This window comes from Nesoenas mayeri (genome assembly GCF_963082525.1).
Source record: "Nesoenas mayeri genome assembly, chromosome: Z".
Taxonomy (NCBI): Eukaryota; Metazoa; Chordata; class Aves; order Columbiformes; family Columbidae; genus Nesoenas; species Nesoenas mayeri.
Genome location: NC_137542.1, coordinates 38,637,642 through 38,709,730, shown reverse-complemented (window position 1 = coordinate 38,709,730; position 72,089 = coordinate 38,637,642). Strand labels below are relative to the sequence as shown.

General features: G+C 39.0%; 1 protein-coding gene across 1 annotated transcript; it reads left to right on the top strand.

Annotated features, from left to right (window-relative positions):
* Positions 1 to 37,113: 37,113 nt before the first annotated feature.
* On the top strand, positions 37,114 to 69,962 carry SLCO4C1 (solute carrier organic anion transporter family member 4C1; the record flags this gene model as incomplete). Its single annotated transcript, XM_080362102.1, has 13 exons — positions 37,114 to 37,327; positions 40,750 to 41,013; positions 48,729 to 48,923; positions 51,413 to 51,509; positions 52,443 to 52,564; positions 54,094 to 54,209; positions 54,510 to 54,654; positions 57,126 to 57,321; positions 62,082 to 62,235; positions 64,386 to 64,573; positions 66,540 to 66,604; positions 68,469 to 68,606; positions 69,838 to 69,962. The coding sequence occupies 13 exons, from the start codon at positions 37,114 to 37,116 to the stop codon at positions 69,960 to 69,962; spliced, it is 2,019 nt and encodes a 672-aa protein (XP_080218228.1).
* Positions 69,963 to 72,089: the final 2,127 nt, after the last annotated feature.

Genomic DNA, 72,089 nt, shown 5'->3' with positions numbered 1-72,089 from the left:
TGTTTTCCATACAGCCACATTGGAATATTTAACTTTCAGTCCTTTTAAGGGATTGTTTAATGCCAGGCTATTGTCTCTCAGTTTTACAGAAAATGTGAAGCCTTAGAGATTTTTGAAGAAAGCCTAAAAGAGCTAGATACCCACCTGTTACTCACATGCTTTGACACAAACATTATTTGTAGGAACTGATCAGCAGGCCAAACTACTACAGTTTTCGTTGTTCCAGTTCTTTGTATGCCTATGAAGAGGTTTTTGTCTTACACTTTACTGTTGGCTTTCATGACTCTTGTCAACATTTATTATTCAAGCAAGAAGATTTAGTAATATAATTCATAACTATTGCCCAGATTCTTGAATACCAGGTTTATCTATGGATAAAACTGAAATATTTGTTTCAGTAGAGACACAACAATACAAACAGCTTTAAATCATATGGAAACATACAGACATTTAGCAAACAGTTAAATTACATAGAGAACAAACTCTGGAAACTTACTGGGATGCATTGTAGCACCATCAGGTCCCTGTTTACGGTGGAGCATCTAACATGCTGGACATATATAAATAATAAAGTTGACCCATGTGGTGTCATTTTAAATAATGCAGATGGGAAGATGCTTTATGCAGCTATGCTGTGAGGCTGTAGATCAGAGCTGCAAATAACCCTGGGAAAATGGCAAGAGCTTTTGTCAAAATAAGCCATGCTTCAGGACATTTTGAGATACAGGGTCAAAACCTATTCCTTCTATTTGAAGAGGAAAAGCCTCTCTCTGCAACAGATAATAGGGAGGAATTTCCTTCCTGTGGGCATAGTCAGATCAACAGTCAACAACTGTCACTATGATGTATCCATGTTCACTGATCTGTTTCATTTTGAAACCACCTGCTCTAGCAGAAAGAGTTGAAATTAAATGATAGAGCAATGATAAATGTCTACTCTTTGGAAACATTTGCATCTCAGTGTTTATGTTCAGTAAATGTCTTGGTTTGTTGGCTTCCATCCAGCAACAGGACACTGTTATCCTGGGACACAATTGTATGCAAATTACATTATCCCTTAATTAAAATACTGTATGGACTCTAATGGTAAATGTTGTGTCTGTTCTATTTTCAGGCTGAACTGCATGAATGGCCCCGTTACTCAGAGCAGCAGCCTCTGCACGTCAAAACTTCTCTGCTCCTCTCTTGTCATGTTGTCATTCACTATCATGGTGCACCTAGTTCTGGTTTTACCAACAGCAATGGAAATACTTCTACCAACTTCACTATGTAAAGAACCAAATCCAACATACAGGAACTGAATTGTCTGTCTAAATAGAATTATTATGTTTTGCACTTGTTTTTCATTTTTACATGTTTTTTGATAATATATATAGTATTTTGCCAGAAGAACAGCAACCTATTTATATCACTTATCCAGATAGAACAAAAGCACTGCATTCTGCCAGCTATTTGATTAACAGAATTAAAATTAGATTTTCTGTTTCCATTGGGACTTCAACTTCTCCTTTCACTTTTGTATCGCTACAACAATACTGACTTCAAGTGAGCCATTCTAATTTTTCATTAATGCAATTAAATGGACAAGGAGACCAGAATCACCATCCCACAGAGCTAAGGAGAAGAGAAGCAGAGAACCTTGATGCTGTATAATTATAATAGCACTAGCAATTGCAAACAATAGTAAAAGAGATGACATAGCCTATTCCAAAACCAGCTAACACAGTGTATACAATATCCAGCCATCTGCTTTCTGATTTAATAACAACCCTTCCTCTCCTAATAAAATCCATTATTTAAAGTTCGTAAAGATATTTCTAGAGAAGTTCCCTTATTACTCTCTTTTATAACGGGAGTAATGATTCCACGTACTACTACTGTGTTGCAGATGAAAGTTTCTCCATCTCTGTTTCATCTTCGTAGGCTGAGTAAAGACCAAGCCTGTCATGGATGGTCAGTCCTTACTAATGTTTTGCAACAATTTGGACAGTATGAGTATTACACGGCTGCAATCCCACGTCTTGAGGTTTGGATACATTCTGAAATACCAATACAGTTATTTAAACCAACTGAAATAGTTTCTGTTGCTCAGAGGGTCCTTTTGTTTTTGTCATTATTGGCATTTCCTTCTCCTTGACTTCTGACAGTTTCCTTCCTTGCTATTTCTTTTTTTCACACCTACACGAAGATTTCTGCTTTCCTAATACACCCATCAAAGAAATTACTTTTGTGACAGATGTTACTCTTAAAATCCTTCCTCTATATCTATTGCTCCTGGTCTGTGAGTGTTCAATATGTTACAGGTGTGCATCTCTAACCCAAGAAAGGTCTGCTAAAGAACTTCTAAAAGGAAAACTACAGTGTAGATAACCCAGATAAACAATTTACTTTTTTTTTTTTTAAAAAAAAAATATGAAATTCAGAATCCAAGTATCTATGCAGCTTCAGGAAACTGGGAGCTAAATTCACACTCCTTAGTTGAACCCACTTAATGAAAATTTTTGTGAACTTGCTATGGAGCAGGAGGATATAACATTACCTTCTGATCCTGACTTTCATTTGAGCATTTAGCCATATCCAGTAACATATGCCCCAGGGCAGTACTGAACACTGAAGCAATATAAACTTGATAACTTAACATCTGGATTCTTAAGTTCACATTTTTGGAACCAGTTTACATACAGAGCCCTCTAAATAGTTTAACTAATAATTTTCTTCATATTGCATTGTTAAATACAGAATTTATTTTGAGGGCTTTTGCATTTTATTAGAGAAACACACAAAACTTCCCTCTTGCAATGCATTCTCCAAACCTGTGGACCACAGCCCTCAATTTTAGAGACTCGACCCAGTAAACACTAACTAATGCCATCTCGTGGTAAGTAAAGAAAGTACAAAAAACAATCCACTTACTTTTTCACACCCTCTATAGTTGTGCACCAAATATTCCTTTTTTTTTCTCTTGCTTTTTCTCTGCCTCTTCATGCATGCCATTTGGTTACAGTTCAAAGTCTACCTCAGGTCTGAAGAGAAACTGAAACAGTTGAAAAACGTTCATTAAAACAATAATTCAAGTGATCTTCAGAAATATGAACAATCTGTAATATCTACCATGATCAAATTAAAATAGGAAATATAGAGCAAAGAGTTAAATTTATCAGACTACACTGAGCTACAGTTTGCTTCCTTGACATGTGTAAGCTAAAAGCCCATTATGGAAAGTTTCTGTTTTGCATAGGCATCACTGTGGTAGCATCAAGTTTGGCAAAGAGACACATGCTAGATTTTCAGTAGAGGCTGTGATACTTACTGATCCACATGTTCCCTGAAGCATGGTGCCAAAATACCCTATCAATGCCCAAGTACTTTATTATTGCAGTGTAGAAGGAAAAGACTGTTTCATCTTCTTAAAGCTTCTCCTTCTTTCTATTGAACTGGTATTCTTTCTTTATTTTTTTTCAAACATGTGGCATTACTCATATGGTCGGCCTTGCAAAACACTATGAACTCACATGCTGTTCTAAGAAACTGTCGCCCAAGCAGTTGGCTCACATTCCGTATTTGTGCAGCAACCAATTTCAGCCTTTGGAATTTTTTTTTTTTTTTTTTTCTTAAAACAGTTGTCCAATTTATCAAGATTATTTTGCATTCTGGCACAGTTCTCCTATATACTAGAAGCTCTAGCTTTGTCACATACAATTATCATATTGGCTGCAAACAGAAGAGAGCACAGACTATTATCACAAATTTTACAAAACCTAAAATACTACATTGTCTTTGAAGATGACTGGTTTTCCCCCAGTTTTTCAGATGCTGAAAAATGAACCCTCAATTTAGAGGAGACTCTGTATACAAATTTACAAAACTTCCTCTTGGCAGTTATGTCTACTCATAACTAAACCTGCTTGTTAGCAAGAGCAGGCATGGACTCTCAGATTTCTTTAGCTTCCCTAAATTGAGTCTTCTTTGCACTGCAAGGTTTCACTCTAGTGATTCTACTTATCTCTGAATTTGTTCCCTATAAACAGAAAATGGGATACTGTACTATTGAACGGGTAGATTGTGCAAGAAGTTGCTGGTGTACTACAAGTATGTTTGCAAGAGACCTGTTTCATTACTTCCTCATATTTGCTACGACAGGACTCAGGATTACAAAATTGAACACTCTTCTCACACATCATGACCAGTAGTCCACAGTCACTTTCAGCTGTATTTTGTAGGGCTGGAGTTTGCTGTTTTTTTGTTGTTGTTTTGTTTTGGTTTGGTTTGTGGTTTGTTTTTTTTTTTTCCAATAAAACATGACATATCCAGCCTTAGCTACAAAGACTGCTTTTTAATTTGGCTTTTCATTCAAAAATGTGGACTAATTTCAAATCTTCCGGGGTTTGTTTTGTTTTGTTTTGTTTCATTTGTTTTGTGTCAGATATATTGTATTTGTACTGTTTCTTTTTTCTTTTTTCAGCCTTGTTATTTTAATGTTGACTATGTACTATAGTAAAGAATGCTCTGTCATTACATTGCAGGTGGAAAGAAGTTAGGTTTTAGTGGTGGCAAAATATTTTTCGTGTGGTTTCCTTACCCAGTTAGCCTCCTCATACATCATTTGTCACGATGTCACAAACTACAAAGTTGCTTGATATATTCAAATATTTCTAAGGAAGAAATACCTTACAGCAGTATGTAAATAAACAAAAATAAATCTTTCATATTATACACAACTTCCAGTCCAGTCAGCTGGAATTGTCTCAGTATCCGTAAGCCTAACAAAACATTCTTGTTTCCCAGGATGTACATCTATGTGTGTGTATAAGTATACAGGTGTTCTATGTTTTTATTGTATGTATGTATGCGCCTCAAGAAATACTTTCTACAGCATATAGACCATTTTGATGTAAAAAAAAATAATAGAAATGGAACATTATTTCTTGGATACTTTTCTTAGGAAATAATGAAAACTATATCAAAATATATGTCTGAACTTTTTTTCATCTGCTTTTGTATTTCAAAGATGTTTCTAGGAAGAGCTGAACGTTTATGTATTTTGTAGTTAATTCTTGTCCAGTTCTGAAATAATCAGAAGATGAATGACTAGAATTTCCTTTCTATATATAAACATTATTGCCAGGTAAGAATAGCAGATGGCCTGTGGAAACATCGACTTACCCTTGCAGTATGAATCACAACACTAAGGTTTTCTGCATAGTCACCTCTTTCAGTAACCAATATAATGTATGTTTGATGAAAATACTTTCAAAGACAGATTCATGAAAAGCATGCCCTTGTAAAGAAATGTTTCATGCCATCTTCAACTATTGCTGAAGGATTTTACATGTACCTGATATACAATGTTTAATTGTATACAGAACAAGTTAAAGCTTGGAATTATTTTTTATCTTGTAACAGGATAAAAAGAGGGAAATGTGACGTGAAAAATAACTGGAAAATTGAATTATTTACCTAAAAGGCTGTTTTCTTTTGTGGCTTCCATTTGTATTTGAAAAGAGATCTGTGTATACAGATTAAACCATTCAGGAAATAACATACATCACTGAAGTACTGCAAAAGAGTTCATAACCCTAAAAATGATTAGTGATTTCAGAGCTCAGTCTGTCACAGAGGGATATTTTCTTCTATGTTTTGGGTTTTTGTTTGTTTGTTTTATTTTGTTTTGTTTGGTTGTTGTTGTTGTTTTTTAAAGACAATGACAGATTCTACACCACAAATCAGAAATAAATAAGTTCTTAGAATATTCTAACATGATAATATTATGGCTGACAGAATTATGTACCATATACCATAGATTATATGGGTAGCATTCATTTACACTTACGTATGAAAATGTGATGTAAATGTCTCTGCATGTTTTTTGTTCATAATTTCAAAGGAATTCTTGCAGAAGAGAATCAGAAAATTTTTCTGTAAGCATGGGGTGTACTTTTAAATTTTACCAAATGAAAACTATGTGTCAATCTTGTTTAGTGAAGCTGATGTTTAGCAGAGTTTATGTAGAGAAAAAAAAAAATTAAATAGCTAATATCCTCTATAAACAAGAACAATCTGAGGACACCCAAAGAGCATCCCAGAGGTTTTTAGATAACTGAAATCTCCTCCTAAGCATGGTATATTTAAAATTTAAGTATTAAGTTACACACATCTAAAGGCATTACATTAAAAAACACCCAAACTAAAATAAAACTGCTGGAATAATGCAATGACCTGCTGATGTAATTCAGGAAACAACGAATTTTAGACAATGTAAAAAAAATTGACAGTGTCTCCTGTGAGACAAAAGATATCCCTCAGCAGAAGAAAGGATTACATTTGTTCTGCTACTGCAGACAATGAGACTTTATGTATAAAAGGGTAAGTCACTTCATTCTCCTGATAGGGACAGTCTGTGACAGTATTTCAATAGGAAAACATCCTAGAAATTTTACAACAGTGTTCCTTTTCATTCTAACTTTGCAAACACAGTCAATAAACACAGTGGCTAAAATTCATCACTGGTCCTTTTCATGTTTTTGTCTACACAGCACCCTGTATGAAAAGATCAGGTAGCTGGAAGGCAGGAGGGTGGCTGACACAAATTTTCTTGCTAGTTTATGAAGACTGAAATTATTATCAAATACTAAGACAGTGTTTTTGTAAGTATTATGAACTCATAGATACTATATAGCATAAACTAATAAGACACATGAAATTGACATGGGTTGTGCACCATAGTTTATCACTTCAGTACAAAAGAAACAGTTAAAAGCTTTTGCTTATTTACATTACCATTTCATGTCGTGTTTTCATTATTCCATTTTGAAGTAGGCAAACATAGTCTACATGAAGAGTATCAAAAGGGAAAACAATTCTGAAGAGAAACAATTTCCCATTTAAGTCAGAAATTGAGGACTAGCTTAAGTTTTTCTACAAAAACTCTACCTAACAGAAATATGAATCACAGAATCACAAGTAGTTCCTTGTCCTTCTTGAATTGAGGGGCCCAGAACTGGACACAATATCCCAGGTGTGGTCTCACCAGGGCAGAGTAGTGAGGAAGAAGAACCTCTCTCAACCTACTAACCACATCGCTTCTAATATACCCCAGGACGCGACTGGCCTTCCTGGCCACAAGGGCACAGTGCTGGCTCATGGTCATTCTGCTGTCCGCTAGGACCCCCAGGTCCCTCTTCCCTACACTGCCCTCTAACTGCAACCTGGGGTTGTTCCTACCCAGATGCAAGACTCTACACTTGCACTTGTTGTATTTAATTAATTTTTTCCCTCCCCAACTCTCCAGCCTGTCCAGGTCTTGCTGGATGGCAGTACAGCCTTCTGGTGTGTCAGCCACTTCTTCCAGCTTGGTGTCATCAGCGAACTTGCTGATAGTGCACTCTACTCCCTCATCCAAGTCATTGATGAATATATTGAATAGTACTGGTCCCAGTAACAACCCTTCAGGCACTCCACTAGATACAGGCCTCCAACTAGACTCTGCCCCATTGACGACAACTCTCTGGCTTCTTTCCTTCAGCCAATTCACAGTCCACCTCACTACTCGGTCGTCCAGACCACACTTCCTCAGTTTAGCTGTGAGGACACCGTGAGGGACTGTGTCAAATGCTTTACTGAAATCAAGATAGACCACATCCACTGCTTTGCAATCATCCATCCACCTCGTTATGTCCTCATAAAAGGCTATGAGGCTAGTTAAGCATGACTTTCCCTTGGTGAAGACATGTTGACTGCCCCTAATGATCCTCTCATCCTTGATATGCCTTGAGATGGCACCAAGGATAAGTTGTTCCACCAGCTTTCCAGGGACGGAGGTGAGGCTGACTGGTCTATAGTTACCCAGGTCCTCCTTCTTGCCCTTTTTGGAGACTTTTCTCCAGTCCTCAGGCACCTCTCTCATTTCCCATGACTTCGCAAATATGATGGAGATTGGTCTAGCAATGACCTCAGCCAGCTCCCTCAGCAACTGCAGGTGCATCCATCTGGACTCATGGATTTATGGATGTCCAGATTGCTTAATTGCTCCCTAACCCCATCCTCATCAACTACGGCAAACTCCTGTACTGTCCTGACTTCCTCTGGGGCCCCAAGGGTATGGGGCTCTTCAGGACACCCTCCGGCAGAGCAGACAGAGACAAAGAAGGCATTCAGTAACTCTGCCTTCTCTGTATCTTCTGTAACCAGGGCACCCACCTCATTCATCAGTGGGCCTACATTGCCTCCGCTGTTAGTTTTATCTGTCATATATTTGAAGAAGCTCTTTCTGTTGTTGTTGACCCCTCTCGCGAGGTTTAATTCTAAGGAAGCCCTAGCTTTCCTAGTTGCCTCCCTACATCTTCTGACAACAGGCTTATATTCTTCCCAAGTGGCCAGCCCCTCCTTCCATGATCTGTAAACTCTCCTCTTCCACTTGAGTTTGCCCAGCAGTTCCCTGTTTAACCAAGCAGGTCTCTTGGCTCCCCTCCCTGACTTCCTACATGTCAGGATGTTCTGATCTTGAGCTTGGAAGAAGCAGTCCCTGAATGCTAACTAGCTATCTTGGGCCCCTTTACCTTCAAGTACCCTTTCCCGTGGGATTTCCCCTACCAATTGTTTGAAAAGGCCAAAGCTGGCCTTACTGAAGTCCGGGGTTGCAATTCTGCTTGGTATTCTGTTGCTGCTACATGAGATCCTGAACTCCACCATCTCATGGTCACTGCAGCCAAGGCAGCCCTCAACCTTTACCACTTCAACCAGACCCTCCTTGTTAGTGAGGATGAGATCCAGCAGTGCTCCTCACCTAGTTGGCTCATCCACCATTTGCATTAGGAAGCTATCATCAATGCACTGGAGGAACCTCCTGGACTGTGGATGGCTGGCTGAGTACTCCTTCCAGCAAACATCAGGGTAGTTAAAATCCCCCACAACAACTGGGACCTGTAATTGTGAGGCTGCTCTCAGCTGCCTGTAAAAGGCCTCATCATCTTCCTCAGCCTGATCTGGTGGCCTGTAATAGACACCCACAACAGTGTCACCCCTGCCAGCCTGCCCCTTAGTTCTCAACCACAGACTCTCAACTTGCTCCTCATCTGCCCCTGCACAGTACTCAATACATTGTAGTTGCTCTTTCATGTAAAGAGCAGCTCCACCACCTCACCTTGCTGGCCTGTCTTTCCTGAAAAGGCCATAGCCATGCACGACCACATTCCAGTCACGTGAGCTCTCCCACCATGTTTCTGTAATTGCCACCAGATTATAATCTCCTGACCAAACAGAGGTTTCTAACTCCTCCTGCTTATTCCCCATGCTGCACGCATTGGTGTACAGGCATTTCAGAGAGCAAGCTGAGCACATCAATTTCACCCTCAGGGTATGGGAGGCCTCCCAGTCTTCATCAATTCTAGAGTGCTGCCCCACTGGAGCCCCGTCCCCCTTTGAATCTAGTTTAAAACTCTCCAAATGAGCCCCACTAATTCCTGTCTCAGCATCCTTTTGCCCTTGTGAGATAAATCTATCCCATGTATCACTGTTTGGACTGGTGTCTTATAAAAGCAGCCATTATCAAAGAATCCAAAGCCCCTCGTGTAGCACCAGTCCTGTAGCCAATCATTTATGGACTGAATTCTTCTATTCCATCCCATGTCATCACCTGAAAACGGAAGGAGGGAAGAGAAATAACTTGCACCCCAGACTCTTTCACCAGCTGTCCCAAGGCCTTGAAATCTTTCTTCATTCCCCTCAGACTATGGGATCCAGCTTCCTCCCCATCTGTCTGGAAGATCAGCAGTGGGTAGTAGTCCGTTGAGTGTACCAGGTTGGGGAGTGCCCTGGTGATATCCCTGATCCAGGCGCCGGATAGACTACAAACTTCCCTATGATGAGGGTCTACTCTGCATATTTGGCCCTCTGTTCCTCTCAGAAGGGAATCACCTACTACAATTACCCTTCTTTCTTTCTTATTGGAGGCCGCCTTGAGGTGAGGAGACAACTGCCTCTTCCTATGTGACCCTGTAGGCAGGCTTTGCACCACATCCTCACCTACATCTCCTTCAAGATCCAGGGCCTCAAACTTATTACAGAGGGGCACCTGGGGAAGCAAAGCAGGTAGGGAGGGGGGTTGCCTGCAACATCGAATGCAAACTCGCTTCCAAACCTCCTCATCTTTTGGTCTTCTGCTTGACAGCAGCAGGGCCGGGGCTGTCTTGGGTCTCCCCGCTCTGCCTGACAGGGTGAGGGGTCCATCACCTTTTGGGGGGCATCCCTCTGGGACGATATCTTTATATAAATGTTGGCCCGAAAAGCAAATTTGCAGTAGGGCTTTTTCTTTTTTCTTCAGTAAAATCTGAAAAAAAAAAGAGATTTGGATACATATTTTACATACATATATGTCTACATTTAAAATTTAATTTCATCCCAACTAAAGCAAAGAGAAAGGATTAACTGCTAAAATCATTTCCAGAAATGTAGTGAGACTTGTTCTTTAAATTCACACAAACACACACACACAAATTCTTGCAGATATTTTCCTTCTTGATAGATTTATCTCTGTTCTTTAAACAGCACCAAGTAATTACTCCAGCTTATTACAAATCTTTTGCCTGGGACAGACACATAATTTCATGAATTATCTCAGACAGAAATGTAGGAGGGAGGGAGGGAGGGAGGGAGGGAGGGAGGAATGAAGGAAGGAAGGAAGGAAGGGAGGAAGGAAGGAAGGAAGGAAGGAAGGAAGGAAGGAAGGAAGGAAGGAAGGAAGGAAGGAAGGAAGGAGGGAGGGAGGGAGGGAGGGAGGGAGGGAGGGAGGAAAGGAGGGAGGGAGGGAGGGAGGAAAGAAGGAAAGGAGGAAGGAAGAAAAAGCAATCACAGTTCCCCACAAGCAGACTGATGCTCAGCCACTCTCTGAGTGATGGACACCTTGAAAGCCAAAACAACTTTTGTCCTTCTTCTAGCTCCAGCTTGCATTGCTGAGCCTGACATAATAGGGTATGAAATACCCCTTTGGCCAGATGGTGTCAGGTCTTCTGTATTACCAGCTCTGTTTCAACCACAAATTCAAAAGATTTGATGTGAATAATCATTATAGGAAAAGCAAACGCCACATAACAACATAGTTCAAAATGTTGCATGTATCATATGGGTCTGTAATTTATACCCTAGATAGTGATGACGCTGATGGCTGCAGCTTTTTTTTTTTTTTTTTACATAAAGAGAAAGGCATCTTTTTCACCATGTATTCCTGTTTGAAGCAGTGTAGCAGCTACCTGCAAATAATTTTCTGTGTGACAAAATCTATATACAAACATGAAAAACAACTTGTGGGTATTCTTTGTCAGTAAAGACAGTGTTGTTTCTATTGATGATTCAACTAGCTTACCACTACTTGTCTGGAATGAGGTATCCAAGAATTAGTCTTTGTTGAGGAGAAACAGCTGATATATATAGATGTAAAGCTGAACAACATTATCATCCAAAAGTATCAAAATGTCTGCCCAAGTGTCCTTATTAGGCCTTTAACAGATGAATAGGTGCATTTAATTAAGAATGAGAAGAAGAAGCCTTGTAAAATTCTGAAGATGTAACTGTCTACTAATATTCTTTGTCAGTGTTTTCAGTAACGGAGCACATTCCCTCAGGAATAACTAAGGAACTAAAATCTCTAAATAGCCAACAGATAGATATACGTGAGTGTGATATGAGACTTTAATTCTTTACACAGATGAAGGCATCTGGACAGGACATCAGTCAGCTAGAGTAAACATGAGACTAGAGATCTCTAGCCTGACTTTATCACATTTTCCTCATATGAAGGAAGTGAAAGAATTGAAGTATCCAGGCAGCTGGGAAAGTTGTCTAGAAAAAGATATATCTTCTCTGCTTGTGATTCTACTGCTGCTGTGTACTGACTTTAACAAGGCAGGTCAGTTCCCTAACTTTGTGGAAGGTCAAATTGCAACATACACAGACTTAGCCAAATCAGGATATTTGTGTTGTATAAACACACAGATTAGAATTTATTGAAAGCTTTAAAGGCCATCTCTTAATAACACAATTGAGTTCTGAAGGAATGAGTGATTCCTAGTGTTTGCATTTATCTAGATACTCTCTGTAAGAACTGATTTCCTACAACAGAGCATCCTCAGCAGCCTGTTCAGTAGCATGTCCATCATTTTGTGCTTGATGATTCACTGCTCTCTCTGATTAGTATCTTTAAGTTTGAAAAATCGTTATATAAATGTGAAACTAAAAATATTTAGTTCTTTGTGAGTCATAAAGATTAGGTTACCTTCCTTTACAACAACATTGCAAGGCATATATTCTCAAATATTCACATTAGTATTCTTTTTAAAATGACCCTGGTTTTGGTTCAGACTATTAGAAAGCAAGTGGTGAATCACTAGCATATCTTTCTGCGTCTTTTCACAAGAGTTGATTTGTATAAAAGGAAGAGCAGAATTAATCTGAGTGTATATTTAAATATATTGGATTCTCTATTTCTCACTTCAGTTCTAAAATTATGAAAGCCATGGTAACAACAGACATTCCTTTATTCATCCAAAAATAAGTATTCTTAGCAATTCGATTTTCATTGTTTTCTAAGAATCAGATATAATCTCTTAAATATAAACCTAATATTTACAATGTGTTTTCCTTGGTACATTTTTATATAGGCTCACCAGCACTTAAACTATTCTATTCCCCAACTTCTGAGATCCCAAATACAGGTATATGAAACACAAGTGGAATTCTCGGTATCTCTTTGACTAGACTGGTCTAGCATTTTGTTTTTAGCATGTTCCCAGATTCTGTATACATTTAGTTGTGTCAGGACTAAGAAACATGACCAGAGATTGTCTTACAGTCTTCACATGCTAATTACAAAGTTTACTCATGTCTTACTTGTCTGAAGTTAGAAGTAATATATCCAAGTTATCTATTGAAAAAAAAAAAGAAAGTATGTTCTTCCCATTTTGCAGCAGCTGGCTTCCCAGAAGAACAGCCAAGGCCAAGAATGCAAATGCATCATTAATATAGACATCTGTTCAATTCAATATACAAAAAAATTGAGGATTAATGAAGCAACCCCTTTTTTGTAGAAGAATAGTACCATATATTCTTAATTAAATCAATATATTGCTTGAAGTATAAGGACACGAAATAGAAGGACTGAGGTATAATACAGATAATAAATAAACAGAAAAAAATAATAATAAAAACAAAGAAACAAACCCCCCAAAACCCTGAACAAACCAAAATTAAACAGACCTTCAGTTTGTCTGGGAAGAGAAGAATAATCAAGTAGAGCTATTCAGATAAAGATGACAGTTTAACTGACATGCCTAAAAATGATCTTGTCAGCATTTCCTAAGGACTACAGTGAATGGACCTATGAATGTGGGAAGGGCTAGGAGATGAATTAACAACCCTATCCTTGCAGTTTTGGATGAAAGTGAAAATGACAGTGTAACTTTGAATGGGAGCAGAGAAGATTTTAGAGAAAAGATGGGGAATTTGCTTTTGTCTATGCTATGTGGACATATAGGGGGGGTGTTAGGGAGAGGAAATGAAGTGCAGGAATGTAGTTCATTAGTTCTAGAGTGAAGTCCTGTTTTAAGTGCAAGCAATTTAGCAATACACCTTTTACAGTTGTCCTGGTTTTGTTAAAAACAAGTTTCTCTTTCAGTGAATTTTGCCTGTCAGCTACAGCCTTCGTATTAACTGCATTTTCCTGGAGAACCAGACACATGTTTTGGTAAAACCTAGCAATGGAATGCAAACTTATTGATAAGCATGGATGGACATCTCGCGAGAGGGGCGACGAGAAACAACTGACCAACTGTGTATAACATTCCATTCACGTGAATACTTCCTATAAAATGGGAGATCACGAGGATCTCGTCCCTTTTTTCCCTATGGCCGACATTAGGAGAGGACCTTGCTAGTCGTCCCTGCGAACTGAGGCCTAGTGAGAGACTGAATCCAGCTCTGGTTGGCTGTGGAGTTTAATCCAGGACTTTGGGTGCCGGCTCTGCAGTTGCTGAGACTTTCAAGATTGGTTTTGTATATTTTGTATTATTTTCTCTATTCTTATTAGTAGCATTAGTAAAACATCTTTATTTTTTTCAACTCTCTTCTCTCTGTCCTTCTTTTTCTCTCCCGATCGCCTGTCCTGAGTGGAAGGGGGGGAGAGGGAGGGGCAAAAAGGGGAAGTGGGGGGGGGGGGAAGAGGGGGTTAACAATACATCTGCCAGGGTTTTATTGTCACCCCCGCAATCTTAACCCTCGACAGATAATGGTATGTGTCTTCTCTGAGTTCTTTGATTTCTTGCAATAGCTTTTCAAACTGGTCATCAGATTTTTCACACAGTCTCTCTACAGCAGAGACACAAGCCCGTAGAGAACCAGCAAGGATGTCCTCAAATTCACGGAGCTGCTCAATCACTTCAGTAATATCTTGTCCAGCTCTAGATGACCAGAGCATTCCTGCCAATGACTTAGCATATGCAGGTGATGCACTTTGTACAAATTTGCACCACAGAGGTCGTGAACAATTGATTCTATCTGGGTCTGTTCCCTCTTGGCTGTTTGGTCCAAAATAGATGATCTCTCGCACAGCTAATTTTCTCAGGAACTGAATACCTTTCTCCATAGTATTCCATTTCCCTAAATTGGATATACAATCTTCCTTGTAGGGAAATCTTACTTTCATAGCTGCCAGGAGTCGGGTCCAGAGAGTAGTGGCATTAGACTCTCTTGAAATTGCCCTATCAATGGTGGAATCTCTTGACAGAGATCCCAGCTGCCTGGCTTCACCACCTTCCAGTTCAATTGTATCTGCCCCATTGTCCCAGCATCGGAGCAGCCAGGTTAAAATATTCTCGCCTTCACGACGACTAAAGTCTTTTCGCAGATCTCTCAGCTCACCTGGAGAAAAGGACCGAGTGGTGGTCGCTTCATCTCCTCCCTGTCCTGATGGTGCCCCTTGGGTTGATGGTGGCCCTGTGCCATCATCTGCTGCACGGGTAGTCTTTCTAGTGACTTTCTTACAACCAGCAACTGATGCTGATATGGGTTTACCATCATTTGATTCATTTCATTTGCCCCTCCCTCTCCCCCCTTCCACTCAGGACAGGCGATCGGGAGAGAAAAAGAAGGACAGAGAGAAGAGAGTTGAAAAAATTAAAGATGTTTTACTAATGCTACTAATAAGAATAGAGAAAACAATACAAAATATACAAAACCAATCTTGAAAGTCTCAGCAACTGCAGAGCCGGCACTCAAAGTCCTGGATTAGACTCCACAGCCAACCAGAGCTGGATTCAGTCTCTCACTAGGCCTCAGTTCGCAGGGACGACTAGCAAGGTCCTCTCCTAATGTCGGCCATAGGGAAAAAAGGGACGAGATCCTCGTGATCTCCCATTTTATAGGAAGTATTCACGTGAATGGAATGTTATACACAGTTGGTCAGTTGTTTCTCGTCGCCCCTCTCGCGAGATGTCCATCCATGCTTATCAATAAGTTTGCATTCCATTGCTAGGTTTTACCAAAACATGTGTCTGGTTCTCCAGGAAAATGCAGTTAATACGAAGGCTGTAGCTGACAGGCAAAATTCACTGAAAGAGAAACTTGTTTTTAACAAAACCAGGACAACAGTTTACTTTTATTCAAAGAGCAACTAAATGGCTTCATTTCTAATTCTGCTAGCAAGAAGGAACAGTTTGTGATGTCAATAAAGCTTCCTCAATGAATCATTAATTAACAAAACATTAGTAACTTATTTTGCTAAAAGATCTTTAAGAAAAAGTAATAGCTGGGTAGAAGACTTCAGATTGTGAAGTCCAGGAACCTTTTATAATATCTAGTATTTAGCTTTTCCATTTTAATCTTTTTGCTCAGTTGCTACTGCAATTACTGGAGACAGATATTCTGTTTGTGAATGGAAATTCCATTATACTTACAAAATTAGTTTCTATCCATGAAATGCAAATATAAAATAGCAAAGTTTTCCTTGTTGCTAGGCCATGTGAAATCAGCTGTCTAGTTTCACTGATATTTTAACATTCTAGTTCTTGCACAATTACTAATTCCTGAAAACAGAAGATAGAGATGCCCACATACAAACCTGAATGTGACTCCATTTTAGTTCAGTAAAGGAACTCATGCTTCCACAAGTAGGTAAATATCCAAGACAGGCACAAGAAAGATGGAGCAGACATGGCACGTGAAGTTTTACTTTCCCATAGCAATGGTGTTTAAAAAAGCCTTAAGCAATGATAAGTGACTTCTATTGGAAAGAGCTACATTTTATTACTCTTTATACCAGCTGCCAGTGTCTTGAGGGCACTGCTGGTCATCAGTGTTCCTGCCTGGCATCCCTGAGGCTCCTGTCACCTGCCCACAGTCCAGAATCCCATCTCAGCTCCCTAGGGCAAACAGCCCCTGCTGAGGTGATGCCACAGCAGGGACCTTCTCTAGTTCACCACAGCCCTGCCCGTCCGTGATCTCTGCCAAGCTGAGCCCCACTGCAGCCACCCTCATCCCCAGGCAGATGCCTTGATGTCCAGGGCTGGGGCTGCCCATGGTGCTTCCTGCTTCTGACTGTGGTGGTCCCATGGGCCCTGGCTGCCAGGCCCTGACCAGAGTGTTCCCCTGAACTCTCTTCCTATGGGAACCACTGGCCCTCACTGGGCCCTGGCATGGAGAAAGAATTGAAGGAGGAGGAAGAGGTTGCAGGTGGGCACAGATGCTGTGGATGAGTTACCCTCTGCTGCTGGCTGTCTTGCCAGATCTTTTCTTCCCATAGCCATTGCACCCATCCCATTCTGCCCCATTCTTTCCCTAGAAGGGTTTCCATCAAGAAATTACTTCCAAAATCCAAGCACCAGCAGAAAAGGAGAAAAGCAGCAGAAAGCAGTAGTAGAAGACAAAATGCTTCTGTTAAGCTGCTGTGCTTTAATAAACAAATGCGGGGTCATGTCCAAAGTTCTCATGCCCTTATGTTTACTTTTAATTATGGCATTATTACATGTTGCAAAATTGTTCTTTGCATCTTTTTAGAAAAACATCCTTATTAGAAACTGCAAGTTAATCATTTTTGTATACCCTGGCAAAACATACCTGGCAAAATAGTAGCAAAGTAGCACCTGTCATTTGAAACAATGACAACAACAAAAGTGAAATGTCAAATAAAACAAGATATGAAAAGAAACAATGGCAATAATAAATGTAAAATATTTGTTATGGCTGCACATTTTATATCAAGCTCTTAAAACCTTCTAGAAGTTTCATTTGCATGTAGTGGCAGAAAGGCATGTATTTTAATAAATGTGTTGCCTAGAGACGGAGGAGAAAATTATTGCTGGTCTCACTATAACACCTATCCTAGGAACTTCCAATAGAAAAGGAACCTTCCCCAAAGACAGTATTTCTGTTAGTTAGATTCTGTTAATGTAATGCGTAAAGCATCCAGAGAAACCAACATATGAGCTGTTATTGCTGTGCTTCAGGATCCAAGGAGAAATTAGTTCAGAAACTTAGCCAAATTCAAACTTCTGTGTGCGTTTCTTTAGAATCTCACATTTGCTAATAATGGTGAAATCTTGGTTAATACAGAGAAAGACTGCCTGTGTTTTTTGAACTCAGACTATTTGTAACTTAAACTCACTAACAAATGACTAGCATCCAGTCCAGCAACAGCATTTCATTCTAAAGTAATACATTTAATATGTAAATGATACATCTATAATAAGTTCTTTCTGTCTTGGATTTGAGTCAGCTTATTGTCCCTCTTGACAATGCCATCAGCCAGAGTGTCAGAGGATACAAATAAAGTTAGTGCCATTGAGACAATCTATTTACCCTAGCTTTACTACAGTTTACTGCCTTTAAATCTTCAGATAATTGTTTTAACTGGACACTACTGGTTTCTAAAACAGTGTTCCAAGCAGTAGTATTGATCTTCCTGTTTTCACATTTTCAACTTCTGGCTGCTACCCAAGTAGCTCTTGTGAAATTGCACTGGCTAAATTGGAACATAGCCTTATCTCCAATTTCAAGCCAGCTGAAACCCAAAGAGATTTCCGAGAACAGCCATGGAATGTTGAAACAGGAGAAAATTACTTCCTTGTGGCTGAAAAATTTGGCTGAGCCAAGTCTGGTATTGAGGAAGAAATTAAGTTAAATACATCAGTATTCATAATTTTGGAAATTCAAAGACACTGCCATGGATAGCATTTAAAAACCACTGTTGAAGATTTTATATAATGCATAATGACTGAGTTTTAGTATTAGTGTAAAAAAGTAGTTTTTATTCAAGTAACAACAGCATATGTATTTTCTACAGTTTTACTGACATTATTGCTTGTACACACTGAAGAGAGAATCCAATAAAAACAGTACAATCTACATTTCTGTTAACATTAGCAAGCATTAACAACAACCAGCTCAAAATTTTTCTGCAGCAAAAATCCAAAGAGCACAGAGCAAGAAAATAGGCAAAGCAGAGATGAGTTTGAGGAGTCAGGCCACTAGGAAGGTAGGGGACATGATGGCATTTGTGCTGATGAAGAGAATATTTGGTGCTCCTGCAGTTGTTGCCATCCCTCACATCTCAGGTCCTCTCTCTGTAGAAAGAACTGGAGCAAAACTGCCTTTTGAGAGCAGTTTGCTGATTAACTCTTCTTTTCCTGCATCTAAAATTGTATCAGTTAATATAGAACACTTTGTTTGTTTATTGTATTTTCAGAAATAAAGATTCTGCCAAACTCTGGAAGAAGAAATGGGAGGTGGGAGAGGCTAGAGAGACATGGAGAAAGGATAAGGAACTTCATCAATAGCCTACCTCCCCAGCTGTACCTGGCTGATTTATCACTGGTCTAAGGTTCTATTAAGAGGGGCATGTAGTGACAGGTAAAGAACTGGTCTCTGCTTTTCAATACCTGCTAGCACAAATATGGCTTTTGAAATACTCATGCAGTGTTTATACAGTCAGTGCAACAGGTTATTTCTGGTAATGGCCTATGTCTAGGTAAACAAATGGGCTAGTTTAGTATGTATAAACTATTGTGAAATAAGCTGTAGCAGAGGTGACTCAGATTGTCACAGCTTCTTCTCTGTATTTCCAATAGCAATTGGGAAATTGACCATTGTAGAGCTATTACTGGGACTGGACACCTCCTTTTCACTCCAGCATGAGTTCTGACATAGAGGCACAGTTAGTCCTAAGAATGAAATGTTGCCAGAAAGAAAAAAAGAAGAAAAAATAAATTTTCTTGCCAATGTATTCCTTTGTGTTTCTTGCTAATGTGTTCCTCTGTGTTCTCGCAAAATGCAGCTGAGGACTAGGTACCTACTATTTTCTGTTGAACAATATGAATATAGGAATTGTACAGGTATTCTGTTGTGCAAGAGGTTTCAGTCACACCGTTGTTTTTGCAATGCACTGTAATTCCAGAAATAATATATCTAAAAGTGGCATTCTTACAATCAGTTGAAATATAACCTTCCTCCACCTCAAAAAATCTGAAAACTTTAGCAGTAAGTTAGGATATCATTAGGGAAGCAAAATACATGACTCATTTACTGTCGGCACCAAGTGCAAAACATAGTAATAAAGGAATTACCATAATACAGACTATCACAGCGTCCAGCAGACCCTGATGTTGCAAAGAGGACCTACAATACTTGCTGAGGCCAGAGCGATGAACATTGTTAGAACTTCTAGCCGTTGTGCAGATTATCTGAAGTTTTTGGCATGTTGGCAATTGACCTATTTCTCAACAATACTTACTTATTCTAAAAACATAAACGTCAAAGCTGAGAAAGAATAAATTTCATTCCTTTATGTCCAAATAAAAGTCATTTGTTATGTGAATGAGAATACAATATGCAGTTTGCTTTTTGCTTATATGACCACAGACACATAAATTGGCTCACTTCCATGGCTTGTTACATTCCTTTATCAAGGATAAAGGTATGTCCTAACACCAGTAACAGCATTTTTTTGAAGTTCCAATACCAAACTGCTAACTGACTAATATGGAAACAGCCAAACTCTTTGTTCTCCCCAAGTGACTTGTTACAGCAACATGATCAAGTTTCTCTTTGGCCGGTGCCTTAGAACTGAACTTCCCAGACTGCTCTGTCACCGGCAGGTGCCAGACAACTTACCCTTGCTTGCTGTCCCTTCTTATTGTTGCAAGTTTTATGAAGATGTGGTGAAGTTGTCTTCTTTAGAGACTTGCACTGAAAAGGGCAGTTTCTCCTGTTGATCACTCAGATTTCTGGGGAACAGGCAAGTTCTTAACACATTGCTGCAAGTTTAAGAGGGCAATTGCTCTGCAGCTGGCTGAAACAGATACTGATAAAGCCCTGCTGACTCAGACTGGACCTGATACCTGTGCTTTCAGTTTATGTTGAAATCATGGGGTAATGGCCATTGCTGTAATTGAGTCCATTATTCATCTTTAGCCATAAGGTGTTCCTAGGTCTTTAAAAGCTAGAAATTAAATTCAAATAATAGATAAATGAAAGATATTCTATGCTTTGAACTCCTTTCTCTTTTAATAAGAACTGTTTGTAAGACAAACGTGCACTTCCAATTTTGTTTTTTAAAGCAAAAAACAAAAAACAAGAGAGAAACATAGATTCTAAAGTATTTGTTTTATGAAATAAGTAATCATTTTTCTAAATACATCATTAAGAAAAAATTTTCTGTCAAAATCAAATAACTGGATAATTAAGCACTAGCTTGCATGTAGATGAAGACCAAAGCAGTAGCAGCAAGTTAGGTATTTCCAGAGTGTACCAATGTCTGTGAATACAAAGCTAAACAAAATAATTGCAAAATAAATGAATTATTTCAAAATCTGGATTCATCCTGTCACACAGAATGTGGGAAGCATAATAAACCCTAGCAAAAGGTTTCTTCTTTGGTGTTACGTTTTTATTTGTTTGTTTGTCTGTGGTTTTGTTTTCCTCATGTTAGCAGTCCAGTTTAGAGCCCCCTCCTTCACCTTTTAAGTATCAGGAAGGCCAAGTGAAATTCCAGTTAACTTCAAACACTTGAGACCTCATGTTGTATCTCAGAATCAGTGTGAGTCACATTTTCATACTAGCTCTTCTATCTCAAATAGCCAGACATACAAAAGTTGTATTATATTACTTAAAACAGGAACACATAAAATTCTCTAGCTATTATGTATTTTAGAGGGATAGAAAACTGGCAGGTTGAGACAGGCTACTAATTTATATTTTCTAAAATGTTATACTCTTAACATGAATCTAATTTTAATTTTATTTTTTGAACAACAACAGGGTTGTGGAAAAATAGAAGACTGCTTTCCCACACTTCCAAATGATATTTAAATATCAGAATTGTGAAGTGATAGTCATGTATTTAATTAATTAAAGGTGAAAGCTTATTGCTTCAACATCTAAGTTGAATTTAATACTTAGAACATGAAGTCTAAACTTACTGTTACAGAAATTTCTGGAAATTTTCTCTTTCAGATACATAGATTTGAAATAAAGCTGCTTTTATAATTTTCCCTTTCTTAAAGGACAAATTATCTAAAAGTGAATTAAAGTGAGCATGAAATATTACACAGGAAAGTGTTACGCGAATTATGTAAATAGCATATATTCATTTAAAAAATTAACAGGTAACAATGGCTGGACCTGTCTTCATAACCATCTCAACATCAAGGGTGAGTTGAGAAAGTTAACAGTAGTGCAAGTATGGGATGGGATATGAATAATCTTTTCCTTTAAACTACTCTTTTCTCTCCCCTTCTCCTTTGTCATCCTCTCTACATATTTGCAGCGGACAGATGCCCTACAGTTTTGACTGATCTGATTATTTCCAAAGGTCAAAGCCAGAATTTGTGAATGCTCAATCTGATTCACTGGGATACAGGGTGATGCATGGGTGAATATTGACTTTAAATTTTATTCAGACTAGATGTTAATAGTAAACCCAGGAGGTGATTAATTTGGTAGCAGTTTATTTTTCATAACTCCTACTGTATGTAGTTCTTACTTTCTCATTAACATTTGAAACATTCACTGCATCGCTGGGTTTAGTGCTGTGGATTTAGCTTAATGTTTATAGCTAAATAAATTAAATGTGATGTAGGTTTACAATTTACATATTGCCACAAAACTTATGAACTAGGCAAACTGTATTTATGAACTGAATTTTAGAAGATGTAACACAGCTTACAGTAATACTGCCCCTGAAAAATAAATGCCATAAGGAGTTTCATAAAAATATTCAGCATCATTTTTGTTTCATCCCATAAAAACATTTAGATGATGGAACTGTTTTAAGGTAAATAATTGTTATATTAATTTTAATATTTGTATTTAGTTTTTTGGTGATATTTTATACTTTCATTTTATATTCAATTTTAATATATTTTATCGGGCTTAATCTAACAAATCCTGCAAGTTACCAAATTTTTAGGTCTATCTTACTTTGCTGTTTCCACATAACGAATTTATTCCACGCTCACATCATCTGCTGGAGGCACACAGACAAACAGTTATTTTATTAATACAAATAGATGATGTCCCTTTGCATCTTTTGAAAAGTATTTCCTAAGCAGTTTCACCTATATTTATGGAAGAATACTGCAGTCATTTAGATTTCATATATACTTGATGGTGAATACACATTGTAGTGTTCCTACCCATAGAGGTGTTCCATTGATGCCAAGGTGACTACTAAAGTGCATAAAGTGTATGAAATGGATATATCAGAGGAAAAAAAAATCCTTGCTCAATGTAAATGTCAGGATAACCTTCAGCTTCAATAGTGTCAGGTTTTCATACTCATTGTATTCTTACATCAGGCTTTTAAAAATAACTCCAGTCAGTGGGATATCTACTTCTGGCATCCTTGAACTGAGAATCATAGAATAATTTGGGTTGGAAGGGAACTTGTAATTCTGCCTTAAAAATCTTGAAAACTTCCTTTTCACTACTTCTGGACAATTTGAACTTCTCTTTTGGTATTTACACATATAAACACATATTTCAAATGCAGAGTTATATCACAGCTATACTCCAGGTTACATGTGCATTTAAATGCTCTTCCCAGAAACTGGTGCATTAAGCTATAAGCATAGTTCCCCAAGTGAACACATCTCTCAGCAGGATTTGGTTTAAAATTCTTTGCTTATGAAGAGCTAGGTAATTTTTTAGTGAAAAACGTTTGGTGTCACTCAAATTCCAAATGTCAGTTGGGGCATATGTTTGTGTAACTTGTAATTGCGACAGCTAACATCAGTAGCAAAAATAATGGAATCATAACAATGACAAGTTAAGATGACACTATATTTGCCAGAAAATTCCTGATGTGTTGGCTCTATAAAGTCATTTGAGATGCTAAATTTAAATAAGTTCAGTTCATTTTCTTTCCCTTCCACTCAGGCTGGGACATTTATCTCTTGGGTTACTTGCCAGTCTGCATTTATTTAGAATGCTTTCCATTCTGTTTAATTCTTCCTCAAAGTTTCCCTTAGATGACAAGCACTCTTCCAAAAAAATATATAAAGTAAGTGGAATCAGTTTGTCACTGTCTCCTTGGTAGTATTCTAGTATTCTGAAATATTTTTAAGTCAGAATGAATTTTAACAACTACTTAAACCTTCTGCATCTGCATGGGTGTAAGCTCCATGCTCAAAACAATTACAATCTTTAAGGTTCATTTAAGATTGCTAATTGCTTATAGTTGGAGGTAAAACAATAGGACATTGAAAGAGACACAGTTAAAAAATTGTGTCTCCCCAGCTCTTTGTCATATCCATCTATGCAATGGCGTGAAAGAAAGAAGAAAAAGCACATCATAGTAACTAAAGAAATAACAGGCTGGAGAGATAGACATCTGGTGTTATTTAATATGATGTAGTTCAGGAAAATTTGAAAAATACTCAAAACATGAGGTACTTCCTACTCAGATCAGCTAGGGCCTCCAGTGCACCAACTTCTTTCCTCCCATCCATCTCTCCTCCAGGTTTGCCTGCCTGTCATCATGCCAGCTCTGACACGGTACAGACATGCTGCCCTGCTTCAGGTCTCTGGGAGCAGAGCTGTGTGAGTTGGAAGGAGCCTTGTGGGGGGCTGCACTTTCTTCCCCTGGGAGCCTCATCAAGCTCAGGTCCCCCTGCCTGCTTTGTTGCTGCCTTCAGCACCTGGCACCCCAGCCCTTGCACAGCAGCAAGTGCTGCTGCTCCCTGACATGACCAATCATGAATGTACTTCCATCATGTTCATGAGCCTAACAGTAACGCATCTCTATTGTCTCCAAGCCTCAGCCACTGCTCACTTTCTTGCCCACTGTAACAGCTTCTATTATCTTTATTCTTTTCCTTATGACAGTCCCTCAGTCAGGTTACAAAAGTCCGACCTGTGCTTCCGATGTCAAAAAGAAACACTCAGATTTTCAAGATGTCCACAGTTACTCCTGAGAGTTTGACTTCCTTCTGGTGACACACCCTAAGACATCTCAGGTCTGAGGGACAGCAAGGTAATATCAGGTCCTGGCCACCCCTGCCCACGGGCCCGGAGCTCCGGGCGAAGGTGCGTAGGGGGGCTGCCGGGGCTGACAAAGCCTCTGCCCTGCTGGCTGTGTTGTCACTTTTCACTCCTGGCTTCCTGCCCCTTATGCAGCCACTGTTCATTGGTGCTCCCTGACCTTAGGTGAAAAGTTGTGCTACCTGGTCTCTCAAACAACTATTCCCCCTTAAAAGTCCTGTCTAGTGCCATTGATTCCTTCAAGACTTCCTGCTAGTCTGACATGATTTTTTGTTGCTCAAGCCTCCTGAGGTTTCACACCCTTGATGTGTTAGTGGTGATGTCTCCACCTGGAGAATTCAGACTTTTTATGGGGAAATCCAAGTATGCCAGAAGCAGACTGCTTACTCACTCCTCAGCTGATCCTCGCTTGTTGAGAGGTGCTGACTAGTAGTAGATAGGTTCATAGGCTGTTTTGTTCTCCCAGGTCTTCCTTTACAATATCCTTCCTTGAGCTGCATAGATAAAAAGAGTATAGCACCCTTCTAGCCAAGTAAATATGGCTGCCATTGCTTGCAGCAAGCCAAAGGCTTTGTGTCTAGCTGATGAGACAAACCTCAGGATTTGTCAGGCTTTGTATGGACTTCATTTGGCCTGCCTGGATACTCAGGATGCTAATGGCTTGCTACACTCTCCCCCTCAATCCAAATTGAAGCCATCAACCTTGAGACTCAGAAGGTCTGTGGAAGTTTGATCGTAACATCAAAGAAAGGGGTGGGCACTATAAGTTCGTGTATGTCATTTTAACTGTATATAACTTTAACTATAAATGTTAAAATCATGGTAAATGAACTAATATTAATTCCTTGATTAGTTTGCTAAGACATTGTGTTTGTTTTTCCCAGAAAAAGACTGAGTTTAACAAACTGTTGGGAATTCAAGCAAGCTACTCTAGCTTGGATCACATAAACTGGTAACAGCATGAAGTGCCCCTAGATCTGTCAAAATCTTCCCATGCACTCCTGTTGGTGATACATCTCCTGCCACTTCTGATGAGTATGCTATACCCTTTTCTGTTTTATTTAGTGATTTACTAATGGCTGGAAGTCCTTTGATCCTTTTTCACCCTATTGCTCTACTGTCACTCTCGTCTGGCTATTTGATTTAATGTAAGATTTTTTTTCTTCAATCTTTTGCTGAATATATCCCTTTTCTTTCTGCAAGGCTTCTTTAACATCACTTACTTCAATAACAGTGTATGATATAAAAGTATGAATGTGATTTAATTGATGGAAGCCCATCAGTTTGGCTTATTTCTGTTTTCTTAGAGCTTCAGCTTCCCTACCAGGTCACTTTGAATAAAACAGGTAATGACGACCAGAATGTTTTAGTTACATGCCCCAAAACAGAAATCTTCTTGTTTCATTACATTACTCATTATGAAAGTCCAAACAAAAATCTAGTACAAAACTAAACAGTATATGAAGCAGCTCTTAAAAACTCATAGATACAATCTCTCATTCAGAAATTCAGAAATAGAAATCTATTATTAAGGTTTCTCCTGATCAACTCCTTTTTTTTCTGATTCTAAGTATAAACTAAGAGGTAATTGAAATTATTGTGCTCTGGACCTCTAAAATGATCACTTTCTCTAAAATGTTTCCTTAAAAATAAACCATTTATTGAAGAACAAGAGTTCCTTTCCAGTCAAATGAATCACTTAATGACTAGAGAATCTTTGCAAAAAAAATCATGTTATGGCTTCACTTTATAGTTTGGCTACTGCATTTGCTAAGAGCTAACATACAAAGGGTTTGGGGTTTTTTTCCTTACATCTATTTTTATATAACCTCTGAATTAAGTCTACTTGATCAACTTTATATTTAGTGGGCTGCTGAGCAGGAAAATGGCTTAACCTGCAGCTAATTTTATTTTTTAATTCCAGTGTGATTACCTTTGAGGTTGTTTTTTTTTTTTTAATTACAGCTTTTAATTTTTGTACTTGCTTTTTAAAGTTAATGTAAGTATTTATTGTTTTTCTAGATTAAGAGAAATATAAAAGTAATAATCAAATGGAAATCCTTGTTTTTAGAATTTTTTCTGTGCCAGGCAATTTTTTAAAGCTTTATCTGTTAATAGATTATTTTTAATAGAGATGTTCTAGGGAGTTCATCAATTTAACAATCTTCATGCATAAATTCTCTATTTTTAATACACACTAATACTTCCCAGCTTTTATACTTCACATATATAATTATCATGACTAAGCACATGTTAAAAAAGAGCCTATCCAAGAATCTCACAAAAACATTATTTTTGGCCAGGAAGATAATAGTGAAGACTTAAGTCTCCTAATCAAACAGAAAATTTATATGTTCAGAAAGAGGGAAAAATCCTTGAAAAACCCTGGGCAAATTTATGCTGCATCAATAAAAACATCAAGCAGAATTGTGTAATGGCATCTTTATTACACTTAACGGTAAAAAATTCCTGTAAAAGTCTAGAACAGTTTGATATTTGACATTAAGACACTTCTGAAAGTTAAAGCATCAAATTCAGGATTTATGTATTTATCTGAATATACACCTGACATCTAGACAGAAATATCTAGCCAATAAGGAGACTTGTTCATGTGCTATGTGGCTATAATTTTCAAAACTGCTACAAACCCCATATAATCTTGATCTCTTGAATTGCAAAGAATATCTTATCAGTCAATCCTTCCCTTAAAACACAATGGATTTTCTAAAACTGAAAACATCCTTTTCTCAGAAAAATCTGAGGTTCCTGGGAAAACTGAGGTATCTCTTTTGTCAGTTTTTAAGACAGCAGACAACAAGAATTGCAATAGAACTCCTCAGTTCTAACAATCATATGATTTTGTCACCTAGTTCTGAAATTTTAAGTATATAGAGTGTACAGCTTCAACATTGATCAGACTTCTTCTGCAGCCTCATATCTAAATATTAGGAAGTTTCTTTCTGTACATATTTCTTTCAGGGATTTTTTAAAAAGCCCAAATGGAAAGACTTCACATACTCTTTTTCTAGATGCACATTCATAGCAGTGTTCTCAGTAAACAGACAAAGTCAATAGTACCTAAAACTGTCATACAAGAGAATTACACCATCCTGCCCCCCAAAAATGCACTTTGCTGAGATCTTTTTTGGTGAGAGATCACAGGATCATGGAATGGGTGAGGCTGGCAGGAACCTCTGCAAGTCATCTGGTCTAATCACTTGCTCAAGCACCACCTACAGCCAGGTGCCCAACACCACATCCAGGCAGCTTTTTAATATGTCCTCTCTGAGCAACCTGTCCCAGCGCTTGGTCACCCTCACAAGTGAAAAAGTGTTTCCTCATGTTCCAACAGCACCTCCTGTATTTCTGTTTGTGCCCATTGCCTCTGGTCTGTCAACAACAAGCGACAAGCACAGCAGTGGCTACAGAGCAACTGCGGGAGATTTAAACATAGTGAAACGATGAACACAGTAGCAGCTACGGTAAGAGCTGAGGCTGGACATGGATTGAGGAGACATGGGAATCCTGGAGCCATGGAAACCTATGGTCCTGTAGAGACAATTGCTGGGAACCAGCTGATCTTGTGAGAGGGACTGATGCAGATGGGGTGTTGCCAGGAGCAACCAAGGGAGATTTAAATAGCCCTGAGGGAGTGCAGGCAACCAGGAACACAGCCAACAGGATTAGAAAACAGGGATGAGACAGTTGACACAGGTAGGACAAGGAAGCTCTGCCAGCTCAATTGATTACCTCAATTGCTTGTTATCACCCTCGCAGAAGGAGACGACAATAGTATCCACTCAGGGCAAAGATACATACTCTGCACTCAACAGGAAAGAGGCAACAACCAAGATAGAGCTGCCACCGGAACATGCAACCACCCAGACCTCAGGCTGCAGAGAAGGCCAGAGCCTCTCACTGGTCTGGAGTGGCAGTAGAGAAAACACTTGTGTGAAGTGTGACCAGGTGGATGACATGCCCAGCCTGGTAGTAGAGCTGAGAGAGGAGGTAGAAAGGCTGAGAAGTATCAGTGAGCTGGAAAAGTAAATAGACTGGTGGGAATCAAGCTCTGGCCTCCCAGAGAAAGGAAAGACCACCAGCAAGAACCCATGATCAAGGGAGGCATCTATTCTCCCCTCACGTGATCAAAAAAGTAGATCAAGGGAACGGGATGAATGGAAGAAAGTCCACACTCAGGGTGGCAGGAGAAACACCCCTTTACCCACTCCACCCTCCCAGGTGGCTCTGATCAACAGGCAAGTGGCTCTGGATGTGGAATGCAGTGACTGGAGGGGTAGGGGGCAATGGTAGCATGTTCCTGCTGGGCGTAGAAGGAGGAGGGTTCCTGCTGCGACCACCCCACCCTCCCAGGTTCTCTTGTAAAACAAGTATGAAGCCTTGCAAGTGGAATCAAACACCACCACTGAGGGAGGTGGTTCAACCAAGTTGGAGGTGCCACAGAGGATAAGTCACCCTGCATCCTTCATCAAAACAGCTCCCACAAAGTAAAAAAGGCAGGTTGTGGTCATAGGAGATTCCCTTCTAGAGGGAACAGAAGGCCCTATATGCAGACCTGACCCACTTCTTAGGGAAGTCTGCTGCCTCCCTGGGGCCAGGGTTAAAGCTGTAAAAAGAAATCTTCCTGCCCTGGTTAGGCCATCAGATTATTATCTCCTTATAATTTTTCCAGTAGGCAGTGATGAAACTGAAATGGGAAAACTTAAGGCAATTAATAGGGACTTCAGGGTCTTGGGATGACTGGTCAAGGGATCAGGAGTACAAGCAGTGTTCTCTTCTGTCCCCATAGTTGCAGGGCATGATGCAGAAAGATACAGGAAGACCCAGCAGATCAATACCTGGTTACAGGCCTGGTGTCACCGGCAGAATTTTGGTTTTTTTGACATGGGTCGGCTTACGTGACACTGGGACTGCTAGCAATAAATATGATGCACCTGTCTCCCAAAAGGGGAAAAGAATCCTGGGCCAGGAGTTAGCAGGGTTCATTGAGAGGGTTTTAAACTAGATTTGAAGGTGGAAGGGCAGAAAACCAGAAGTGGCAGAGGCAAACCCAAGGTTGGCATGCCAGAATTTGAGGGAACGGGTGCTAGTGAGGCCCTTTGGTCTGCTGTCCTGGTGGAGTTAGGGGATGGAGAGCCATGCTGTAGAAGAGATACAAGGGCTATAGATGTGTTAGAAACTGTGGAAGCAGTTGAGGATGGCCTCAAAGGAATTATGGCTTCTCACCAGAAAAAGGTGGCAGGATCAATGGCCCAGTTGAAGTGCATCTATACAGATGCATGCAGCGTGGGCAACAAACAGGAAGAGTTGGAAGCCATTGTGTGGCAGAAAACACATGATATATGTTCCAATCCCAGAAACATGGTGGGATGACTCTCACAACTGGAGTGCTGCATTGGATGGCTATAAACTCTTCAGAAGGGGCAGGCAAGGAAGAAGAAGAGCTGGGGTAGTCCTGTATGTCAGGGAGTATTTTGATTATCTGGAGCTTGATGAGGGTGATGATAGGGTTGAGTTGCTAGGGGTAAGAATCAACGGGAAGGGCAATAAGGCTGACATCCTGGTGGGGGTCTGTTATAGACTATCCAAACAGGATTAAAAGGCAAATGAAATATTTTGCTGGCAGCTGGGAGTAGCCTCTCAGTCGCTTGTTCTTGTGGGGGACTTCAACATATCAGACGTCTGTTGGAAATACAACACAGTAGAGAGGAAACAGTCTAGGAAGCTCCTAGAGTGTATGGAAGACAACTTCCTGGCACAGCTGCTTTGTAAGCCTACCACCAGACCTGCTGTTTGTAAATAGAGAAGGACTGTGGATAACGTGTCAGTTGGAGGTTGCCTTGGGTACAGTGATAATGAAATGAGTTTTCTATTCTTGGAGAAGTACGGAGGGTGGTCAGCAGAGCTGCTACTTTGGACTTCTGAAGGGGAGACTTTGATCTGTTTAGGAGGCTGGTTGGCAGAGTCCCTTGGGAGGACAAAGGAGTCCAGGGAGGCTGGTCTTTCTTCAATAAGGAAATCTTAGAGGCACAGGAGCAGGCTGTTGCTGTCCGCCGGAAGGTGAGCCAGTGGGGAAGAAGGCCAGAATGGCTGAATAGAGACCTGCGGCTGGAACTCGGGAACACAAGAAGAATTTATAACCTTTGGAAAAAGGGGCAAGCTACTCAAGAGGAATACAAGAATGCTGGTGAAGTTGTGCAAGGAGAAAATTAGAAGAGCAGAAGCCCAATTAGAGCTGAGCCTGGCTACTGCTGTAAAAGGCAACAAGAAATGATTCTACAAATATATCAGCGACAAAAGGAGAGGTGGTGAATGCGAGGGGAAATGTAGTGACAGAGGATAAGGTGCTAAGGTGCTAGATGCTAAATGAGGTGCTAAATGTCTTATTTGCCTCAGTCTTTAATAGTAAGACTAGGTGTGCTCCAGGTACACAGCCCTCTGAGCCAGAAGACAGGGAGCAAAATGAAGCACCAATAATCCAAGGGGAAATGGTTAGTGACCTGCAACACCACTTAGACACCCACAAGTCTATGGGGCCAGATGGGATCCATTCAAGGGTACTCAAGGAGCTGGCAGAAGTGATCACTAAGCCCTTTTCCATTATCTATGAGCAATCCTGGCTAACTGGCAAGGTCCTAGTTGACTGGAATTTGGCTAACGTGACACCCATCTATAAGAAGGGCCAGAACGAGGACCTGTTAGTCTGATGTCGGTGCTGGGGAAGGTCATGGAGTCGATCATTCTGAGTGGCATCACATGGCACATACAAGACAAACAAGTGGTCAGGCTCAGTCAGCATCAGTTTAGAAAAGGCAAGTCCTGCTTAACCAACCTGATCTCCTTCTATGACAAGGCTTGGTGGATGAGAGGAAGGCTGTGGATGTTGTGTACTTAGACTTCAGTAAAGTTTTGGACATTATTTACCACAGCATTCTCCTGGTGAAGCTGGCAGCTCATGGCCTGGATGGGTGTACTCTTCAATGGATAAAGACCTGTCTGGATGGTTGGGCCCGAAGAGCTGTGGTGAATGGAGCCAAATCCAGTTGGTGGCCAGTCATGAGTGGTGTTCCCAAGGGCTCTGTATTTAGGCCAGTTCTGTTTGATCTGTCAATGATCTGGATAAGGGGATTGAGTGCACCCTTAGTGAGTTTGCAGATAACACCAAATTGGGTGGGAGTGTTGACCTGCTGGATGGTAGGAAGGCCATACAGAGGGATCTAGACTGGCTGGATTGTTGGGCTGAGGCCAGTTGTATGAGGTTTAACAAGGCCAAGTGCTGGGTCCTGCATTTAGGTCACAACAACCTCAGGCAGCGCTACAGGCTCAGGGAAGAGTGGCTGGAAAGCTGCCTGGCAGAAAAGGATTTGGGGGTGCTGGCTGACAGCCAGCTGAACCTGAGCCAGCAGCATGCCCAGGTCACCAAAGCAGCCAACAGCATCATGGCTTGTATCAGCAATAGTGTGGCCAGCAGGACTAGAGAAGTGATTGAGCCACTGTCACTCAGTGCTGGTGAAGCCCTACTTTGAATACTGTGTTCAGTTTTGGACTCCTCATAATAAGAAGGACATTGAGGTACTGGAGAGGGTGCAGAGGAAGGTGATGAAGCTGGTGAAGGGCCTGGAGCAGAAGTCTGATGAGGAGTGGTTGAGGGAACTGGGGCTGTTTAGTCTGGAGAAAAGGAGGCTGAGGGGAGACCTTATTGCCATCTACAACTACCTGAAAGGAGGTTGTAGTATGGTCGTTGTTGGTTTCTTCTCCCACGTAGCAAGTGATATGACAAGAGGAAATGGCCTCAAGTTGTGTGAGGTGAAGTTCAGATTAGATCTTAGGAAAAAATTCTTCATGGAAAGGGTTGTCAGGCTTTGTAACAGGCTGCCCAGGGAAGTCATTGAGTCACCATCCCTGGAGGTGTTTAGGGGACATGGTTTAGTGCAAGAGTTAGGTTATTGTTGGTCTTTATGATCTTGAGGGTCTCTTCCAACCGAAGTGATTCTGTGGTCCTGTCACTGTGCACCATTGAAGAGATCCTGGCTCTGTCTTCTCTGCATCCTTCTTTCAGGTATTTGTAGATATTGATGAGATTCACCCCCAGAACTTGCTTTCCTCCAGGCTGAACAGTCCCAGGTGTCTCAGCATTTCCTCATAGGACAAATGCACCAGTCCCTTCACCATTGTAGTGGCCCTTCACTGGACTCTATTAGCTCAATTTCTCTCTTGTTTTGAGGAGAACTGGGCACACTACTAGAGGTGTGGCCTCACCAATGTTCAATAGAAGTGATCTGAGGATGAAGCCACTTAAGCAGAATGAACACAGACAGGGTGTGCATTTTCACCCACCATATAAATATTATAAATAATTAAACTCACTGCTAAAAAGGAGTTGCCTTCATGGTAAGCATAGCATATAAGAGAGAGATTTTGTGGACTTACCAGTTTCTGTTCTGTATATGCAGAAGTTAATGTACATCACAAATCATTACTAACTACCTGCCACTAAAGGCCATGTATTTGCTGATGAAACAAACTATGAGGGGCTAAAATTTCACTTCTTTTTGTTGAAACTGGGAACCAAGCAGAAAGAAAACTGAAGAGACGGCCTAGTTCTAGAAAACACTGAAACTAGTGCTTCTGAAAATAAGTTCAAGAATCATTTCTTCTCTATTCACCTACTCATTAGATTAGATTAGAAAACAATCTCTGGGACTTCCTATGTGAAAAATCAGTGACTGTGGTAAAGGATTTGTCACATTAGTTCTGAATATGTTTACAAGTCAAAGAACATGAAGTTTACAGAAAACAGGGAAGGCTTGGTCAGAAGTAAAAGATTACAGCATAGAGATAAAAACAGGAGATGCCTTGAATTTTCACACTGAGCTATATTCACTGCACAGTCTAGCAAATGATGGGAATTAATTGTAGGATACCAGTTTAATCCCTTTACTCTCACTAACCAAGTAAATATGCATATACTTTAATGGATTTCACTGCAGGATAGGTTGGTTGGACTTCCCAAGGATTAAAATGGCACAAAAGTGAGAACTGAAGATCCATTACTAATGTCTTAATAAAGGTAATAATTCAGCAACATGTCTTCTTTTCATATTTTCAAAACAGATAAAAAGTTGCTGCTGCTTCTTTGGGCTTATACTAGTGGCAGAATTAGACACAGGGCAGATTAAGAGCTACATTACATTAGCTAACAGATACAAAACTCTGAACAAGCAGAGAGGTTAATGCTGTGTTGTCAGAAGCACATGATGGCCTGAGGCACAATGTAATTTAAAAATACCTTGAGCTAGTTCAGATCCTACAGTACAAGAGTACACAGCTGTAGGTTTGCTTTGTTCACCTTCAAAAGAATGTGTTCAAAAAGAAACAAAGCCAGATCATTTTGCATAAACAACTAGAAAATTCCACCCAGACAGTCAAAATGCTGATTTCACATTGTTTCCAAAAACAAACACATAATCAGGACTTAAATGGAATTAAGATTTTACTAGAAATATGAAACAAAGATGACAGTTGAGAAAAGATAACTATTGTATTAAATTCCTGGTTCTGCAAGCCAAGCAGGCAGACTAATTTCTGCTCTATTATGTTTCTCTCTGGGTGCTAACATATCCCAATCCATATGCCTCTTCGAAACAGAAATACACTTGGTAGAGATGTTAATTGCATCTTTAAATACCATAAACTAGATACAAATTCAAGACCCAACGCTTTTCTTCTAGGAAAGGAAAAAAAAAATAAAACAGATACAAAGTAAGATGCATTATGTAAAAAGGAACCCTTGTTTTTTGAATTAATTCTAACCTAGGCCAAATAACAGAAAAAGGTGTGGAGGGAGCTGCCACAGTAGAGGGAAAACAATCCCCAGAGGGGAAGAATTTTAGTCACAGTGCCAAATTGTCAGAAATAATGCTGTGGAAGAATTTGACATCTGAAACATTCAGCAAACACTGAAAAGCTGCCTGGAAAATGTATTGTAAGGATCCCAGGTAATTTACTCTGCATCTTATTTTATAGCTGGTAGAGTTGAAGGGAGCATTGTACTGGCAAAATATTGTGCCATGTTTCTGGGAGACAATCTTCTTAAAAGGTGAGAATGGGTCTGTGTGCCACTGGGCCTTTAAATGAGAAGGGATGGCTTTGAGATGCTTGAAAAGAAATGCTTTAAATATGTTCCTCTTGCCCCTCGTATCTGATGCCAAAAACTCAATCACTTTTGCAGTTCAGTGAATGGCAGTTCTCAGACTTTTAAAAATGCAACTCTATTTCTTAAACAAATCCACAAGTCTTATCTAGCATTCTTGTGGCGGGTTTATGTCTGATCAGAAACATGACACACTATGATACCATGCAGCAGAACTCCTACAGCTGTGAGAATGCAGAAGCTGTAGCTGATCAAATACAATGCCGCAAAGTTAGAAGGCTACGTTTTATAATCCTTTCACAAATTTAGCTTTTTTTTTTCTTTAAAATACTTACCTCTCTGCAAAGAGATGAAGATAACAACAAATCTAGCTGACCTGACAGATCAAGGGAGGTTTTTACATCTCATTATCAGTATAATCATGTAGCAAGTTTGTGGATTGTGCTTACTACGCTATCATGTAGACAGTGTAGTGAAGGTCAGGATATTATTTCCAATGACATGTCCTACTTCATTTTAATGAGGGGTAAGAAAAAATATTAATAAAATGCAAACACAGGAAAAGAAGACTTCTGTGAAACAAATTAGTGTCTCAGCTGGTTCAGGCACATGCTTAGACCTCTCAAGAGGCTGTTAAATGGGTTGTATCTTGATAACCAGTTGAGGAAACCCATTCCAGACTACAGCCTGAAATGATAAGCTAATTTTAGGGTTTGAGGGTCTCTCAATGACCAGCAGATGAAGGTTTCACTGTGAAGCAGCTGTCTGAGCTCCTGTGGGCTCAGAGAGGTAATGGTTGGCTGTGGGGCTGGGATAGGTGGCCAGGGTGGAGGGTGGGGAAAGCCCCACTGTCAGGGAAGCCCATGGCCCTCTACCCACTGCCCTTGCAAGCTGGAGCAACAGCAGGAGCAGCTGATTTCTCATTTGTAGTTTACCTATGCAAATATAATTTGACACATGTTCTCTAACCTACCAGTTTTCTTTTTGCAGATGGTGATCTCCATGTAGTTTCTGTGCTGCTAAGGAATACTTGAAAATGTGTGGTTCTCTGTGAAGAACTGCGACATCAGGGAGAGGATGCAACACTGGGAATGCAGCAGGGTGCCTTGGGTTTCACTGTGAAACCAAAGGCACTGCTGATGTCTCCATTTTCAGTCTTATTTCACTTGCCTCTAAAGCAGTTTGGAGTCTTAAAAGGGCAAGGACTCTCCAGGACAAACCTGTACTGCCTAGAGATTAACACCAGTGGTTATGGTTAATTGATCCCTGGCCTCCTTCCCAGTGTTCTTCTGTAGCTGAGAGAAATAATTCTCTCTATATGCAAACAAACTTGGTACTTCCTTGTACGCTTGACTGACATGGCTAATGTCTGCAACTGAATTAACTTGTTCAATGCCTGGAAGCTCCTGTAGGTGGAAACTTCCTGTGCTGCAGTTGGGGAATAAAATTTCCAAAGGCTGATATTTACAAATGTTCAGGGTCGGTTGTTTCTTTTTTTCTGTTGGAGATGGGTTTCCACATCCAAGCAGGTCATGTGCCAACTCACTTGCCTGAAAGAGGAAAGTACCATATCTGAAAAAGCTTCACTTTCACCTTCTCCAACACTTACAAAAAACATTTTGAATTTTCTAGTTTCACAGAAGAAACATTGATGAGGGCTGTTTTCAGGTGCTTTTAATCCTTTTTTTTTTTTTTTTTTTCCCCAGAGCAAATATTGCTAGTTAAAATCGATATGCTGTATTTGCTGCCACATTCGTGCCCCTCGCATCCGCTCACCTCCACCGCCTCACCTCCCCACACCTGCAGTGCGTGGCTCTGCCTGGCGGGCGGTGCGCGCCACGCCACGTTTCCACCAGCCGCTAACGGGAAGTTTTAAGGCAGAACTTGACCTGGACGCATGAACGTGAAACAAAACACGACGCAGCCCTCGCCCCACCCCAACCTGATCCGCCTGACTTAGTGTTAGTCGCTGCTATTAACATGACGTGGCTCCCGGTGTGGGGGCATGCTCCTTCAGGGAGAGTGCGGCGCTCACGCGGGACACATGCTGGCGGGGCTGGCGGCCGTTTTGACCGAGCGGCCAAGGGGCAGATGCGCGGCGAGAGCGACGGGACACCGGCAACGGCCACTGCAGCCCCCGGCCCGGGCTCGTGCTCGGAGACGACACCACCAACGCGGCTTTCCTGCCGGACGCCGGCAGACGCGGGACGGGGCCCACAGCAGCCAAGGCGGGGCGGGCCGGGGCGGGGCGGGGCGGGGCGGGGCAGGGCAGGGCGGGCCGGGCCGGGCCGAGCCGCCTTCCTCGGCAGGAGGGGAAAGTGTCGCCACCTGCAGCTGTTGGGACCCGCCCATCCTCTTGGTATTTACGGGGGCGTTGCGGCTGGGTGTCGCTTGCAGCTGGTGCTGGGCAGCGGTCTCTTAGCGCTATGAAGGGTGATGGTATCGAGAACCCGGTGTTTGAGCCACCCAGCCCCAACATCGGCCGCCAGCGCCAGGCAAGCGTCCCCAGGGCAGATGCTAGTGTCGCTGAGGCTGAGGAGGGGCCCTGCGGGTGGGGCCGGTGCACCCCTGAGGCTCTGCAACTCTGCAACAACCCGGAGGGCTACTTGGCGGCCTACAGCTTCCTGGCTATCTTCCAAGGTAACTTGTCCCAACCACTTTGTCCAGACCTGCACATCTGCTGCCCTTCCCTCAACCTTCCCTGTGGGACCTGACACATGTAGGCTTTCTTCTGCCCTTGGCACGTCTTGTTCCCCATCATGGAGCTCTGGTAGAAGCCAGGTGGGTTGCTGGGCTGTGGAAGACAGGAGAAGAGTGGTGCTGATTTGAGTGGTGGTTAACGTGAGGCAGAGTTCCTCCAGCTGCCCAAGTCTTGTGCTGTTGCTGAAAAGTGACAGTAGTGGCCTTACTAGGGAAGAAAGTACCCTGCTGCCCTGAATGGGGAAGCTGGTCATACAGTATTATTTTCTGTATCTCACTCTGTTCTTTCTTGTCTTCTTTTCCTGTGTACCTTTTTTACCATTGCTGAGTTCTTATGTCATCAGCTCTGTGCTTCATGCTTTCGTTTGTATTGTGTCACCACTGCTCACAGGGAAATAGCGTTCCCTATGTGCCTAACAGGTTGAGACATATGAACCAGGGAATAAAACATATGATATAAACCAACAGACAAAACTGTAGGGTCCTGACATGTACTTTGTTACCTGCCTGACAACAAAAAAGGTGCCTTGGCATAGTTGTGTGGGATTTTGAGTAATTGAAACAGCTTTAAAAAAAAAAAAAAATCTGGTTTTATTCAGTGGATCCCAGTGAAGCCATCTTTCTAACACTTAACTAATGGCTTAACTTCGGGGAAACCTGAAGTTTATGAATTTCTGTTGTTCAACTTCAGATATCCTTGTCCATATTTTTGGTTTTCTGTAAGAGGATTTATGAGTTTGTTGGCAAGCCTTAGGCTTAGAAAGTGGTAATAATGGCTGAGGGGAAGCATTAGTGTACCAAATGTACAGAATTGAGGTTTTTAAAGCTTAGATATTTGTCCATTAAACTGAGCTATTGCGTTAATGTTCAGAACCTTTTGACTTTATTTGACTAGCTAGAAGAGAAAACTCTGTTTCCTGGAAAGCTGTGAGACTTTAAAGCTCATCCTTGTTGCTCATAAAGAATGAAACTGCTGTACGGGGATGGTGGAAGAAGAGATTCAGTGCTAGAGGAGCAGGCAGCCTTTAACAAAGTCATGTGGGATATGGATGGTTGTGTTCCTGCCTGGAACCAAACTGAGGTAACTGGCATGGTCTGAGGAGAACTGAGTAGGAGGTTCTGCTTAAAACCTAGGAGGATCTGACTGTCTACAGCTGGTAGAACCAGGAGGTGATTACTGTTACAATTGTCCTATTGTTACCTGAAATTTATATTCTCTAACATAATAAAAACAAAGGGAAGGGTGGAAGAATTTCTTACATAGCAGATTTCAGTGGCAGCTGAGTAGTAGAAGGCTAGAAGGTCATGCATGTATATCTTTGTAGCTTAAGAATGCAGATAGGCAACGAAAAATGCCCTGAATGTGACACTGAAAAGTTTCAGATTATATTGCACTAGACAAAACATCTTGAACATTTCTAGCACTTCTAAATTTGCTATAGCAATAGTTCTTAAAATCCAGCTTGATATGCTGATCTAATTGTCTGCTCAGATGAATAATTAATTCAGTATCATTTAAATTTTTTCTTTTATTAGTAGTGTGGATAGGTTCCCAGGTTTTATGGCTTCTAGGATATCATTAAAGATGGCAATTTAAACTACAGGTAAAAGACAATGTCTTCCAATTCTGTAATCAACTAGCAACATAGCACACTTACTTCATGGGAATGTTTTAGAGTCTTAGTAAATGTTTGAAGTGCTGGCAAATGTGAAAAAAAAAAAAATTGTTTGTTCATTCCTTCATACTAGTATTGTTCTTTGGTCAATGCTCCTATTGAAAAAAAAGAAAAAGAAAAAAAAAGCTGCTAAAGGTATAAATAGGTATAAATAATGGCAGCAGAGGAACACCTGAATACTTTTGTTAATCCTATGTGAGTTTAAATGTGGTGGTTAGACTGAAAGGTGAAATTGCCATCCTTCTTAAAGAGGCTGTAGTAGGTTATTGGAAAATTAAGATTGTGCCAAGAGCTATCTCCTTATAGAAAGATGAAGTGTTTAGCTATAGTGGGGATTGCACTTAAAAGAAAATAGCTGGTTGATCACAGATTTGGAGGATTTCTTTAATATGTAGAGCACTGTAGGCAGATCTATTGAAGTTCAGCCTGTGTAGTTGCCCTTCTGGATAGTGCAATGCTTGTTGCAAACTGATTTAAATCCATTGCTGTCCCCAGTCACCTGCAGTGGCGTTTTGTGTTGTTTTTTGTAAGAACGACGGTAGAGAATCATGTCTGGATTTTAGAAGGAAGAATAGCTGTAGGGCCTGTGTCATAAGAAATGTTCATCAGTCATCTGTGAGGTTACACAACTTTTAATTTTATTTGCGACTGTGCCTCCAAGACTTCCTAACTTTTTTCCAGGGCATATATTTTATTACAGGCACAGTTTAATTAGATTACCATGAAGCTATCTGGCATTGTTAAGAAGTATAACTATTCGTCTCACTTGTAAGAGAATTCTATTTTGGAACTACTAGAAGTAAACTCCTGTAAGTTTAACTACTGGTTGTTTCCTATACAAACAGAATGTGAGGCAGGATGGGGATTTCAACTTAATATCTAAAAACAACGCTCCTGTAAAAAAGGAAAGTGTATACAAGCATGCTCTGGCAATTGCAGCTCAATTGCTTCTGCTTTTGGATCAGGTTTTTGGAGTTTACCTGTGCCTAAGTAGGGCAGCTTGTGCAAGGCCTTTTCTCCAGGTTGTTTGATACGTGTGCTTCAGTGAACTTCAAGATTCAGAAACACAACTTTTTTCTCAGTTAATCTCCTCAGTTGCTCTGAAACAGTTGCAAAGTATTTTCAGATAGCTTTACACTTTTTTTAATTATAGGAGAAAGATACCTGTTCAAAAGCCTATTTGTATCTTCCCTTTGTGATGGCAGGGAGGAAATTATGTTTGTTTGGCAATCATTATTTGAAAGCTATGTATTGAATTTGCTTCAGTTGTAGCTTGTATTCTAATACAAGTAATAATCTTGACTGATTTCCTTTTAATTTATGGAGTGTCTTGTCACACTGTTACACATTCTATTTGAAATCTGTCTGTGCTTCAGACTGAATCTGGAACTTTGATATGTGAACAGAGTTTGAGGCATAGTATTTTGCTGACTTACTACTTGAGTTTTGAAACTTTAGTGCCCACAGGAGAGAACAAAATCGAATAGGTCCTGTGCAGTTTGGCTGACTTAAGTTGGCACTGTATCAATCCATTGTAAACCTGAAGTTTAAAGCTAACAAATATCTTAAAATGTTGCTTTGTAAATCTATTCAGTTCAACCCTTCCATCACACAATGGTAAGTTTACCCTTGCAACTCTATCAAATTAAAGTACCTTTGACTAATCTTTTTTTTTTTTTTTTTTAGGTATTGTGGTAAATGGCCTGATTAATGTTAGTATTTCAACAATTGAGAAGCGTTATGAGTTGAACAGTTCCCTCACTGGCTTAATCTCTGCAAGCTATGACATTGCTTTTTGTATATTGTCACTGTTCGTATCTTTTTTTGGAGAAAGAGGGCATAAACCACGATGGCTTGCTCTCTCAGCATTTATGCTGGGGTTGGGCTCACTTATCTTTTCATTACCACACTTCAGTAGTGGAAAATACCGCTATGGAGCTAAAGTTGAAGGTAAGCTTATAATTATGTTTTGAAATGATTTAAAAAAATCAAAAAACAAACAAAAACCAAAAAACAAGCCTCTCAGTTGTGATTTGGTGCAACTCTTAATTTTGTACAACATAGTTAATCTCTAAGTCTTGAAAATAGGGTATTATTTCTAACACGGAAAATAAAATGATTCTCTGAAATCTGTAAGTTCAAGAGCTGTCCCTCTGCACAGTGAACTTTCTTTTTCAGAAGAGATCTGAATGTCAATATCAGTTTTCACTCATAAGCAACATTAGAATAAAATGCTCTTTTGACTTGCATTGATGAATGCTATTAAAACTCACTTTGAGTGAAAAATGGTCTGGCATTTCTTTGTGAATAGGAAAGCAAGTTAGATCAATGATGTAGAACAAATGTTAAAGGAAAGCTGTTAGACCTGCTGTCTTCTTGTTTAAAGGTGACTAATAGTTCAAACCCCAAAAAACTGCAACATGTAAAGGCATCTTGAGTAATTTATTAACAGATTTCACTAAGTTCTTCTAAAATGTTGATTAAAATTTGTTTCTTTGAAATAAAGCGGAAACAAGCAGTACTGAACTATACTGAACAAAACAGTGCTGACGATGTGGGAGTAGCCAGATCTTGGATCTTACCTATCTTTTTCTCATAAAACAAGACTTTAAGTGCAATGAGCTTAATTTATAGTTAATTTACATTTATAGTTAGTAGCTGTTGTACATGTGTTTAACTTTCTGTTTTAATTGGTTTATGCTAGCTGTTCATGCTCTTAAAGTTGTCTTGTGATTGGTTTACTTAATCTTGCACATGCTCTGGCAGATTGACTAACACATTGTAAATATCTTTTCTTGTACAAAAACGTTCTGGTTTCCCATTATATTTTGGCCAAGGTCGTTCCAGTAACTCAAGATGACTATCTGTAAGATAGTCCACAATTCCCCCTTTTTGTTTTTCAACTAGCCATAGACCTTTCATATATTTTGCTACTGTATGTTGTACAAATTGTAAGATACAAGGGACAAGCATTAATATTGCTAATGCAACTGTCAATAGAACTAAACCATTTTTTATTAGATCCTTAATCCATCCTGTAGTAGCCCAGTCATAGAACCATTTGTCTAAACCCTGGTCTTCATAGGTTAATTTCTTGATTATATCATCTAGCCTTCTGATTGCTTTGTGATTTGATTCAGAATGGTCAAACAAGTTCATGTGACACATCCCATCAAAATCTTGACAACCATGTCCTTGTCCTAACAACAAAGATCTATGGCAGCATGATTTTGAAGCATAGTATGTCTAATTGAATCAACATCTGCTAAAAGCCTGGACAATGCTAAGGGGGTGGCGTTAGTTTGTGTTGCTAACCAACATCCTAATTTGTTTAGCGTATTCAAAGTGTTTGCTACTGCGACTCCGAACGCAAAAATGGAGACCAATATAGTTTCATCCCGTTCCCCAAAATTCTGTGTTATCCTTACAGTCTTTATCAAAGGTGTGAATACTTCTTTTTCCTCTTTTATGCATTAAAATGGTTGATGTGTTTGGAGATAACAAGGTTAACCTCCCTAAAGAACATGGCCCTCTTTTTATATGGGAAGGAATCCCTTGCCAGGCTCTATCACCACAAATTAAAAATATTCCTAGGGGTAATTTCAAGGGGATGTTGGTGGCCTTAGATACATTGGGACTGGTATAACTACACAAAAAATTCTGATTGTGATATACAGCTGATGAGACATGTATCACTTGCACGAGAGAGATATTTTTTCCTGAATAATTGAAATATAGACAAAAATCCATTTTTACTGATGCTAGTAACTCAGTTTCTTGGAGTTCCAAACCACCTTGTAGTGGGTTTACGACCCAGCCATCCCAATTATTTGTCACATTTTCACCACCAGCCCACTGCCTTTTGTTTTTGGGGATAGGCCAGGTGTCTAGTGGAACACTGACCAAGCATGTTGAAAAAGGATTGCTCAGAGATGCAGTAGCTAAACAGATAGAGCCTTGTGCTGTCATGTTGGCTAAAGTTATCCAAATATTAGTCTCTGGTTGAGAGGGAAGCCAAAAAGCATTGCTAATGTCCAACAATACTAGGATGATGTTTACTATGCATTGTAATACCCACAACATTGTTGACATGCTGTACAGATGATCAGAGAGGCTATGTTACGTTGTCCAAAAGGGTTGGGACTAGTCAATTGTGGATCACTCCCCGTTGTTGTCATCTAGCTGTATGCCAGGTAGCAAATCTGTTTCACCACCAGGTGCTGCTTCTGCTTCTTCAACTGTTTGCTTGAGCTTCTTCAGGAACTGTCTGCTACAACATGCAGGCACCTACTGCAAACCTTGATCTGTAACAACACAAGCATAACCTTGACCCTACGTTATCAATTGATGTGGCCCTTCCCATTGACCATTAACTAGTGATTTGACCATAACATAGGTTCTTTCTAATTTAGCATGTTTTGGGTCATACTTGTAAAGTGTTTCACTACAGGGGGAATTTGGGCTGCACCACTTAGACAGAAGTGATTCATCACATACAATGCTTTTTGCCAATCGGTTTTGTGGTAGGAGAGTGTATATGAATAACAAACAGTGGGTGTTTGTGAAGCTGCAATATAGTTTACAATGATACAAACATTTCAAAGTGCTGCTGATGTGAGATTTCATCCTTGTAGGAAACAGATGGCTTGTTTTGGGTCGTCTGTCTCAGCTGGCCCTGACATTTGTAGTGAGGAGCTCCATCTAGTGGTTTGTCATGACGAAACCATCCTGTATTTGATCCGTGGACAGTACAGACTGTAAAAACTGCAGATGCTATAAGCAATGTACTTTTAACTTTCTGTCTTAAATCTTATTGAAACATGTTTAAATTTGTAAAAGATGTCTGTCACAGCAAATGGTAAATGTTGATCTTCACTTGACACCAGGAAGATAACTTTATTGTGAAGACAGACAAGGCAGATTACCCAGAAAGATTCTGCAGTCTGTATCTCAGGGTTGTTTCAAGATGCTGCTGAATAAAGTCCTGAGCAACTTGGTCTGCATTTGGTTTTGGCACTGTTTGGATTAGGAGGTTGGACTATGCAACTCTGCCTCTACCAAACTGAATTATTCTTTGAGTTTCTTTTTGTAACAGGATGTGAATGATGTCTTTGGTAAAAAGAATTATCTTCGTTAATAACAAGTCTGCAGTTAGTGGGGTTCCTCAGGGGTCAGTATTAGGTCCAGTCCTGTTCAACATGTTCATCAATGACCTGGATGAACAAACTGAGTGCAGCCTCAGCAGGTTTGCAGATGATGCCAAACTGGGAGGAAGGGCTGACACACCAGAAGGTTGTGCTGCCATTCAGTGAGACCTGGACAGGCTGGAAGACTGGACAGAGAAGAACCTGACGAAGTTCAACAAGGACAAGTGTAGGGTCGTGCACCTGGGGAGGAATAACCCTGAGCACCACTACAGGTTAGAGGTGGACCTGCTGGAAAGCAGCATTGCAGATGAGGACTTGGGAGTTTTGGTTGACAACAGGTTGACCATGAGTTAGCAATGTGCCCTTGTGGCCAGGACGACCAATGATATCCTGGGGTGCATTAGGAAAAGTGTGACCAGAAGGTTGAGGGAGGTTATCCTGCTTCTCTACTCTGGTGAGGCCACATCTGGAGTACTGTGTCCAGTTCTGGGCTCCCCAGTTGAAGAAGGACAAGGAACTACTGGAGAGAGTCCAGCGGTGGGCTACAAAGGTGATTAAGGGTCTGGAACATCTTTCTTATGAGGAGAGACTGAGAGAGCTGGACCTGTTCAGCCTGGAGGAGAGAAGGTTGAGAGGAGATCTTATCAATGCTTATAAATATCTGAAAGGTACATGACATGAGGATGGGACCAGATTCTTTTCAGTGGTGCCTAATGATAGGATGAGGAGCATTGGGCAGAGACTGAAACATAGGAGGTTCCATCTGAATATGAGGAGAATCTTCTTTATTTCGAGGGTGACAGAGCACTGGAACTGACTACCCAGAGAGGTTATGGAGTCTTCTTCTCTGGAGACATCCCAAACCTATCTGGATGTTTTCCTGTGTGATCTATTCTAGGTGACTCTGCTTTAGTAGAGTCTAGATGATCTAGATGGCCTCCAGAGGTCCCTTCCAACCCCAACCATTCTGTGATTCTGTGGGAGGTTCAGGTTGGACATTAGGAAAAGGTTCTTGACCCAGAGGGTGGTAGAGCACTGGAACAGGCTACCCAGGGAGGCAGATATGGCCCCAGGCCTGGCAGTGTTCAAGAAGAGACTGGACAACACCCTCAGACACATGGTGTGAACTGTGGGGTTGTCATATGCAGGGACAGGAGTTGGACTCAGTGATCCTTGTGGGTTCCTTCCAACTCAGGACATTCTGTGATTCTAAGTCTTAACCATTTGAGTTGAAGTGTGTGTGGTGTGATTACAGAACAGGGAGAATGACTTGAACACCTTTTTTCAGTTCTCTGTTCTACTGGAATCTTAGGTGTTGGATCAGTCATCTAGTGTTTGAGTTAGTGAATTTTCTCAGAAGGACATGAATTGGTCTTCTTTCCCAGAACATGCTAAGGACAATTGAAGACTGAAGAAAACTATAGCATTTGGTCACTAATGGTGGCAGAACGTGTGATCTGTGTAATTTGGCTGTTTTGTTTTGTACCATCAGTATGTCTGTGCTTTCCTGTTGGTTTTACTCTCTGAAGAGACTATCTGATTAGTCAAATAATAGATAGTGCTACCATTCTCTACCCTGCTTGGTCTGCTTCTCTACACCACTTAGGTGTTCCGCAATACTGTAATGCCTGCCTCTAGAAACCAATAACTTAGTCCTCATTCAACATGTGCATTGAAGCTTTGATTGACTTTCCTATTTGAGACTTTAAAGGGAGGCAAATTTTTAAGTTTAAAAAGAAATGGAAACCAAGCTGTTTTTTATTTATCACTCCTCATGACCCTCTTTAAACTATTTCCTGTCCTTCAAAAGACCAAAACCCCACACACCACTGGCTGCAGTTTAAGATGGGGGTAAAACTAGTATTGACCTGTCTTCTAATTAATGTAATTGCTAAAGGAACTCACAGTTTGTTCTGCCTTCTTGGCTAGTATGTTGCATTAGATGTTAGGGATTATTTTGGCTCTTATAACTTGGATTCAGGTAGATGTGTTAAATTAAGGCATGCAAGAATGTTTATAATTACTAATTCTATTGGATGGTATTGCCTTTAAGGCAGTTCTGCTCTTTAAAATGCAGGACTGATCCACTGCCTTCTAAAATGAAAACAAGTTTAATGAGAAAAGGTAGTTAAAAATGGTCAGTGGCTCATCTTAAACTTTTCCCAGAGCTTTGTTTATCTCAGGTTAGGCTTTTCCGATCGTGTATAAGTCAATGCCTGCTCTTTCCAGCGTTCTTTTGACAGCAGTGAACAGGCCTATGGATCTAATACAGGTTAGATTCAACCTGTGTCACCCTGCTAATCTGCTTAAGCCTTGGGCTGGTACAATAAGGGGATGGCATCTGTGGCTGAGGTAAACTGTTTGATAGCAACTTGACTTATGCTGGTTTAAACTAATCTCATAGTTTTGTGGTAAATCGCCTTTGCTTTTAAAATGTTTCTTGAAAACATGAAATATAGTCCACAATTCCACTAAGCAAGTGCCTGTGTACTGTGTACTTGACACACACAAGAAAAAAGGGGTAGGGTGGTGTGGGTAGTCTGATAGCTGATGCAAATAAAAGGATTATAATTGTATTAAAAGTATATTGATGATTATCCTAATTTTGTATCTGAACCGGACTATGTAGTTCTGAAAACAAACTAGTGTCATAAGCTTCTCTCATATCAATGTCAGGATAAATTTTCTAGGGCATATAAATTCATGAGCTAGAAAACTGAAGGAGAAAGGCTATAATCAATTAGTTACACAGTGGTGTGGGCTTTTAGATTGACATGAACTGAGATATTGATAGTGGGGTGGGGATGTAGATTCATGAAGAACCACTGTCTGATAAATGGTGGCTTAGACTTGCCCAAGGCTAACATATAACTGCAAGTATATTCTATATATGTGCTGTACACAAATATGTGTGTGTTAACAAGGTGTTATAGGGCATGGTGTCCTTCTATAGTCAGTTTCAGATGCCTGTATATAGCACAAAGTGAACCTGATTTGATACCTTATTTCCTGCAGAAAAGAGGAATATTGCTCAAGAAAGCAGATAGACAATAAATGGAAAATACACTTTAAAAGCTTTAATTTTAAAAATAGTGATAGTAAAATGTTCCCCATGTGGCTGCAGCATATCATTAAAATAAGGATTGTTCCTTAGTGGAAAGGAGGGAAGAGTGTAATAACAACTCCTCTTGAAGTGAGGTTTTTCCCATTCCCTCTGTTGGCCACTTTCTGTGCGACAGCACTGAATCACCTCGTGTGTGCTACGTGACCCCACCACCTCTCCTGGAGGAAGGTGTGATAAAGCTCATGGATGCATTTATAACATCAGCGTAGACAGTTATCTTTATCTGCTGTATGGCAAGCACTTCTTTGTGTTTTATGCCCTGTGAGTCCAAAGTGTGAACAAGCTTGCCCTTTGTTTGCTTAAGTAAAAAGTGTTCTCAAATGTAAAGGAACCTGAGAAAAAACAATTTAATTTGTTGCAAGGTATTAAGAATTGATCAGTTTGCTCATCTGATCTGATCTGAAGGGTGCTTTCATATATTGGGTCAGTATAGCTTGTTTCCATCAACATAATGGGTCTGTCCTCTTCCTTAGGGTTTTATATTGTTCTGTGGAAAAACCTGGAAAGAACCATGCTTCTCTTTTTGATCTTGTCACTGAAAGTTGCAATGATAGCAAGAGGAAGGACTAGAGAAAACAAATGCCCTGTCTTCACTTCTTCTTTTCCCTCTTCATAGTGCCAAATGTTACAGGAGCACACACAACCTTAGGCTGTTCTGCTTCCCTCTGTGTGTGTATAAACAAGAACAGAAGCTTTACATTTACTTCATATTCTGGAGACAGGGCAGTGTGTGTTCTTGTGTACTCTGAGAAATAGTGGTGTGGTTTTGTGTGGTGGTGGTGGTGATTTTTTTTATTTTGGTTTTTATTTTGGGTTGGGGTTTTTTGGGGTGTGGTGGTGTGTGTGTGTTTGTGTGGTGTTTTTTTTTTTTTTTTTTTTTTTGGTGGGAAACGCTTCTCAAAGTGGTGTATAAAAAGGGAGGATTATCTTTGCTTGCAACTCTGATGACTGCACTTTCCTCACTAGCAGTCCAGCTTCCCTCAGGTCATTCAATCTGCTCTGTTACTTAAGAATGGAAATAGTTGTTGGGGCTTCTCAGGATCATTATAAAGTACAAGAACAAAATCAAGTATCTGTTACCTAGGAGTGCTTACTAGCCTTTGGAATGACCATTTGACAGCTTTTGCATACAGCTGGTCAGTAATGCTTTCAAAAAGCCAAAATGTGTAGTTAATGCTATTTCGTTTACTGTCCTTCCTTTTTTGTGGAGGTGGGCAGGTATGATATCACGGAAGGTTGGGGCACTGTCTTATAGGATATATTAGTAGGGCTGAAAATGAGAGCCTGACACTAACAACACTTCATATGTAGTTTAGCTTTCAGTACAGGTTTTCTTCAGTTGGACTGTGAGCTAGATGTCATAATTTTCAAGTCTTACTGTCTTTGTCTTTCAGACACGTGCCAAATTCCAGGAACAAGCTCTGCTAACTTCACTTGCAGTGCCAGCATGAAGTCTTCACTTTCCAGCTATCTGTATGTCTTTATCCTGGCACAGCTGCTGCTGGGAGTTGGAGGAACTCCACTATATACTTTGGGGACTGCTTTTATTGATGATAGTGTTCCAAAGCACAAGTCTTCCTTTTATATAGGTAACTTCTAAAATGGTTTGCAACTCGTTGTCTGTATAGACCATAGACTGCAATGTCTTTCAAATGCTTTTCTAAATTCCTCTAATTAAATTAATCTTGTCATTGCACACTGTCATTTATGTGCATAAAGTGTTTCTATATCAGTTACTCTGCAAGTTAGGTATCAGTCTACTGTAAATATGAAGTATTTTCCACAGTTATTTTGCAGAGCATGTTAAGGCTACTTTGTGCATGTCTGCAGTTTTTTTTCTGTCAGTAACTGAAAGTGATTAAGTGGTTTATGTAGCCTGCCTGTTAAGAACAGAATAAGTTGTAGCAAAAATTTACTTTATACTGCCACAGATGTTGAAAACTACTGTATATCAGGTCAGCAGTCAGACCTTACTGTATCCTTTACCAGTTTTATTTATTTACCTTCTAACAGCATGCTGTCCCCTCAGTTGAGGGACGCTCCTGTCCATCATGCGATCAAAGCGATTCTCTAGTCACTTACAAATTTGGCACTTCAGGAAGAAGTACTGGAAGTATCTTTTCTTAGCTGAAAGTCAAGGGATTACTTAGAGACATGGAAGATGTGTTTGTCTTTCTGTGGGGGTTTTTGGAAGCTGAGAAATACTAATGAAATAGCAATGGTTTTTAATATTTCCAGTCAACATTCTCTGGGCTATGCACATTTTTGCTACCAAGTTCATTGCAGTCCAGGTGTGTTTTCTGTGGGTATGAAGATATTTGGTATTTTCCCCAGTTTATCTGCAAACTGATAAAGGTATGTTAGTTTTACTGGTAACTTGCAGGAGAAATCCAAAGCATTTTATATTCCTGGGCTGTTTTCCAGACTACATCAATATTTTAGGGGACAAAACTGAAATAATCATCTATTTGTATGCAATTCTTACTTGATTATTCCAGGCAAGCTACTTCATTTTATGCCAACAAATAGAATAGTTGTGTATGTTAAATCTTAAATATCGAAGACAACTTTTATTTTTGCTGTTTCTTTATATTGAGAGAGAAGATTACCACACTTGTTTATGAGGCCAGTGAAATAAATAGAGCAGAATTAGGGCTGTCTACATGATTAGAGGATCAAGAAATGGCCTGAAAACTCAGGAGAATTGTTAGTGTTCATGCTTAGAACAGAGAAATACAATAAACTAATGCTTGTGTAATCTTTGGACAACTGCTGAGTTCAGAAGAACAGTGTATTCTGCCTAATATAACAAAACTGGAAGACAAGTTAGTGGACAAGTAGCTACATTAAAACTTAATTCCTTTTCTTGCTTTTATGGAGTGGATTTAGGATTTAAAATATGTTGCGTTGCTTTGCCTGATTGCAAGAAGGCTTGTGCAAGGCAGCAAAAAAAAACCCAGAAGTTTCTGCTAGTGTCTGTAAATACTTGCTAGCATCTTAGGCTATGAGCTTGCAACTCATAAATTGGTATTTTCTTTCTCTTTGGAAACTGCATGCATTTTAATGAGGACTGGTCTCCTCTTGCTGAACTGAGCCATCTACATCTGAAGCCAATGAAAAGCAGTTCTAAATGGTAGTTTAGGCTGGTCTCTAGGAGGAAACAGGCATCTTCTAAACTAGGTTTGAAGTTCTGTAGGATGATCGTGTACACAGAAAGGTCTTATGACCATGTCATTATTTCTGAAATACAAGAAAACCTGGGATATGTCAACTCAATATTGATTTTGACTCACTGATATTTCAGTGTTCCCTTCTGTATCCCTTTCCCTTCTTGCACCTCTCCCCTCCCCCACATCATTCTTTCTTGCTGTGTAAAGAGGGTGAAATAATGCAAAATACTCAGGATCAAGGCATTTTGCAAACAAATGAGAAATCCAGATTCTTCAGCCTGGGGAAGAGCATAGTGTATCTTCAGTAAGGACCAATTATTTAGACAGATCTAGTTACTATTAGTTGCAGAGGCAGTGCTTCTGCCAGCAGTGGTAAAGTTCCACAGAAATCTGGCTGGTATGGTAGGGAGACTGTTGTGACATTGAGAAAATCTCATCCTAAGACCAAGAGAAAGGGATAGACCTGAGTGCTCTTTAGTGGGGAATGATTACACTCTAGCTTCTTGTCTTGGCACATCTAAAACCCAGCTTAAAATTAAAAAAAAAAGAAATGTAGGCTCATTGTGGGCATGTACTATTAACAACTGATGCTTGTAACAACATCACTTCACAAACTTTCACAAACTAGCTTATACTTGTAGGTACAAGATATGCAAAAGGCAGTCTAATGCCTAAAGATGTTGTCAGTGAAGTGTCTTTTGCTAAACCTGTAAGTAGAAGCTTTTAATGAGAGCTGCAGATTTTCTTGTCAAGGAACACATTTTATCTTTACATGCTATAGTCAAAGTAATGACAGTGAAAGAACAGGATGAATTACAGAAACCATTTGGTCTGAAGTTGATTTGCAATTGTTCCTTAAAAGAAAGCCTTAAAAATATATGGTGAATTTGATGCATTTTCTCTTCTAGGAATTGGCTATGCCATGTCACTGCTGGGTCCTGCTATTGGCTATGTCTTAGGAGGGCAGCTACTTAATATTTATATTGATATCCAGATCCCAGAAAGGCAAGATACAGCTTAGTCTTTTGCTTTCTATTTTCTTTTCCTAATATTTCATATTAAAATATTCAGCTTTTCTCCATGTTAGAAGGATGAAGAGTTTTTGTTTGGAAAATACCGCATTTTCAAGAGCTTCTTTAGCTTGCTAACAAATTGCATTCACAAGAGCTTCTAGCAAGTGAGTTACTTCCTGCAGTGAATAGTCAGCCTATTCTGTGTGAAAGTTTTCTCTGTAGTGCAAATACTTAGTTCTAGCACTTTGAAATCTAGCTATGTTAAAGCTCATTAACAAAAAATGTTGTGTATTTGATTAGTTACTCATTTAAGGTTAGATTGTAACAGTTGATTTCTTGTGCATAATGTTTCCCTGGAATGGGATAAGAGGGGTAGGATACTGCTACTTAACCTTCTGGGGAAGAGCTTGCTAGAAAATGTACCAGTGGAGTAACAGCCCACTATTGAAAAGATAGTGTTATAAATTGTAGTACTGTCCAAACCAACAGCTTCATTTACATTGTTATTTCCTGTGTTTTAGGAGTATCAGATCAACACAATGGCATTTTGAACTTATGTATTGGCTTTTGCGTTAAACCTTAAACTCATTTACTATGAAGATTCTTTCTAAAAACAACTTTTCCAGTATTTTAGCAATGCTACAAGATATTGAAATCAGGACCAAATATTTGCCTTTAATAAGAATGAATTTATCTAATGAGTTGAAAGCTATATTGGGTAGAATAAAATATTTTTATAATAGAGCTGATGAATGTGCTTTAAACAAGCAAAAAACAAATTAAATACATGTAGAAAATAAAAACGTAACTATATTAAAAGAATTTCTGTTAAATCAGTATTAAAAAAATTCACCTCACTGATATCTGAAATTGCTGATTTGAATTCATGAATGGTAAACCTACTTTTTCCAAATTATTTTTGCAGTACAGAGATAAATCAAGATGACCCACGCTGGCTTGGAGCATGGTGGATAGCATTTCTTGCATGCTTTTTTGCCATTTGGCTTCTTATAATACCTTTTTCATGCTTTCCAAAACACCTACCAGGTAAATGTTTAACAATAATGGGCTACATTGGAAGAGAGATTTGTTTATGCTCGTGGGTTATAGACTGCTGGACTGTCATGTCCAGCCCAGAGGTATGAGTGGCGGAGAGGTGACTCAGGTTCATGGGCCCCCATAGTTGGAAAACAGTACACACAGTACTTAAGGTCTGCAAGCAAAAGGCTTTTATTTTGCATCTGGGCTGAACTGGCAAATTATTTGGTGGCAGAAGGATTTATGTTATTGTAGGTTCAATTGGTAAACATAAAAAGTGTGCAGTGTATGCGAGGTTGTAAATCTTATGTTACTATATTACTTATAAAAAGGGAAGCAAAAAAAATAGAAGTATAGGAAAGAAAGAAAAGAGAGAGAAAGATTTCACCATCCTCATGCTTCTGCTTTATGTGTGATGGAGTTCGCAGTCTTGGATCCAGTGATGAGTGGCATCCTCTGGTGTCTTGTTCAGTTCGTGCATTGAGACTGGTGGGCAGAGTGGTCCTCAGGATGGTGGGTGGGTGCTGCCAGTGCTTGCACAAGCTGGGCCTTTATAACCCTCTGGGTTGCCCGCTTGCATAATTTTTGGTGTTTTGTGGAGGTGTTATTGCAAAAGATAGAAAAGTTGGGGGGGGCGGGCAGGGGGGGTGGATTGCGAAAGATTGACAGATCATGAGCCATGTTGAAGGGTCTCAGCTTTTCCCTTTGTGCCATGCTGGATGTATCAGAAAGTGGAGCTATGTGCCCTCTGGCACATCCCCCACCTCCTACTATCAGCCAGCTGGGCTTTTGTCTGTGGCCCCTTAGCTTGTTGTTCATATGTAAATCACAGTTCACCTTATCACCTTATCCTGGGTGACACATCTCCTGTTATGATTTGAGGCATGATTCTTTTCAGCCTTTGACAGTATCCCATCTCCTGAGGCTGGAGGATCCAGTTTTGGCCCAATGTTTGAGACATAACTCTTTCCAGTCTCTGACATGGACTGAGTGCTTGATTCCTGTTTGATTCCGAGTTAATTGTCTGGCTTAAACCTGCTCATAAATACCTTGTTTCCAATATGCTACCTTTAAAGCAAGGCAAATAGACTAGAGGGAGGATCTTGTGTGTGTAATGCTGTACGGTAGCACTGGAAACAGGTGAAGCATGGTAAGTGATCGTCAAAGTTTGGAAGATCCTTACAGCTAAGAACCTAGGACTTTATTTAAAGCCACTGTGTTACCTACCAGGAATCATAAGGAAATTCCATTGACTTAACTCAGGTGTTATTGTCTTATTGTTTTGGGTGGAATAATAAAACACAAATCACAGTATTTCAGAGCACCCTTCTAAAAAGAATAATTTTTATGTAATTTCTGTTCAGGCAACTATTATTATTAATCTCTCTATGGATCTGTACTAATAAAATATTCAAGAAGTCTTACAATGTCTGATCTAGTTTTCCCAAGGAAAGGAAGCACTTATTTTGATGCTTTTTCTGACTTCAAGAGCAGCAGTATTCAGTGTTTTAGTTGTCAATAAATATGCCCATTTGTAGGAACAGCAAAAATACAGGCTGGAAAAATCTCTGAAACTCATAATGATGGAAGTGAGACACTTGTTGAGACCAAGAATATTGGAAAAAGTTTTAAAGACTTTCCTGTGGCTCTCCTGGTAAGAATATCCTGAATTTACTAGAAGTGATATATTCTGAGAAATGAAATTCTTTTTCAGGTAGTACAGAAGTGTTCAGAAAGGTAATTGCTTCTTTATCCTGTTGTGAAAGGGAAGTCTCCAGTGCTGTGGATAGTTTAATGCATATTCATTTTGTTGATGCTTAAGACTGTTAAAGCAAGAAAAGCTTATTAGCGAAGTTACACATAAGAGTATCTACTTTAAAATATAGTGACTTCTAATTTATGTGGTACTACAATGAAATAATTTCCTGACTGTTATGGTAATTTCCCCCCATAGATACTGTTGAAGAATCCAGTGCTTATGACTCTAATATTAGCCAGTTCTTCAGAAAGTTTAGTTGCCACTGGCTTTGCTACTTTTCTACCAAAAATTATAGAAAATCAGTTTGGAAAGACATCAAGTTTTTCAGCAACTCTTGGAGGTAATGTTGCTTTTCATTTTTAAATCTGAAGTATATTGTGCTGAAAACCTTTTTAACATTAAATGGGGAAGCTTATAGAGGCATCTTGTGTTTGACTGAGGTATTTGTGAATATACTTATGAAATGCAGGTTCCACAACAGAAATAGTATTTTTGTATTATTCTTGCCTGCCCTATGAAAACTGCAGTACTTAATTCATCAAGGGTGGAAATCTGCTTGTTGTCTATAGGTTCAGAAGAGCTGATACTCATATTCAAAGTAGAATGACAATTTTGTGTGCTGTTGAAACTGTAATTTATTCCTTGTTCTTGGTGAAAACCACTTAATTTTCCTCATTTAAAATCAGCTGAAGGAGCATTAAGCCTTAGTCCCTGCTAAAGGAAGCAAAAAGGGCAGCTGCAAAAAAGCAGTGCTTACTACAAGTAAGTGGTTGACTTGACCTTTCCATTCTTCAGTTCCACCATAATGTTACAGTGGGATAGCTTACAATAATGTGACTAATCAGGATATACCGTAAAACTATTGGGAAACTGCTTCTGTGGTTGGCTGTCACTTATTCCTATTACCTGATGTGCAGAAGTAATGGGTGGAAAAGAGGAGGGCTATGGAAAGCTTGGTATTGGAGAAACAAATAGAAAAATCTGATGGAAGACCTGCACTAGGTAGGTTCACATGGCTGACACAATTACTTCTGAAGAACAAGAACCAGATCAAGGCAGATAGGCCAACAGATCTGCAGTACAGCAGACTTTATAATTCTGGAACATGTCTTGCTAAATTACTTCAGCTGTATACAGCTGCAATATAAGCAAATGCAAGTTAAAGTGCTCTTTCTCCAACAGAAGTACGTTCAAGAGAGAATTCTGAATGACGTAATACCCTGGATAGTACTAGATAGTACTATCACTGTTCAGACATAATTGCTTCAAAGTATCTGCAAGTTTTACGTAAAAATACATTGGAATATATACTCAATCGTTAAAGAGTAATCAGTGAAGTGGAAAACTGAATGTTCCTTTTTTGTCTACATGAGTTGAAAATATTGATAGTGTCAATCAAATGCAGAGCTTCAAAGATATGCCTGCAGTAATGTTCAAAGTTAGCTGTACCTGAACTAATGATGAGCTAGCCGGTCTAGAATCATAGAATGTCCTGAGTTGGAAGTGACCCACAAGGATCACTGAGTCCAACTCTTGTCCCTGCCTATCACAACCCCACAGTTCACACCATGTGTCTGAGGGTGCTGTCCAGTCTCTTCTTGAACACTGTCAGGCCTGGGGCTGTGACACCTCCCTGGGGAGCCTGTTCCAGTGCTCCACCACCCTCTGAGTCAAGAACCTTTTCCTAATGTCTAACCTATGCCTCCCTAGGCACATCTTCCTGCCGTCCCCTCAGATTCTGTCATTGGTCACCAGAGAGAAGAGATCTGCTTCTACCCTTACTCCTCCCCTTGTGAGGAAGCTGTAGGCCACAATGAGGTCTCCTCCTCTCCAGGCTGAACAAAACAAATGGCTTTAGCCTTTCCTCATATGGCTTCCCATCCAAATCCTTCACCATCTTCATAGCCCTCTTCTGGACACTCTCCAGTAGTTTAATATATTTTTTTTTATCCTGTGGTGCCCAGAATTGCACACAGTGCTCCAGATGAGGCCACACCAGTGCAAAGCAGAGCGGGACAGTCGCCTCCCTCACCCGGCTGGCAATGCACAGTGTTATCAACAGTCATGTTAACAGTTTAAACTATGGATGTCTGTGGCCTGTGCAGTTCTGCCACTGTAGCTGAGCTGTCTTAGGCTGGTGCAAGCAACTCTTGAGTTCTGTGTTATATTGTAGATTAGTTATAAAAAAAATTCTCAGTTGTTTATTGCAAATCTTAACACTGCAAAGAGGATAGATTATTTTGAACTATATGGACTATGATTGCAAAAGTGACCCACTGAGCTAGACTTTTACAATAAGGCATCTACAGAAAGATTTTATCTTGTGTTGTCTCTTGTATAATAGTGATTATTTTCTCTTATTTAAAAGTTAATAACACAAATGTGTAACATAGAACTTGGACATGTGAAAAAAACAAAACAAAACAAAGAACCAACAAAACACTGAAACAATGACAGAACATTTTCTAGTTTCATGAACTGGTGTTCAGAGATACCTGGCCAATATGTAGTGGTCTTAAGTAACTTAGTTTTGCTGTGTTGAACTATAAATTATACTGTCAAGTTGAACTTCTGGAAAGGCTAAAGATAATGTAAGGGTAGAGTAAATTAATCATGCCAGTATATTCTGGTAGGATGGTTTGATAATGACATGACATTGACTGCATCTTTAGATACAAGTATTTGTTATGTTGTGGGGTTTTTTTGTTTGTTTGTTTGTTTGTTTGTTTTAACATGAAATTGCATTCTAAATTGCTTCACTAGTTATATCTTGCATTTTTGTGTAATTGCTGGTGTCTTGTTTTCCTCTAGGGCTTGTATTAATTCCAGCAGCAGCATTAGGCCAAATCATAAGTGGCGTTTTGGTTTCCAGATGCAAAATGGATTGCAAAAGCATAATCAAGTTTATGATAGGCACTTGTTCTGTGGCCTTACTGTTAAACACAGCGTTTTTACTTGCTAAATGTGGGAATGAACCGTTCGCAGGTGTCTCTGAAACATATAATGGGTAAATACATTTTAATGCACTTTTGGGTTTGGTATTAATATTTAAAATAAATAAGCTACATCACAGAATACAAAACATTTTTAAATGTTATATTTTGCCTTGGTGTATGAAACTGAAATGTTTTATGGTACTCTAAAATCTCGATTTTGAAATCTTTGTAATAATGTCATAGACAAGAAAACATAATGATATGTTGCCTGCAAAATGTGTTGAGCAGACTGGTCCTGCTCAATAAAAAAAATCCCAGCTTCTGTAACCATTCTAGGTGTAGTAGTGACAGTGTTGACTACAGCTAATTTTGTTTGTTGCAACTTAGACTAATTTAAATTTTTTTCCCCAGAAAACCAAAGACCTTTTAGCACCAGGTTCTAGCATGTCTAGCCTCCATTTAAAAAGAATGCTTTCTTTTTTCCTGATAAAACGGCTTATAGAGGTAGAAATTTAATACAAACAGAGCATAGCTCAGTGACCAAAGATGAAGAATAAGATGGTGGACTAACATGGTTAACTTAAATATAATTCAAAATATTCTTGGCTAACATGTATAGGAAAGACTTCTCTAAACAATTAATACTTAAACGCAATTCTCATTCTGAATGAGAATTCAGTCTGTTGCTCATTTCTAGATATTTGTAGTAATTGTGAAAGAAATTCTAGGATGAATGTTCTTCCTGTTGCTGTGTACAAAGCTTACTCTGGAAACTGGTATGGCAGTAGGGGAAAAATATAAGAAAAATAAAAATGAAGCAAGATGAAAAATAAATATCTGCAAGCACAAGCATTCTTTAGAGAATGGATTTCTAGGTCCACTTTTAAAACTTCAACATTGAATATATTTGATCGAATCACCAAAATAGGCACTATGTTGTATAAAATGCCCCGTCATGCCTCATTAAGGAATTAACTGTAAGTTTATAATGCTTAAATTCTAATAGTTTTAAGTAGGATAATCAGTGTTTAAGAGCAAGAAGAAGGCAGCTAGCTGTGCAAAAACTGTGCTCTTGAGTGCTCAGTTATTCTGACATGAGTTGTCAGAGCCAGAGGCAACTCCAGCTGTTTGAGGTTCTGCCAGAGAGCCAGGTGCTGTTGTGCAAAATAGCTCTAGTAGGCTGGTAGCTAGGGACTACTAGATGGTGTTTGAAAAAATCATAAGCAAGAGCAGCATGCTGTACAAGTGGGTAAATAACCTACCAATACTTTTTTGTTGTTTTCCGTAAACCCCGCATTTTAGAAAAGGGTTAAACACCTTTACCTTGTACAAAAGCAGAATCTATAAGTTATACACTAGTGCATAAAAAGGCATTTTAACTTAAGTAGGATGAGGAATAGGATTTTACTGACATAACACCATGAAGTGCACCATGATATGCAGAAGATGGGTTGAGGAAGAAATTGGTTTTGTATCCTGTAATGCACATCCGGTTTGGTAATACTTTTAGGGAAAAATGATAAACATTTAATCAATCGTTAGCTATATAATTTCATCACTTGATTTTTATCATGCTTTTTGACTGCATTAAAATTAACATGTAACAAATAGAAGACTGCAGAAAAATCACATCTTACTCATGGAGGCAACTAAGTGCACAAATGTCACAGAGTATGAAGGCTACTAATTTTCCCAGGTCCTTTAATGGAAGTGTTGACATAAACATAACTGACAAGTATTAAATTTTTTTTTCCCAAAAAATACAAAGTTACTTGAAAGAGGAACCGGATGTCTTTCAGGTCTTTCATTTAGGTAAGTGTGAAAACAGTAGAGTAGATAACCTTAGCTTAATGAGACAGAGATTCAGAGTGTTTGGAGGCAGCAGTGATTGAAGACATTCAGACTTTGTTTTCTAACAGGGTAGAAATTTCATGCCATGATGCCTTAACCATTCTTTTGTATTTCTTTTTCCAGAAGGTATATAAAATGAATAAACCAAATTATGTATCCTGGTGACTGGGGAAAAAAAAAATCCTTAAAGCCCAGCTCTTTGATAGCTCTTTGAAATTCTTCTGTTAGTTGCCTGGCTTTTTATAGCCTATGTTGTGCTGAGCCCCACTACCGCCATGCTGGTCTGGCTAACTTAGGGAGACTTTCACACTCTTAATGAGCTCAGGGGAAAACATTTACACCACAAATCGGTCCACTCAGCTGACATAGCTGTTTCTTTTCTGTATAGCTTTCTTTGCAATAGCCCAAGTTACCATTCATACTGATTCCAACTTTACAACATGCTGTATCAATTGACAGTATCTGCAAAGGCTAGTGTTGACATTTGACACTTAAAACATAGCTCTGCTATGCTTCAGTGTCTGAAAAGAAGGCTAGCTATAAGATTACTGTGGACACCTTAGAATTGTGAAAATTAGGATACAGGTGTTGTGGAAAGTTTATAGTAAAATATTGAGCAAAAGCATCTGTGTGTAGCAACTGAATACTTAAAGAGGCTGTATAGATAACAGTATGTGAAGCTATCCGTATTTCTATACCAGGTCCTATGATAATGAGCAGCTGACAGTAGGTACAGCTGAATTGATTTATGTCCTACATTAAAGGCAGTTAAATTTTATTTTATAGGTTTGTGTAACTTCAGCAGTTATGTATTTTAAGCGTTGCTGAAGATCTCTTATCTACAGCAACTTGGAGTTAACCAATCCTGAAATAACTCTCTCTACTTAGTATCCATTTTATCTAATTCACTGTTATATGTTGGACCATAGCTTGTTGGACATGTGACCTGCATCAGAATAGTTAGCGGCACTAATATAGTGCCAGTTCTGAAACTGTTTTCCATGAAGCAATAAGCAACTAAAATAAGTAGTAGCAGCTTTCACACATTTGTAAGCTTGTGGAAGAATAGCCAAGCCTCTAATTCCTGCTTATGCTACTGAACAAATGCTTCTGAAAGAATAAATTATCAGTGCTCTGAGAGTTGAGTTGGAAATTGATACAGATTCATTTTTGTGGAGATTTTTTAAGAAATCCTTCATGGCAAGTATTCTCTTTCTATTGAAAAATAACCTGGAAGTGTCAGGTTGAGGAAAGCTTTTGTAAATTTAGTACAGGAACCACATGAGTTTGAGATCACTTTTGAGTTCATATGTAAATGAACAGAGTATATTGTTTGTGGTAGCTCTGCTTATAATTAAATTAGGCTATAAGCAGAACTAATGTAGTTTATTTGAAGTGTTTACTAGACTGAGTAATTCTTTTTGCCAAATTATTTAACCCAGTATTTCTTTGAAAGCTTGAACAGAAATGCAGCAATTATTTCTGTAGGTCAATTCATTCACACAGGTCTCTGGGAGTCCTTTTTTTGTTTTGCTGTGAAAAAATACCCAAACTATAGCGCTCTTAAAGACCTTGTAATGGCCTCATCTGCTAGCCATCTTTAGAAAAATGAGGTTAGAACAAGAAAGTCCATGTCATAAAAACCTATATACACTAAAGTGTATTTCTTCATTATTTTAATAATTTTCTCTGACCATGCGTAACTACAGGTTCAGTCTCTCTTTGTAGGTCAGGGGAGAGAGACATTGTCTGCACATGTAAATAAGACAAAGGTTGCCACTGATTATGATTAAATACTTCTAGGCCTGGCATGCCTCATAGGGTAACAAGGCACTGTATGAACAAATCTGTGGTTAACTAATTTGGCTATGGTGCACTGTAGTGCTTTAAGCCAGAACAAGCTAGCTTTGAAGAATGAACTAATGTAACTGAGTAGGATTCAACTATACTACTACCAAATTAAGTATATATATATGTGGTTATGATATCCCCAATATTCCATGTGCAGTTTGAGTTCTGTGTAAATAACCAGCTAAATTCCTAGATAAATTATTTCTCCTTATTGGATTTCTGAGCATCTTAAATTCTCTTAAAGAAATCTGCCTTTTAGGTGATGAATCTGGAACTTTCAGTTTACAGTATAATATTTAAACTGCTGTCAGTGACAGTATCCTGGTTTCAGCTGACTGAATCCTTAACCTGTGAAGCTTCTTTACTGATTAATGCACTACTATTGGAAAAGCAAAGGGCATTTTTATTCTCTCCAGTTATATCTTAGGAAGGTCCTCCCACATCACAAATTTATTTTTGATACTAATAATATAGTGGGACTACTTCAAATACAGCCACACTATGGCTTATACTGGAAGTAAAGACCTAAATTGGCAGTAGTTATAGTAAGCAAGACTTAAATTAAATTCTCTTCTTCATTACTTACTCCCTGAACAGCCAGAGGTAATTCTTTTGGGTGTAATAAAATTAACTGTATGTCATGGCACTCTGCATATCAGTGTTAAAAATAATAAAAATACAGTGGGTTTCCAACTGGACTTGAATCCAAAACAGGAAGAAGACCATTTAATATGATCCATAGAGTAAAGAATACTGAATACTGCTTTTAATCTTGTTGCATTCTTTTTAAAACTCTAAATTGAACAAATTCAAATGTGTCGGTGTGTGGGAGAGAGGAAAGTTGGATTGGGACACAGAATTTCATCATCTGTTTTGTGAATGGAAATTGGAGGAATAATCTATGGAAGTAACAATAGCACACACAAATACAGAATAAGTACAGAATAAATGGAAATTTCCTCTAGAATTGTAGCTGCTAGGAATATGGCTTATTTTTAAACAATTTAGTGCATGAATCACCTGAATTGAGTATTTTGAGATGTATTATCCTATAAATACTGCATTACTTAGTTCTGTATGTGCTGTTTAAAATTACTTTATTAAAAGCCTATTAACTTTTACCTTTCAGAACAGGTGTGCCAAATAACTTAACAGCACCATGCAATGCTAATTGCAGCTGTTTGCGCTCAATGTACTACCCGGTTTGTGGCAGAGATGAAGTCCAGTACTTTTCTCCCTGTTTCGCAGGATGTTCATCACATCTTTTTAACAACATAAAAAAGGTACTTAACGCTATGAAGATAGCTCACATGGTTTGTTCTGGTTTCCTGCAAAATGTGTTTTATATTGAAAGCATTCTTCTACTAGTATGACAGGAAATCACAGTATTTCTGAATCTAAGTTGTAGTTACTACAAGAAAAATTGGTATGGATTGGAAATACAGGTCTAAGTAGGATGAAATGCATCAGAATCCAATACTCTCTGATCAGGTGCTTTTAGATGCTCCTCTTGTGGAGGATGTGATGTTCAATATCTTATTTATTTATGTGAGGACAGCTGATGTTACACAGGATTTCTGATTTGGCAGTGTGATACAAACTATACTGAAAACACAATGCAAAGGGAATTTACACTTAGGAAAATACACCAATTGCAATACACAGTTCAGTCACAATACTAGTGTGATTCCCATTACCAGTGTCTGACCTGCTCACCATCATGATGCTCAGCCTCTCCAACCCCCACATATGCTTTCCCAACAACTGAAGCCAAGCTCAAACCCATTGCTCTTTGAAATTCTTCTGTTAGTTGCCTGGCTTTTTATAGCTTATGTTGGGCTGAGCCACACTCCTGCCATGCTGGTCTGGCTAACTTAGGGAGACTTTCACACTCCTAGTGAGCTCAGGGAAAAACATTTACACCACAAATTGGTCCACTCAGCTGTTTCTTTTCTGCGTAGCTTTCTTTGCAATAGCTGTGCTCTCTCACAGTCTGCATTGTTCTGTGAGCTTCATGGGCACATAACCCTTTTCCATTTACTCTGAGTCTTCTTCCATTGTAGGGGTTTATTGGTCAGCAGGGATGTGAAAGGAGTGTAGAAAGATCCTAAAAGCGGGCAAGCTGAACCAGAGGGTGCCTCTGGGGGCCAGTGTCAAATGAAAGGAGATATTAACTCAAGAAAATGTAGGAGACTGACTACTTCTTACTGTGAAAGCTTCACACTTCACTGATGTATTTTTTTTTTTTTTAATTTGAAAACAAACTTTGGATGTAAATGAAGAGTGTAAAACTACTGTTTGTTGGCCTGCTTACAAAAGCAATCTTGCTTAAGAGTAGAGCTCACCTCTCTTCCTGTCAAGCACAGCCAAATGTAAAAAAACAGCCTGTTCATAGACAAGACTGTCAAGCTTGATATGGGACTTACTAACATCGCTGAAGAATGTGAACTTTTGTGGTTTACAGTTTGTTCTGTTTGTGTTCTAACTAGATATGTGTTATATAAGCTTGAAAAGTAAGGCATGAGGTAATAGTGGCACAAGTAGATGTGAATCTAAAGAATGAAACTGGTTTAACTAACATTTTCTAGTAGTCAGGAGAGTTCAAGGTTTTTGATGTGTAATGTTTGAATTGTACAGAAACAAACAGCAGTTTTGGTTAATAAACAGTTAACATGAACCTATTTCGGTTTTGGAAAAAATACTTTTTGAGAGTCATGTAAGATAGCTTCTGCTGTAAGGTAACTGCAGCTTTTGGCTATACTTTGTTCAGAAGTTACACCTTGCAAATGAAACCAGTCTCATACAGGGAAAGAAAAAAGAAGAGAAAAGGGACATTTTCTCCCTTCCTCCAACCCTTCACACTCTCTGTGGTGTTTATAACATTTTCAAAAAAGCAATTTGTTTGAAAAGTATATATTTTCATTTTTTAATATCAATATATATCAGTATTTAGAAAATTTTGTTTTTAACAGTGTAGTTTGCCCTTTCTCAATTGTATACAGTAACCAGCATTAACTTCACTGATTTGTAATAAGATTTGAGTGCAAAAATTAGCATTTCACCAACATTGGTGTTTTTGCATAGTTTTATGTACTGCATATGATTGTGCCTGTAACTCTAAAATCTTCTTTAGTTTTTTTGTGCTTGTACTTAAAAGCTTGCTTCATACAAAATGAATACCACTGTCTTTTTAGATAACAAAACTAAAAATAGCTTTTCCTCAGGTGACCTGAATTATTCAAGTTCTGATGAGCCAATTTCAAAAATGAAGGTTATAGTGTTATATTATCAGCAGGAAATGAACTGTTTCCCATACTGTACAGTCAGGATTTATTCTTGTGTTCAGTGTGGTGCAGAACCAATGAACGTCTGCCGTATTAGTGTCACTTATATAATTCTTAGAGCTAAATTTTGTTTTATAAATTACTTGTAGACATACCACAACTGTTCCTGTGTTGGGAAACCAAAAAGAGAAACTGGTTTGGAAGACTTTCTCTATCAAGCTGCCCCTGGGAAATGTCCAACACAATGCAAATTTTTATCTTTATTCCTGACCTTCTTCTTTTTTGCTGTTGTTTTTACATTTATGGCTGTTACTCCAACAACTGTGGCCATTCTCAGGTATGTTTTTGGGGCTGAGAAATAGGTAGCATTCTTGTGAAAACTCAAATTGGTGAAGTACTCTGATTTGTTTTACTTTGGAATGTGGGATTTTCTGTTGTAGTACTTTGTATAGAAAGCAGGCAGTACTCAAAGCAGAGGACAGTCATACACTGTTCACTGTCTCTAACATTTGGTTAGTAGGTACTGTTTGAATCTATTAAAAAAAAAATTCTTTCCCACTTGTAGCAAAATCCCTCTTTAATGGGAGCATTCCTGACTTTTAGTCAAAGCAAGAAGGAATAAAGTGCCGTGTGGTTGGATGAAGAAAATATTCAACTAGCCTGTGTATCAGTAGTGGTAGGATTTCCAATTGTATCAAGAAAAGGTCAAAATAGATACCAGTTTTGTATTATCAGCCTTTGATTCATGTCTCAGTTCAGAGTTCTGACTTGCAAAATTGTGATCTGTCAAGAGCTGTAGACTACCTTTCATGTGATATTGACATTATATGTATGGTAGTCATTAGTATAAAAAGTGACAGGATGTATGTGTCTGTTAGCCAGTGGTTTGACTGTCTTTCATACTCACGAAAACTAGATAATTTTTTGTTTTTTAAACAGTGTCCTCATTCTGAAAGTATAGCTGTTACACTTCATGTTGACATCTGACTTGTACCTCTAATATTTCTAGAGAGAGAAAGTTCATGGTGCATAGGTATACATGCACAGTGTGCATGATGCTTTGGGAGGATGTGGTTAGATTCTTTTTTTCCAACTTTCGAGGCAGGGAGTTGAGGAGGGAAATGATACACTGCAGCAGTGCTTTGTAGGAGCATCCTGTTCAGAATTCATGCAAATCTGGAATTAACACCTTGTCATAATAGTGTGGGGGCAGAATAATGCTGGAATGGTGCATTATCTTCAAAACTGAGCTAACACAGTTTTATTTAGATATTTCTAAGCAATAACATCTGGAATTTTGAATTATTATATACTACCAGTGAAATGGTTAAACAGTTTTTATGGAGCAGAGCACTTTAAATCTGCAAAAACTAATTTAAATTGTATATATGTATATTATCTTTTCAGTGGACCTGTTTTGTGTAGCTTTAGGTGTAAATGTGTGTGTTCGTGACAGTGTTCTAGTGCTAGACAAAAACACTTTCTCCTTCTTCTACTCACCTTTAGGGGTAGGGGGATCCTAACAGCTGCTAATAGCTGCTAATCTTGGATGTTGTTCTGTGTCTAATCCTTATACATATTCTAGAATAAGGGAATGAGTCCTGACTACTGTTTGTTTTTTAGCACTGACAGTGTTTCAATGATACAGTTTATATTTTTTTAAAAAGTGCTGAAACTAATCTGTATAAATTAAGTAAATTAGGCTGTATTTAATCTTTATGGTAGTATCTTTAGGACACTGTCAGGATAAAGTGTTTACTGGAGAAATATCTGAAAGAAATGGGTAGGCACTAAGGGGAAGTAAATTCTGCTAGTTATTAAATCAATATATCTATTTGTATAGAACAGGCCAAAACTGGTAGATCAGGTGACTATATAAAAAAATTATGGGAAATACCTTGTGCTTTGCTGAAGCCTAGTATCAATTAGTGTATTACTGTTTAAGGGATAGTAGCTCAGGATTGCATCCTATTGCTGTCCTTAATTCCTTGGTTCGTCTGTGGAAAAAATGTTCAGTAGTATATCGGGGTGCTGCTGGTAAGCTAGCTTTTTATTTATACTGTTCTGTTAAAGGAGTTCACTCTAAAATTCCTTGATGAGCTATACGAGTTGCTTCTATCTTTTCTCAAAATGCCTCTTGAAGTTTTTTGCTACATATTCTGCACATTAGACTTTTAAAATCGTCTACAATTAGAGGCTAAAAGAGTATATTAAGACAAAGCATATTTACTGAGGGACAAAGCATAGAAACAGAACAGTTAACACTTGTTTACTGAGTCTTAAACTGCAAATCTTGTTTACAGGTGTGTGCCAGATAAACAGCGCTCATTTGCTCTTGGAGTACAGTCAGTGTTTCTGCGAATACTGGGTATGACTTTCTTCTTGAAGCATTTCCCTCTGAATAATCTCCTTATTTGATGTTTTCATACACTTAAAAATAATGCACTAAGAATCTTTCAGAGGAGCTTGAAGCAGTCTGCATTTGGCTTATAGAGTACACTTGTTATAAGGCAGATGCTATTGAGATTCAAATTCCTCTTTAAATTGCGCATGCTCGCTTGTTTTTGCCTTTCTTGTTCCTATTGGCATGAGCAAAATAGAGGTAACTGTCATTCTTTCAGCAAATGTCACCTGCTGTCATTTCCCCCAGAAGCAAGCGTATCCTGAAAGTTGAGATGAGAAAGTGATGTAGTAGAAAACTGCTGCATGTAGTTGACATCTCAGGTTCCAGAAGTTAAAAGAAAGTGACCCAGTCTCATGCAGTTGTGTCCTTATTGGCCATGCCAGTATATTTTAAAGTGGATAGGTGGAGTTTTCCTTCTTCTCTCTTCTCTTTAATTCCTTTGACTAATTTTAGTCTTTATAGAAGTTGTAGATACTTCCACACTCTTATTTACTGGGTTTTATGTAGGAAATGTACTTAAATTCTAAATTTAAGCAACTGCAAGATCTCAGTAAGACAGGTGAATCACTTTAAACAAAACATAAAGCTACATCTAGGCATTCTCTGAACCACGCATTTGAATTTCTCAGGCATAGTTTAAACTCGTTTTAGTCTTCAACACTTTTTAAATGGCATAGGTAATTCAAGACTGGGTTGAGGCTCAGTTACTGTTCAGATTTTTATGTCAGTATTCAGTACTGTAGCCATTCCCTACCACTTGAGATCAAATATCTAGCAGCATGAGTTCTGCTTTGTTGTACCTCTTGAAACTCCAATTAATCTAAGTCATTCTACCAATAAAGCATAACAAGAGTAAACCGCACAGGTAGAAATTAGCTGGGAGGTGATGTTAAGTGTTGTATGAGGGCTTCCTTGTTCTATTTTACTCAAAGGTAAGATACCTACAGCCCAGTTTTAACTTTTGACTTCATTGTTGAGCATAAGATATAACTTGTTGCATTGCCCGTACTGACCAAGGCTTAAGGGGCAGCAACTAGCAGCATTAATATTAATAAGATATCTACGCTTGATAGATACTTGAGTAATCCCACAGGCATGCTAGACAGAAGAGCTAGCTGTAGTGAGGGCAGCTGCTTGTTAGCTCAAGAACAGTTTAGGCCTTAGGTAGATGTGTAGTGATGTACCTGGAGTGTTTATCATAAAATTGTCTATACCTGGCTGCAAAACACTTATGCTTCATAAAGGACTGTTGTAACAAAAATCATACAAATCTAATAACTTCTAGGCAGGAATAATTTTAAGTGCTACTAATTTTATGTGAATTTTTTCCTAGGAGCTTAACTACATTAGAGGGATGAAAAGAAATGTATAATTGAACATATTAACATAATATTTGGGGTTTGTGAATTTGGAACGGGTTAGTGTATGTGATCTGAGGAAAGGGACTTCTGTTTCAGTTAAAATCCTGTTTCCTGGATTAGCTGATTCCCCTTCCCCCCAATTTTAATAATACTTTTCCAAGTAAAACTGAGGAAGTTAGAAGAAGCTTGAGTCAAACTTCTTTGAGTCAACAAACTTCTTGCTTAATAAAGTGAAAGCTCTGTGAAGAATTGACACTCTAAGTATCCTAGCTATTAATTGGGAGCAATGGAAGATGAACACTTGCTATGTAATATGAGCCCCATGACTTTGATTAAAATGCTAAGTTTAGTGTGTGGCTCTCCAATTTTATCTTCCCTACCAGCTTGGCATTTCACTGTATGCAGCAAGACCAGGTAAGGCTATTCCAAGTAACTCAAATGTTCTGACATATTACTGTGTTTTTTAGGTACTATTCCTGGACCAATTTTATTTGGTGTTGCTATAGACAGCAGCTGTACTCTGTGGGATATTAATGAATGTAAAGTTAAAGGAGCCTGCTTGGTTTATGACAATAAAAGAATGGCTTATCTGCTGATGGGCATAAGTAAGTGATTACTTCTTGTTAAGTACATATACAAGATAATAGATATACTGACCTTGACTGCCATATGGGAATTATTTTAAAATAGAACATTACATTTTTATTTTTTAGCAGTAGTAATTTTTTTAAAACAAAACAAAACCAGAACAATGAGAAAAATGAACTTCCACACACAAAGAAAACAAACCAAACGAAAACCAACACAAAACAACCACAACTTCTTTTTCATAAATAGTAAATATCATGGAAGGAGCAAGGCTACATTAAATGGCTCTTAAAAATTACATTAAAAACATTTCTTTTTTTAGTAACATTAATACAAAACAGTTTTCCTTTTTGGTCTTTCTTCATTGGCACACTGAACATTATCATACTGAACTTCAAGGGACTGGCACACATTTCAGTCTTATCTGGCTTGGTCTGTTGTCAGCTTAAGATCTGAAAAGCTTTCTTCCTCTTGTCATATTTCAGTTCTTTTCGCTAAACAAATATTAAGAGCTTGAAAATCTTTTTGAATGCTAGTTGAAAGTTGTTTAATGATCTGTTCCCTTCAGGTGTGTGAGGTATGTAAGTCTGGGGAAGGGAAGGCAGGCTAAGCTTGAATCTGTGGTAACTGCTCTTGTCCTGTCTTTTAGCAAGTGTGATACAGTGCATAAACTGAATTACTAACATCTAATCTTGAAATTAAAAAAGCAGGACTCACAGCTTCAGGCTTCATTACTTCTCAGGCGTATTTGTCATAAAATACAATCCCTCCTCTTTTCCCCCACTCCTTGTCCCACTAAGTTGCACAAACTAGGTACTAGTTGCACCACTAGGTGCTAATGATGAGTAAATGGAACAACCTTTAAAGGTAGTTGAGGAGAGAATACTTAACAGGTTTTTACTTGGGGAGTTTTAGTTTGGGGCAAAGAGAATGCATTGAAGAACAGTACTGAAACAAGAAATAAGGAAGATTTGTACTTCAGATTAGAATGTGGTGAAAAAATACAGAACTGAAGTAATGGCAGTAGCTGCTGCAAGCAAGAACTGGCAGGCAGCTGGGGGTCTGAAGTCAGTTGGAACACTGCCTTTACCTGATCTTCACAGTTCATGTAAAATATGTTGAAGTTCACAGCAACCATTTAAATTCCTACAGTGTAATTCAGTATGTTAAACTTTATAAATGGCTGAAAAACTCTTATCTACTATTGAACACGACTGCAACAAGGACTCTTCTCTTCTTTGCATTCAGGTACTGCTTGCAAAATCATCACGATCATCTTTATTGTCATGGCAGCATGTTTGTATAAGCCTCCACCAGCAAGTGTAGCCCTGTCACAAAAGGATTCGGAAATGGTATCTGCTGTACACACATAATCAGCAAATTGGGGGTTTTCAAAAGAAGCCTATAAGAATAAGCACCATTAGATTGCTTGTACCAAAGTTCTTGTACACCATTATCTGGATATAAAAGATCATATTCAATTTTTGAACAACTTAAAATATTTGACTTGTAGTGTTCTCTAACTTCCTAAACATACATTTCAGTATTCAAAAAAAGTGACACTTAAATTTGCAGTCTCATTTTTAATCTCTAGTTTATAACTTAAATGAAACAGGGTGGAATCCTCTGAATTGGACTGACTGTGAGTCCCATTTTCCCCTTGCCTATAAAGTAATACTTAAGTGAGACTGCAGTGGAAGAAAACAAGTAACCTGGTATATTAAGGGGAACTGTGGATGTTTAACATGAACTTCAATGTGCACATAATCTGGGACAGTACCTTTGGGGATTTTGACTGTAGATACACTTGGGAGTGTGCAAGTATGGACATATTTAAAAAATATTTTTACGTGTTATCTTAATGGCATAAGTTTACTTTTTAGCATTTGTAGAAAAATGTGAATAATTATTATAGGAAAGCTGGGTTTGTAACAGCAAAATACTTGTTAAGTGCCTGAGTTTCTATCTGGAATATATACAGAAAGTTGCTGTCAAGCTGCTTTCTTTAAGCATTGTTAGTATTTTTCTATAAAATTTGAGAATAAGACATATTTTCTTACTACTTCTGTGTAATCTACATAACTTCTAACTGACTGAATTCTAGACTTCTCAACTCCAAGAAGCTGAATCCTAGCAAAGAATATGTATGCAAGCATCTAAAGTAGGAAAACATAGCTTTAATTGTTCCTTTTAACTTGCACATTGTGTGCTATTAAATGAATGTAGGGTACGAATTAGCCACTCTTACCAGATATTAAACTTTATTGCCTGCTACTGAAATATTATTCAATGCTGACTGGAAATTTTTAACAAGCAAGATGTCCTCTGCGCTTTCTTTACTGTGTTAATGTAAAATTTCTGTTGCACTGGCTATGCATGGCACTCTTTAAGTAGCCAGGTATACCCTTCTCATCTGGTTACATGGACTATACTCATTGACTATCAAAATTTTAAACAAGTGTTACAGCCAAGTATTATGCATATGTATTATGTTTCATCTGATTTTTTTAAATGCAGCTGTTTAAATAGAAGTTAAGTGTACAACTCAGGAAGAGGATCCTCTATAACCATTTAGAAAGAACTAGTCAGGAAATAAAGCAAAATAGACTATGCTGGCTGAAAACACAAGACTTAATGGATTTTGAAGCACAGGAGGAAGGGGGCAGAACACAACTGAATTTACTCTCACTCAATTTAGCTGAATGTCGGCTGGTAACCCAGTTTCCTGGTAAATGGGCTCAAAGCAAAATGGGTGACTCTGGTTGAAAACTAAATACTGGTCTTCCATAAAGTTTGGGAATACAACCTAAAACTCTGAATTCAGTTTGCAGTATGGTTTGTGTGTGGTATAGCAAACCAGTTAATTATTGTACTGATGCGCTGTGTGGTAGCTAAACTGCTAAACTTGCTTCTCTTCTTCTGTCTCAGGCTGTGAGTTTATAGTTTATGGTTTCTCCTGCTTAATGTGATTGCACAGATTACAAAACTTCTTGGGTACAGCAACAGAAACTTCCTCTTCTGAGGAAGTTATCAGCACTCTTAGTTGCACTGAAGTGGTTAATTGATTGGAGAAGGAAGGAAGTATGGCCATTGTGTAAGAATTACAGTTAATACTAAAGGCTGCTGCAATTTATAATCTATTCTATGACTTGTTAAAGATTACCCTTGCTAGTTTTGGACAAGCAGCACAATGATTAGGAGACCAAATATTTAGAACTGGATAAGTTTACCCATTTACCTTGTGTCAGCAATGTTAAATTAATAGATAAAACAATAGATAGTGGGCTGCAGTAGATGTTGTGTCAGAGGTTTCACTAAGTGAAGGTAAACATCACAGACAGACTGAACAAGTGTGTGTTAGTTGTTTGAACAGGAAGGGTGAATTAGAAGCTGCTTAAATGACTGGGCCTAGAGGGTCAAAGCATGAAGTCCAGTTCAAGTCAAGCCACTAGTGCTTTACCCTACAGATGAGTGCTAGGGCAAATCCAGTTCAGCCTCTT